General features: G+C 48.5%; 6 protein-coding genes and 1 long non-coding RNA gene across 24 annotated transcripts in view; 4 read left to right on the forward strand and 3 right to left on the reverse strand.

Moving 5' to 3' along the window:
• The first annotated feature begins 725 nt into the window (after window positions 1–725).
• On the forward strand, window positions 726–19,332 carry CPNE9 (copine family member 9). Its single transcript, XM_029918315.1, has 21 exons — window positions 726–965; window positions 1,510–1,550; window positions 1,667–1,713; window positions 1,804–1,907; window positions 2,376–2,412; window positions 2,635–2,637; window positions 2,919–2,995; window positions 6,316–6,379; window positions 6,496–6,599; window positions 6,847–6,951; window positions 8,516–8,557; window positions 8,873–8,948; window positions 9,057–9,110; window positions 9,514–9,575; window positions 10,281–10,327; window positions 11,036–11,217; window positions 11,476–11,603; window positions 16,307–16,409; window positions 17,000–17,057; window positions 17,440–17,513; window positions 19,057–19,332. Exons 1-21 carry the CDS (start codon window positions 898–900, stop codon window positions 19,240–19,242), a joined length of 1,662 nt encoding a protein of 553 aa, XP_029774175.1. The 5' UTR covers window positions 726–897; the 3' UTR covers window positions 19,243–19,332.
• LOC115274840 lies at window positions 9,514–20,849 on the reverse strand. The gene is made up of 3 exons (XR_003901285.1): window positions 20,702–20,849; window positions 17,602–17,723; window positions 9,514–9,599 (listed from the first exon to the last, which is right to left on the reverse strand). It is a non-coding gene; the product is annotated as an uncharacterized LOC115274840 (long non-coding RNA).
• A 767-nt stretch (window positions 20,850–21,616) lies between these two features.
• On the forward strand, window positions 21,617–36,515 carry BRPF1 (bromodomain and PHD finger containing 1). 10 transcript variants are annotated; one of them, XM_029918309.1, is made up of 14 exons: window positions 21,619–21,983; window positions 23,870–24,478; window positions 27,492–28,451; window positions 29,255–29,417; window positions 29,828–29,959; window positions 30,371–30,517; window positions 31,299–31,608; window positions 31,937–32,260; window positions 32,583–32,867; window positions 33,369–33,516; window positions 34,072–34,208; window positions 34,311–34,429; window positions 34,774–34,928; window positions 35,670–36,515. In XM_029918309.1, the coding sequence occupies exons 2-14, from the start codon at window positions 23,880–23,882 to the stop codon at window positions 35,851–35,853; spliced, it is 3,663 nt and encodes a 1,220-aa protein (XP_029774169.1). In that variant the 5' UTR covers window positions 21,619–21,983; window positions 23,870–23,879; the 3' UTR covers window positions 35,854–36,515. The 10 variants fall into 10 exon arrangements, with proteins under 10 accessions (XP_029774173.1, XP_029774165.1, XP_029774166.1 ...); XM_029918310.1 differs by having other exon boundaries at window positions 31,940–32,260; XM_029918312.1 differs by having other exon boundaries at window positions 30,371–30,499; window positions 31,940–32,260.
• A 1,615-nt stretch (window positions 36,516–38,130) lies between these two features.
• On the forward strand, window positions 38,131–44,181 carry OGG1 (8-oxoguanine DNA glycosylase). Of its 5 annotated transcripts, XM_029918317.1 has the most exons (7): window positions 38,131–38,597; window positions 39,042–39,289; window positions 39,835–40,014; window positions 41,918–42,099; window positions 43,256–43,406; window positions 43,547–43,596; window positions 43,858–44,181. In XM_029918317.1, exons 1-7 carry the CDS (start codon window positions 38,461–38,463, stop codon window positions 43,942–43,944), a joined length of 1,035 nt encoding a protein of 344 aa, XP_029774177.1. In that variant the 5' UTR covers window positions 38,131–38,460; the 3' UTR covers window positions 43,945–44,181. The 5 variants fall into 5 exon arrangements, with proteins under 5 accessions (XP_029774177.1, XP_029774181.1, XP_029774178.1 ...); XM_029918321.1 differs by lacking the exons at window positions 43,256–43,406; window positions 43,858–44,181 and having other exon boundaries at window positions 43,547–43,600; XM_029918318.1 differs by lacking the exons at window positions 43,547–43,596; window positions 43,858–44,181 and having other exon boundaries at window positions 43,260–43,377.
• CAMK1 (calcium/calmodulin dependent protein kinase I) lies at window positions 44,114–55,605 on the reverse strand. Its single transcript, XM_029918316.1, has 12 exons — window positions 55,444–55,605; window positions 53,293–53,407; window positions 51,203–51,334; window positions 49,135–49,209; window positions 48,911–49,049; window positions 47,945–48,071; window positions 47,775–47,850; window positions 46,990–47,102; window positions 46,353–46,431; window positions 46,169–46,256; window positions 44,484–44,601; window positions 44,114–44,394 (listed from the first exon to the last, which is right to left on the reverse strand). The coding sequence occupies exons 2-12, from the start codon at window positions 53,373–53,375 to the stop codon at window positions 44,312–44,314; spliced, it is 1,113 nt and encodes a 370-aa protein (XP_029774176.1). The 5' UTR covers window positions 53,376–53,407; window positions 55,444–55,605; the 3' UTR covers window positions 44,114–44,311.
• On the forward strand, window positions 53,030–57,824 carry LOC115274839 (dolichol-phosphate mannosyltransferase subunit 3-like). 5 transcript variants are annotated; one of them, XM_029918325.1, is made up of 3 exons: window positions 53,030–53,213; window positions 55,780–55,929; window positions 56,973–57,824. In XM_029918325.1, the coding sequence occupies exon 3, from the start codon at window positions 57,046–57,048 to the stop codon at window positions 57,322–57,324; it is 279 nt and encodes a 92-aa protein (XP_029774185.1). In that variant the 5' UTR covers window positions 53,030–53,213; window positions 55,780–55,929; window positions 56,973–57,045; the 3' UTR covers window positions 57,325–57,824. The 5 variants fall into 5 exon arrangements, with proteins under 5 accessions (XP_029774185.1, XP_029774182.1, XP_029774184.1 ...); XM_029918322.1 differs by having other exon boundaries at window positions 53,030–53,209; XM_029918324.1 differs by lacking the exon at window positions 53,030–53,213 and adding an exon at window positions 55,657–55,696.
• Window positions 57,825–67,034: 9,210 nt separating this feature from the next.
• TADA3 (transcriptional adaptor 3) overlaps window positions 67,035–67,804 on the reverse strand; it is a 10,360-nt gene continuing 9,590 nt past the window's right edge. Inside the window, exon 8 of the mRNA XM_029917893.1 lies at window positions 67,035–67,545. Coding sequence (XP_029773753.1) covers window positions 67,353–67,545 — 193 coding nt within the window. The 3' untranslated portion in view covers window positions 67,035–67,352. The remainder of the gene's footprint in view (window positions 67,546–67,804) is intronic.

The raw sequence follows: 67,804 nt of genomic DNA on the forward strand, positions 1-67,804 counted from the left end.
GAGGCAGTAATTGATGTGGGCAGAATGGACCTGGCTGACTACCACCGTCATCTGCAGTGTGACCTAGATAGAGTAAATTGCATCCGCACAGTATGTCTGCATCTCTAATACCATGAAGTCAGGGTTCAGAGACCTGGGCAAAGGGCTTTTCACAGTGCTGTAACAGCCACTGAGCTCTGTCTCTTAACACAAAAGAGGTCATCAGTGTGATTGCCCAGAGGAAGAAAATAATAGCAGTGAACATTTTTTGAGTACTTACTGTGTACAATCCCCTGAGCTAAGGATTATCTCAAAATTTTACAGCGCTCCAAGTAGGTACAATTGTAATGAGACTGAAGCCACAGAGACGGTGAGTAACTTGCCCAAGGTCACAAAGCTAATAACAAATGTACAGCTCTTCCTATTCAGAGACCTAAGCAGGGCGGAAATTGGAAGGGGGAGAAGCGGATTGTTCAGGGAGCCGTTCAGGAAGAGGAAACGTCCCCAACGCCTACCATGCGCCCCAAACCATTCAGCACCGTGGACAGCTCTCAGAGGGGTTTTTGGGTTTCGCTGGGGGGAAATGAGCTGGGAGAGACTCTCCCAAGGTGTGAGCTGGACTTCCTTCTCCCAACGTTTGATCTGGGGTCGGGTTAGGTTCCCGACAGGCTCCAGGCTGCTCCAATGGGGCGGGGGCCACCCGCAGGGCCGGGCGGGGCTATGTAGCCATCTGGAGTCACTGCCGCCAGCGGCCACAGTCAAGGCGCGATCGGCGGGAGTGCAAGCAGGGCTGGAAGGAGTGCAGCCGCTGCCGCCGCCGCCGCGGCGGCACATGGGCCGGCCCCGCCGCCGCCACCGCACCTAGCCCCGGCGGCCCCTGTCTCACAGCCTCCCGCGGTTCCAGCCACTCGACCAGCCATGTCTCTCAGCGGAACCTCTGAGCGCAGCGTCCCGGCCACCAAGATTGAAATTACCGTGTCCTGCCGGTGAGCGGCCACTCTGGGGAGGGCGTAGGCACTGTCTCTGCCCCAATCGCTGTGGGGATCGGCGCCAACAAGAGACAGACCCTGGGGGAAAGAAGATTTCAGGGCAGGAAAATCTCAGATTCAGACTTAGGGGAGTCGCTGGCAGGTTCGGGGAGGGGGTTTCTTTAGACAGCTTCGCCTGCAAAAGAGGGTTCAGCCTGCGTGTTCAAGGGACGGGTCACGGGGATCCAGTATGATCTGGGCCCAAGGAGGACAAAGTTCTGGGTCTAACCCTCTTTCCTGGGCCCTTTAAGATAGTGTGGACGCATACACAACGGTTCTTGAGCCGATATTTCCAGTGCTGTCCAGGGTGCTGACAACGAGGGACCTCCCTTCCCCCCACCACGTCCCCACCCACCGCTGGGTGAAGTAATGAGGGAGGGAGATGCGATTTGAGACCCATGCCTCCCCGGGGTGCTGAACTCGGGGCAGAGTCCACCGGGGCAGAGTCGAGGCACTGGGCTCCAATATGACCCACCCTCCTTCCGTCTGTCTCTTTCTCTAGGAATCTGCTGGACCTCGACACCTTCTCCAAGTCCGACCCCAGTAGGAGGCGCCAGGGACGGGAGGGGGAACTGGGGTCCGCGCGCGCGACTGAGGGACGGGGAGGGGTTCAAGACAATCTGACATCCTTCCCTCCCCGCCTCCACTCTTGCCTGCAGTGGTGGTGCTTTACACGCAGAGCCGGGCCAGCCAGGAGTGGCGAGAGGTGAGTCCTAGAGCCCTCTCAGCCAAGAGCCGCCCTCGACAATCACCTGCCCCCTTGCAGGTCCAGTGCTGACTCTCCACCCCCATCCAGTTCGGTCGAACAGAGGTGATCGACAACACGCTGAACCCAGACTTCGTGCGCAAATTTGTCCTCGACTACTTCTTTGAGGAAAAGCAAAACCTGCGCTTCGATGTGTGAGCCCTGCGAGAATCCTGGGTTGCACCGCCCTCCCAACCTGGATCTACAAGAAATCCTGGCAGACTCCTCCCGGGCCCAGACTCTTAGCCTGGCTTCTCCACCAGGCCCTTTGTTCCCATTCTGAAGGCCTCTACTCTAGTTTTAGCTCAGTCCCGAGGTCTAGCTTTGCCCTTAGGTCAGATTCAATCCGGTGCACTCCCCAGAGCTTTGCTCCCTAATTTAGCTCAGGGTCCATCTAGGCCCCGCCCCTGACATGACCCTGCCCCCACCAGGCTCCAGTCTTGGCCTTGCCCCAGGCCTCACTCTGTGACCCGGATTCCTGCCCTAAAGGAGATCCAGATTGAATTCGGATGCAAGGTCACCCCTCCTTCCACCCACAATTTTAACCAGGATTCAAAACCTGACCCCTTTTCCCGGCTCTCTCCCACCAGCCCTGCCTTAAGCTGGTTGCACTCTCTTCCCAGGTACAATGTTGACTCCAAAACCAACATCTCCAAACCGGTGAGCAAGCAGAGCATCCCCTGGTGGCCTGGCCAGGGACACAGAAGACACTCAGTGTGTTAAACCCTCCTTAGAATCCTCCTACCCTTCAACCCCACTCTACCCTCTTGGACCCCACATCCACTCTCCTGACCCTCCTTTCCTGCTCCTGCCTCATGATGTCCTGCCTGTGCCTTTTACTCACTGTTCTTCTTCCTTCTTGGCCACCTTTTGGACATACAGAAGGTGAGGCTGAACGGGGCTGGTTTTGGGATTGGGGGGGGGAGCATGTGGAATGGAAGGTGGAGTGTGGGATGGCATTGCAGAGAGCAGCTTAAACTGGCAGCAGGACCAAGCAGCAGAGCTGGCTTGGGGACTCCTCCTTTTTTAAAGCACAGACAGGGCGATGCTTCTAGCGTTCTGCCACTTTGGAACACCCTCATCCAAGCAGCAGTATCACCAGGGCAGGGCTGGGACTCTGCATCCCCAGCCCCTCCTGGCCTTCTTGACTCCGTGTCCTGGTGCAGGATTTCCTGGGACAAGCATTCCTGGCCCTGGGAGAAGTGATCGGAGGCCAGGGAAGCCGTGTAGAGAGATCCCTCACGTGAGCTGAACCAGAAGGGGTGCTGGGGAAGGGTGGGTGCCGCCAAATTTTCTTCCCAAAGATGCTGCTGACCCAATAGCAGTGGAGGCTGGGATTCCCCCTGGTTGAGATCTTTCAGTGATCTCAGGCCTGACATGTCTTGTCTTGTTCTCAATCTCTCTCTCTCTCTCTCCTCACTCTGTCCCACTCTCCTCACTCTTTCTGATTCTACCTTTCAGGTCCACTTCCAAGCTTTTTCCTCCAGGAAGCTTCCACTCACTAAATCAAGTCCCCTGGATTTTCCATTACATTCACTTACTAAATATTTATTAGCATGTTTTGTGTGGCCTACCCTGTTCTAGGCACCAGGGACTTATTCATTCCATAAGTACTACTGGGCATATACTCTATGTCAGCCACTGTCCAAGGGGCTTGGGTTGCAATGATGAACAAAACAAAGATTCCTGCCCTCAGGAAGCTTATATTATAGGAGGGGGGAGAAACTGTACAAAATAGACATGATAAATAAGTAAATATTAGAAGACATTAAGGGCTATGGAAAAAAGGCAAAGTAGAGCAGAATTGGAGGATCAGAAATGCTGGGTGGGTGGGACGTGCAATATTCAACAGAGCACTTGAGTAGGCTTGATGGAGAGGTAACTTCAGAGCAATGACCAGGAGGAAGTAAGGAGGTGAGCCATGCAGATCTCTGGAGGTGGAAAGCAGAGGAAGCTGCCAGTGCAAAACCCCGATATGTTCAGAGAGCAGTAATGAGGCCAGTGTGGCTGTAACCAAGTGAGCAAGGAGGAAGGTATGAGATTGGAGAGTTAACAGTCAAAGGCCTTGTAGCCACTGTAAAGACTAGCTTTTACTTTGAGTTGGGAGTCACTGGAAGGCTCCGAGGAGAGGAGCAACATTATCTATGTTTTCAAAGAATTAAGCTGGCTGCTGGGTTGAGAATAAACCTTGGGTGGACAAAGGTAGTAGCCGGGATCCTATTGGAAGACTGTTCCTGTAATCCAGGGTGGTAGCAATGAAGGAGAAGTGGTCAGATTCTGGACATAACTTGAAAGGGGAGCCATCAAGATTCCTGACAGACTGAATATGGATGTGAGAGCAAAGGGCGAGTCAAGGATGACATCAAGGCCTTTGGCTTGACCACCTAGAAGGATGGAGCTGCCATAAATGAGATGGTTACAAAAGGAGACTAAGAAGGAGCATTAATGAAGTAAGCGGAGGACCAAGAGATGGGGGCATCCTGAAGGCAGTGAAGGTAGTGTATTGAGGAGAGTGACCAGCCATGTCAAATGCTGCTGCAGGTCTGGAGTTCTGAAGGGAGAGGTGGGGGTGATAGCCTGGTTGGAGAGGTTTAGAAGAGAATGGAAGAGAGGAATGAGAGTCAAGGAATCTTTTAAGAGGTTTTGCTGCAAAGATGAGAAGAGAAAAGGAGGAGTGGTTAGCAAAGTGAGGTCAGAATAGGTTTGCATTCTTTAACATGAGAAAAAGTATACTACATTTGTATGCTAATGGGAATGATCCAGTAGAAACTGAAAAATAGACATCATACAAAAAAAAAAAAAGGAGAGAATTACTGGAATGATGTCCATGCACAGGCAAGAGGGTGTGGAATGTAGCACACAGTGGAGGGATAAATAGGCACATGGATAGTCATTTATAGCAACAGTTGCGTGGGTGAAGATACTGGAGGCAAGGCAGGTGTGGTGGGAGGTCTGTGGACATTCTCTTCTGGTTGCTTCAGTCTTGTCAGTAAAGTAGGAAACAAGGTCATGGGCTGAGTGAAGATGGGGGAGGAGAAGGCTTTCCAGGTTTGAGGAGAGAGGAGGAGTGAAACTGCCATCTAGCAGAACTGGAGACTGAAATATGATTAAGGACCTTCTTGAGGTTTGTGGTCATGCTTTAAAAGGAGACCGATTAGGGACACCTGGCTGGCTCAGGCAGTAGAGCATGTGACTCTTGATCTCAGGATCATGAGTTCAAACCCCATGTTGGGTGGAGAGATTACTTAAAATAAATAAATAAAATATTTTTTAAAATGAGACCAGTTAGCAAGATTTGTATTTTCCTCTGGCCATAGTTGCACAGGTACAGTATGACTTAGGCAGAGAATTGTATTGAACTAGGGCTGTGGTTCTGCAAAATAAGTATATTGAAGTGACAGAAGAGCAATGGTTAAGGGGTAGGATGCAAGGGAGTGATAATAATCATTGAGTGGAATTCACACTGGGTAAAAGGGGTGAGGGAAAATATTAAGGAGGCAAAGAACAGAGAAAGCAGAGGATCAGAGACTTGGTCCTGGATGTGCAGGTGAAGAGTCCCTGTATTCCTCACATTCTGCCTTTTTAAAGCACAAAGAGTCAAACAAAGATCAAAGGAGCCAAACAAATGGCTCAACATTCATGTTAAAAACAGGGAAAATCACATAGAAAGCTGGAGTCAGGGCTTAAACCCAGGATACTCCTGACTTAGCTTTCTCTAGGCCATACTTTGGATCCCTTTGGGGAATCAGGGTTCACTGGCCTATATCAGCAAGGTCCCTGACCACTTAGATACCCAAGGCAAATTGGGGATAGGTGTCCTGGTATGTGCCCGAAATGCATGGAAGTGTCCCTTTGTGGGTCAGGAGAGGATACGGCTGCACTTGTCATTTGTATTTCACTCTTCACATTTATTTTACTCTTCAGAAATCACAGCATCTTTGATCTAACAGAATAGCCCTTTGCCTGGGTCTGGATAGAAATTCCTCTCTCTCATTCAGACTGCTGCATCACACTCTACTTGCCTGTTGGCTTTGTCATTCCACCGGAAGCTCTCTGAGGGCAGAGTCTAGTACAATCAGAGAGTACCAACTGGCCAATTCATACCTAGCACAGGCCTGGCATATGGTAGATACCAAGTCTGCTTTGAGAAATATAACCACTTCATTATCAATAAAGCCTCCCAATTGCTTGTCCTTCCATGTACTCATTCAGATATTTTCATAGCCCTGAGAGGTGGGAATGATTCCCATTTCATAGAGGAGGATACTAGGACCCCAAAAAAGGGGGGAAATAATTTACTCAGGATTCTAAATCCTATGTCTTTCCCAAGCCACCATTACAACATATCCACCTAGGCCAGAGCAACCCCTTCCATACAGACTATAGACCCCTTCCCAATCAGGGCCTTCCCTACTAGGAACAACCCAGCACAGAAGGGGATACATTTAGGGAACTGTCAGTAAATGCATATTGAATCCCTGGCCCACTCAATCCCAGATTGGCTTCCCCAGTCTTCATTGTCCACTGTCCCTCCCCTCACAAAGAGGACTTTTCTGTTTCCAGGGGTGTACCAGGCAAGAAGTGTGGGACCATATTGCTGACTGCAGAGGAGCTTAGCAATTGTCGGGTCAGTAAGGGCTATATGCTAGACCCAAAAGGCTCCCTTCTCTCCCAAACCCCCTTTAGTGGACTGTTTGAAGCTATGAACCATTTGGATGTCAACAAGCCAAACTTCATCCCTAGGACATTGCCACCATGCAGCTGTGTGCAAACAAGTTGGACAAGAAGGATTTCTTTGGGAGATCAGATCCCTTCCTTGTGTTCTATAGGAGCAATGAGGATGGCACGTGAGTCAATGCTTTCTCCAGTGACACCCACCCCTCCCCTGAAGTGACCATGGGCCCATTAGGCCTCTTGGGCTAGATGTGGGGCATCTTAGACTCCACTAGGACCTGAACTCAGAATCCACTCAAGGCAGAGGACAAAATGTGTTTAACAAGTGGGAAAACCCCAGGAATCTCAAGAGTATGAGGACCTATCTCTGGGCTCAGTCCGACTCCCGAGGCAGGTTCCAGTCCTCTTGCTCCTCTCCAGGTTCACCATCTGCCACAAGACGGAGGTTGTGAAAAACACACTGAATCCTGTGTGGCAACCCTTCAGCATCCCCGTGCGGGCACTGTGCAATGGAGACTATGACAGGTCTGCTTCAGCGTAAGCTAAGGATGAAGGGAACAAGGGCATGAGAATGGGGTTTCTGGCCCCAGAATGATGGCAGAAGTGTTGATAGTTTTGGAGGATCCTGCTTAGTGAGACAGAGTTTTGGGCATGGAGATAGGTAAATGGGGAAGCAAATGGATAGCTTCATAGATAGACAGGAGGATGGATGGGTGGATGGGTAGATAAAAGGGCAAATGAACAAGCAGATACATGGATGGTCAGATGGATGGATAAGCTGGTGAATGGATGGATGGGTATGTAAGCTTGGTGTGTAGGTATAGCAGGAGATGGATGAGTGGATAACAAATAAATGGATAAGTGGACTGATGGGCAGATCAGTAGATGGACAAATGATGGATGGATTAAGGATGAATGAGTAGATGGATGGAATATGAAAGATTGTTAGAAGGCTAGAGAGGCAAAGGGATGATTGAAAAAGCCAAACAAATAGAGTGAAAGGTGGACTGATGAATAGATGGTAGATGGATGGAAGGATCATTAGGTGAGTTGTTTGATTAATAAGTGTAAAGTAGGTGGATAGGCTGACCATATGAACTAATAAAAGGACAGTATGAAAACAAGTGAGTGGGTGGGTGGAAGAATGGATGGGCACATAAATGGATGGCTATGTAGTTGAATGGATGATCAGATGCATAGATGTCAGATGGTTGGGTGTTTGGTTAGATAGATGAATGGACAGACAGTTGGATGCTTGCATACATCAATAAGTCAGTGAATGCCTGGATGTATAGTTAGATGGGTAGATAAATATAGGTGTTAATAGGTAATTAGATTGGCAAATGAATGGATAAGTGGGTGGCTAGATGGATAGATAGATGGTTGTATGGACTGCAACATAGATATATGACATATCGGAGGACTCAGGCATAGTAGTTAGGAACAAAGTGTTTGGAACCAGGATGTCTGAGTTTTAAGTTTCAGCTTAATCACTTACTAGTTATGATCCTTAGTCAGGTTATTGTCTTTTGTACGTCTTATCCAAAAATAAGAATAATAGTATATTATAGGATGGTTGTTAAATTAAATGAGACAACCAATGAAAGTGCTGATAACAATGCCTAGACGATAGTAAGACTCAACAAGTAGTAAAGAAAAGTACTAGCAATGGTGCTTGGGTGGCTCAGTCAGTTAAGCATCCAACTTTGGCTCAGGTCATGATCTCACAGTTCGTGAGTTCAACCCCACATCAGGTTCTCTACTGTCATGAAGCCCACTTTGGATCCTCTGTCTCCCTCTCTCTCTGCCTCTCCCCTATTAGTGCCTACTCTCTCTCTTTCTCAAAAGTAATAGACATTTTAAAGAAGAATAGTAATAGCAGTACAAATAGCAGTAGAAGAAATAGTGGCAGTAGACAGCTGGCTATGTGCATGGGCTGATGAATGAATAAATAGGATGGATGAACTAATGGGAGGACAGCTGAAGGAAAAACAGAGGGTGTGCGGGAGGATGATCTGTGTATGGTTAAGTAAGTGGGGGTGTCTCTAGGATTGACTGTACACACCTATGTTTATCTCCTGCATTTCAGAACAGTGAAGATTGACGTGTATGACTGGGACCGGGATGGAAGGTAGAACTGCCCCACATAGTACTGTCTTCTCCTGTTGTTAATTCAAACAGCTTCCTATAATACATAGTACATTGACCAGGAACCCAAAGTGGCCTTGTGAGTCAGGAATGGTGATAATAGATGCCAGGACCTTGAGTACAACTGATCTCAGTTGCCTCTTCCCTCTTTCCCCTAAACTTGGCCTTTCTTCTGGCCCCAGCCCCAGTGCCCTGCAGCTCAAGTAGAGACAGGGGATAGTGGGAACAAAAGACTACTTTCAGGGCTGGCTCCAAGCCAACAGTAGCTGCTGCTCATCCACCCCTGGCCTCCCTGCAGCCATGACTTCATTGGTGAGTTCACCACCAGCTACCGGGAGCTGAGCAAGGCCCAGAACCAATTCACAGTGTATGAGGTGAGAACGCCAGCCTTGTCCAGGTTTCCCAGGCCCTCCATCCCAGTGTTCTCAGTCTGGAGCTCTCTTTCTCTGTTTCCCACCATCACTGTTATCTTCTTCACTTAGGTACTTAACCCTCGGAAGAAATGTAAGAAGAAGAAATATGTCAACTCAGGAACTGTGAGTGCTCCCTAGAGCTCTAGCCCTCCTTAGATCCTTCTGTTTCTATTACCACTGACATAATATGACAAATGTTGGGGGTATAGGAAGGCTGTGGGCACAGCTTACTTAGATTATTAATGTTGGGCACAAGATGGCACCATTTAAGCTTATCTTTTATTTTCTCACTTGAGGAAAATTGTTTGAACTTTACTGTTCCAGAATTACTTTTTTAACTTAAGTTGTATTTCCCAATTTAATACACTTTTGGAAATCCAAATCTATTTCTGACAGTTTCCTCTTTTTTGCCCTTTCAGAAACAAGGTGGGGGAGTGTGGGGCAGGAGGTGGAATCATGTGCCTCTCTGCTTTCTGCCACCAAACTGCCCTCTCCAAAGCGGCAGGGCTGTCTCTCTGTCCCACAGGTGACGCTGCTCTCCTTCTCTGTGGACTCTGAATTCACTTTCGTTGATTACATCAAGGGAGGGTGAGTCACAGGCCAAGTCCTAGGCTAAAAGCCCAGCATTGAGTTACTCCCAATTCTAAGCCTCAGTTTTTAAATATATGTTTAGGGTACATGGAAATGAACTTTTAAACACTTGGTAAACTATAAAGTGCTCTGTAAAATGCATAGTGTTGCCCACCTTAGTTTTCTTCATCCCTAGCTTCCAGTCCCCTTGGGAAGATCCCAGACCAGTGGTCTTTGAAGATGACCCCAGTAACCTGACTGGGATCCAGATAAAAATCATAGTGAGGCAAGAGGGAGAGGCCAAGCGAGAGGGAAAGCCCAAGCAGACCAAAGAGGACATCCCACTTGGTTCAGTAGTGGTAGGCAGACCTGGGTAAAGCACTTTGCCTCTCTGAACCTCACTTTCCTCCTATGCAAAATGGAGAGGTTAATTACTACTTCAGGCTATAGTAAGGGTTAAGTAAAATTACACAAATTACATAAACCTGTCACACAGTAGGCATTTAATTCTGCCATCCAGTGTGTGTTCCATGGACCAGAAGCATCTGTATCGCCTGGGAGTTTGTTAGAAATGTAGAATTTCAGGCTCCACCCAGACCTTCCAGATCAGAATCTGCATTTTAACACTATCCTCAGGTGATTTGTATGCAAAACAGTGTTTGATAAATCCTGATATAATAAGTATTAATCCCTCACTTCTCAATCTATCTACTTCTGCAACAGGACACAGCTGAACTTCACAGTTGCCATTGACTTCACAGCTTCTAATGGTGAGGCATGGATGGGAGAATGGGGTGTGGAGGAAATCTAAGGAAGTCATTAGAGATTGGCCTGAATTCTAACCTGGGGATAAAAGTTCACCTACCCAGGAAGCCCAGGCTTGAGGCAAAGCCCAGCCAGGTTGGGACAGGAGTTTGGGGGGGAGATTATTTGGTGTATTGCAGGGGGGTGGCAGAGGGTACAGGAAAATAAGTGGGCAAATGAATCAAAAAAGTTGAAAGAGAGATAACTCAAAAAGTGGATGGTTACATTAATAGATGGGAGATAATAGGGGTGTAAGGAGAAATGAAGAGATAAATTGGTGAGTAATGACTGGGTGGGTAAACAGATAAACAAATCGAGAAGGTAGATGGATTACGGAGTGAGTACAATACGTTGGACAAGTGGATGCATGAATGGATATGCAGGTGGACACATGGACAGATGTTTAAATTGGAGAAATAATGGATATGTAGGGTAATGAATGAGTATACAGGTGAATGAATTCATATGAAGACAGAATGAAAGGAATGAATAGGAATGAATGGAGGGATGGTAGCTGGGTGGAGATTGAATCATATGGATGATTTGGCATACTAATGAGGGAGTACATGGGTAAAGAGTGGGTAAATGGATAGGTGGTTGGATGTATACATGGACAGGTGAATAGGTAAATGATCAAGGTGACCCTGAGGCTGGGGGGGCCTGTCTCCTTACAGGGAATCCTCTGCAGCCCACCTCCCTGCATTACATGAGTCCATACCAACTCAGCGCCTATGCCATGGCCCTCAAGGCAGTGGGAGAAATCATCCAGGATTATGACAGTGACAAGCTCTTCCCAGCCTATGGCTTTGGAGCCAAGCTGCCTCCAGAGGGACGGATCTCCCACCAGTTCCCCCTGGTATAGTATAGGCCAGAGCCTAAACTCCATGCCCTGGTATCTGGCTCACTCCAGTTGGTGAATTTCTTCTCTTCATATTTCTTCTAAGGGTCAAGTACCTGCAGAGGACCAGGAAGCTATGAGAGGGTGACAGAAAAGGGAGGGGAGCAGGGCTGGAGTTAGAAGGGGAGCATGAGAGTAACAGAAAAAAGTAGGGATCAGAGTACTCCTGGGTACCCCCTACCTGGCTCCTCCCTGACTAGGCATCTTCCCTGACAGAACAACAATGATGAGGACCCCAACTGTGCAGGCATTGAGGGTGTGCTGGAGAGCTACTTCCAGAGCCTGCGCACAGTGCAGCTCTATGGGCCCACCTACTTTGCTCCTGTCATCAATCAGGTAGCCAGGTAAGGGAATTGGGTGGGGTTGGGGAATGAGGGGACCCAAACAAGGGACTGAGTTCCCAAGGGTAGTCAAGACTATTCTTGGGTGAACCTGGGCTTAGGGGAAAGGATAAAAGTTTCAGGGTTGGCCAGGCTCTGGTATAAAGAGGTAAGTGCCAGGGCACCTGGGTGGCTCAGTTAGTTAAGCATCCAACTCTTGATTTGGCTCAGGTCATGATCTCATGGGTTTGTGAGATTCAGCCCCCGCCCCCTCACCCATCAGGATTCTCTCTCTCTTCCTTTCTCTCTGCTCCTCCCCAACTCACATGCTCTTATTTATTAAATAAATAAACATTTAAAATATATAAAATAAAGAGGTAAATGCCTTATTCTAAGGTAAAGAGGATGTAGAAAGAGAGTCAACAAACTACCCTAACTCCTCTCTCTGTGAACAACTCAGCCCTCAGGTGTAGGGGAAAGAGAGATGATCCTACAGCACAATGGTTCAGGCCCAAGCTTTGGCATCAGACCTGGGGGTGATCCTGGCTCCACCATGTGACCCTAAGCAACTTAGCTTCTCTAAGTCCCCATTTTCTCCCTATAAATGGCCATAATAATGGATAACAGTACTACTTTCTTGATAGGAATATTGGGAAGTTAAAATTAGATAACAAAGAATTATTAGCACAGTGTCTGGCCCATAGTAAGTGGTCAATAAATGATAGATTAAAAAAATGGGAAAGGAACTTCTAAAAATAAAAGAGTAATTCCAAATATTCAGAATAAAAAAAACTGAGATCACAAATCACTTTTTAAAATGGAAATAAAATGACAGAACTAAAACCAAACATGTATCACTAAACATAAATTGGAGAAGCACCTGGGTTGCTCAGTCTGTTAAGTGTCTAGGTCTTGGTTTCAGCTCAGATCATGATCTTATGTTCATAAAATTGAGCCCCACTTTGGTCTCTGTACTGACAGCATGGAGCCTGCTTGGAATTCTCTCTCTCTCTGCCTCTCCCCCAACTTGCATGCTTTCTCTCTCTCAAATATTTTTTAAAAATTGGTAAGTTCACCTCTTAAAAGAAAAAGACTCTCTTGTTGACTAAAAACTAATAAGTGAACACTATGATATGCTGAATAGAGGAGACCCAGCTAAAACAAAGTACTTCAGAAAGCTTGAAAGTAAAAAGATTGGGGCGCCTGGGCGGCTCAGTCGGTTAAGCATCCAACTTAGGCTCAGGTCATGATTATCACGGTTCATGGGTTCGAGCCCCACATCAGGCTCTGTACTAACAGCTAGCTCAGATCCTGGAGCCTGTCTTCAGATTCTGTGTCTCCCTCTCTTTCTGACCCTTCCCTGCTCACACTGTCGCTCTCTCAAAAATAAAACATTAAAAAAAATTTTTTTTAAGTAAAAAGATTAAACAAAATAAAGAATACAAATGGAAGGATTTCAGGGATATTTATGTCTATACACTTCCCTTTCCTCTAATAAAGATTGTATATGTAATTCATAGTAAGGATAATAGTTTCTTTTAATTATGAAAGCAGCATAACATTGTTATAGAAAATTTCAAGGATGGAGAAATTAAATAATAAATCATTCAAAATACTGCCCATGGGAATGTGTATGTATATGTAGTTCTTGACAGTTTTTTTCCTTAGGAATCCATAACTGCTGTCAAATTATATGTAGGAGAGCCTGACTGACTCAGTCAAAAGAGAATGCAACTCTTGGTCTCAGGGCCATGAGTTCAAGTCCCGTGATGGGCGTAGAGATTACTAAATAAATAAATAAATGAATAAATTACATGTAATATTTCACTACTGATTTTTTTCACTTAATATTGGAGCCTCAGCATATTTTTGTTATTAAACACATTTCTTGATATTATCTTAGTTCACTCATTCATTCAATAAACATTCAATAAAAAGTCAATGTAGCATGAATGTGGGCTATGGAGCCAAACTAGCTAAGTTGACACACCTGCTCTAACCACTCACTAGCTGTGTGACTTTGAGCAAGACCCTGAACTTATCAATGCCTATTTCCTCAACTGTAAAATGAGAATAATAATAGTAATATCATGGTGGGGGAGGGGCGCCTGAGTGGCTCAATCAGTTGAGCGTCCAACTCTTGATTTTGGCTCAGTTCATGATCCCAGGGTCGTGGGACAGAGCCATGTGTCAGGCTCTGCACGGAGCCTGCTTAAGATCCTCTCTCTCCCTCTGCCCCTCTCCTCTGCTCATGCTCTCTCTCTAAAATAAATTTTTAAAAAACACTTAGGGGCACCTGGGTGGCTCAGTCAGCTGAGCATCTGACTTCAGCTCAGGTCATGATCTCACATGCGTGAGTTCAAGCCCCGCGTCAGGCTCTGTGCTGACAGCTCAGAGCCTGGAGCCCGCTTCCGGTTCTGTGTGTCTCTCTCTCTCTGCCCCTCCCCCTCTCATGCTGTGTCTCTGTCTGTATCAAAAATAAATAAAACATTAAAAAAATTTAAAAAATAGACATAATAAAAAAATAAAATGTTTAAAAAAAACACTTAAAAATAGAAATATCATAGGGTGGTTGTGAGGGCTAACTAACTAAATTAATATATGTCAAGCTCTTAGTGCCCACCACATAGCTGCTGTGTCAGCTATTACTATTACTATTATTATCATTATTACTATTAAAAGGGCATCCGCTATATGCTCAGTTCTCAGCTGGTGCGCTGGAGACTCACAGATGAATCAGATCTAGTCTCTACCTGTAGGAGCTCCCGGCCTGGTGCCGGACACAGAAATATAAATAAATCATTACTTTCCGTAGGCTGGAGCTTCCCAGACTTTTCCAGCAAGTTGCCTATTGGCTAAAGGCAAGTGGTTGCTTCCTCCAGGGGAATCTTAGGGGCACAGCTGAAAGCAACCAGGTTGAAAATGTCTTTGAAGTCAATATATTTACCTTAAAAATTCATGCAAGTTTTATATTCTCCTCTTGTTGTGTCCATGTTTGCTTTACTTTGGGGGGGGGAGGTGGGTTTTTTTTTAATGTCTATTTATTTTGACAGATAGAGAGCATGCCTACCCAGTAGGGGAGGGGACGGAGAGAGAAAGAGAGAGAATCCCAAGCAGGCTGTGCATGCTGTGAGCCCAGAGCCTAATGCAGGGCTCCATCTCACAAACTGTGAGATCATGACCTGAGCCAAAATAAAGAGTCAGACACTTAACCAACCGAACCACCGGCTGCCCCTCAAAAAGGTGTTTTAAGTGTACTTCCAGTCATCTAGCTTTATCCACCAAACCATACAGTAAAATGGATGTCCCAGATATTCTGTAGTTTTGGGTTCTCCCTGGGCACACATGCTGGTACCCTCATGGGTGTGAAAACTCACACAGAAGGGCTGACAGCCCATCTTGGTTGGCAGTATCCTGGAAGGCAGAGAGAGAAGAGGGTATAACCTAGTCAGAGAGATCTACTTTTGGAGAGGACTCTCAGCTTAGCAAGTTGAACTTTATAAGAGAATACAGAGTAGGCTTAGCAGGAGGAACTAGATAAGAAAAGCACACGGTCATAAAGGGGCAAGCTCAGGAAACAGTGAACAGTGTATTTATGACCAGAATATACAGTGTATATTGAGGAACATCCAAAAAATAGGCCAGGAATGGATAGTGAAGGAATCAAGAGCTCAGGGCTTTAGGTTTAGTTGGGTTCTTTTATTGAGCATTTAAGATGTAGCCTGGGTGAAAAAGGAATCTAAAATTTAATTCTATTTAACTTAATTAAATTTCAATGGCCATATGTGGCCAGGGGCTACCTTATTGAATAGTATAGCTCAGTCTTTTTCAACACACACAGAACCTTTGTGCTCTCCGAAGTTCTCATTTTTCTTATAAATAAGAGGACTGAACTAAATGACTTCTGAAATCCTTTTCAGATAGAAAAATTTTGAATTCAAAACTTGATGATGGGAAAAGGAAAAAGAGCTTGGAGCAGTTTTTAGACTGGCTAAGGTCCCAGCAGCATAGGCAATAGGAGGTGGACAGCACAGGGTAGAAGGAAGAAAGAAGAAATGGGCAAGAAAGGGAAGAAAGGAGGCCTTCAGCCTTTGGCCTTGGCCTTGTATAAACACTAAAATCTAAGAGCTGTCAAAGCCCTGTGCAGTCTGGTCCCTGCTGCAGCTCAGCTACAAGGTCCACTCTGCTTCCCCCACTTTCTGGGCTCCAGACAGGGTGGGCTTCCTTTAGTCTCATCACAGGGCCCCTGTCTATGCTGTTCCCCCTGCCTGGGACGACCCCCTCCTTTACTTAGCCTCTCCTTCAGCTCCAAACATTGTTTCCTTAAAGAAGCTTTCAGTGACCTCCTCGACCATGTCAGGATCCCCTCCTAGATACTGTCATAGCAATGTCCCTTTCCATCACAGTACTCATCATAGTGGTATTTTATATCTATTTCTGTGATTCTGGGATTAATATCCTACCTTGAGAGGGCTGGGATGAATTTGTTTTTTCTCACTATGTGTCTCTAGTGCCTACCATAACACAGTACCTACCACAGTAAGTTCTCCATAAATGTTACTAGAAGGATGTCAGGAAGGCATCCAGGTCTTAGGAAGGAGCATAAGCTTCAGAAACCCCAGTCCCTACCCACTGCTTACACACTGGCTGTGAAGACTTTAGGTGTAGGGAGTTCTCTTGGCCTCTCTGGGATTTCAGCTGGATTCTGATCTTGGACTCTCAACCAGGGCTGCAGCCAAGATCTCTGATGGTTCCCAGTACTATGTTCTGCTCATCATCACTGACGGGGTCATCTCTGACATGACGCAGACCAAGGAGGCCATTGTCAGTGTGAGTCTGAGGAGGGCTTGCCAGGGAGGGTCACTGTTAATAACTGTGAAGGGGTTAAGATTTTATCGTACTTGCAAGTTAACAAACTAGTGTACCAGTTTCATGGATGCTGGCAGAAGACACAAGACTCCTGAATCAGAGACAAAGGACTTTGTTATTCTCAGCAATAGCAGTAGCTCAATTATCAGCATTTGCTCTGAATCTAGATCCCAATTCCTACAAGATCATAAGAGGGCGAAATGACAGCTGCACCCACAATGGGAGATATTATAGGATAGAAACCGTAAATTTAGGGTATCTGAATCTTTTTAATGGGCACTAAGCATGTCTACCCTTTGTTCCAGTGTGAGATACTTTATTATAAACTGAATAGTAAACAAATCTGCCCTTTGCTCCAAAGGAACACACTGTATCTTTCAAGGCTTTTTGATATGCAGACATCCATGAAACGATAATCTGGAGCAAAGGAAATCACTGCCTCTGCTTGCAAGGTGTCCAGAAACATAATACATGAACAGAGAATTGTCCCCAACAGTCACCTCCATTGTTATGACTGCTCACCCCAACCATTCAACTTCTTTCCCTCACAGGCCTCCTCATTGCCCATGTCCATCATTATTGTAGGTGTGGGACCAGCCATGTTTGAAGGTGAGTAGGATGGAAGGGTGTCCATGAATGAGACCAAGAACTGGGGAAAATGGGGGAGGATCTGGGCACCGAGGCTTGCCTCACATAAAAGATAAGATAAATGCTTGTGTTAGACCTTGACCAAGTGACAGACCTTCTCTGAACCTATTTCCTTATTATAACTGAGGCTGTTGGTATGAATATTTCCCTCCTGAGGTTCCTGGGAAGATAGAATACATGAGCAGGCATAATAACAATTCCATAACAATGCCTAATATTTGTTAGGACTTTAATATAACCATTAAATATTCTCATGATGACTCCAAAGTGGAGCTAAGAGGGAAGGGGGTAGATTGGGTTGGTGTCCAAGAGGGCAATCAGCTGAGGGGTGTCTTCTCTGCAGCAATGGAAGAGCTGGATGGTGATGACGTGCGCGTGTCCTCTAGGGGACGCTATGCAGAGCGGGACATCGTTCAGGTAGACCTGACCAGTCATGGAGCCAAAGGCACAGTGAGAAGGAGAGATTAAGTTGGCAGCTACTCTCTTACTGCCTTATTTCACCTACCTTTGTCCCCGTTACTCTTTCAGCCTTCCTGCATTCATTGAACATATTCTTTTTGAGGAATAGGCAGGTTGCTACAGCCATTGTGGATCCATAGTATAGGATATTTCCAATGCCCCTGCCACCTAGTGGAGGTAACCAATAACAATCACACGGCTAAATATTTCATTAGATTATATGGTGAGTGATCCAGGAGAACAGCAAATACCACTATGAGAGCTTAGAACAGGGACTGACTTACTAGTGTAGTCAGGAAACGCTTCTATCAGGAAATGGCTTGAGCTGAAACCTAATGGAGGGCAGAGAAGCAGCACACGCAAAGGCCCTGAGGCTCAGAAGAATTAGCCTAAACATGGAAAAGGCAGGAGGCCAGGGTGGCAGGATCCCAGTAAGAGTGAGTAAGAGGGAGCCAAGGCCTTGCTGGTCATGGTGATGATTGGGAGTTCTGTTCTAAAAAACTGGAACATTCTTGGCAGATTTTACATAGAGGGCGGAGATGGTCAGACTTGCATTACGAGGACCTCTGCTGCATAAAGGGTTGACTCCAGAAGGTACTGTTAGTGAGGAAGCCTCTGAAGTAGTAGACAGGAATCTGGACAGGAGTGGAAGCAGTGAGGATAGAGAGAAGAAACATGTTCAAAAGATTAAGAAAAATTTACAAGAGTTTATGCTTTGATTACACGGTGATAAGAAGTGAGCAGGGCTTCAAGGATGACTGTTTTCTAGCTTGAGGAACTAAGTGAGTAATTGTCCCATTGATTAGGGAGGGGAAAGGATTTGGAAGAAAGGACCAGAATTCAGTTGTGAACACATAGGATGTGAGGTATCTAAGACAAGTGAATGGAGATATGATATGGACAACTAAGTACATGGCTCTAGACCTTAAAAAAGAGGCCAGGGCTGGATGTATAAATTTGGGAGTTAGAGAACAGTTTTTAAAGTCATCAAGTGTATGAAATCACCCCAGAAGAGAACTGAGAGAAGTGACCAGGTTTAGAGATCAAGTAGACTCAGAGGAATGAGTTGGGGTGCGGGGGAGCATCCAGAAGGGAACAAGAAAATCTAAAAGAGTGTGGAATGTCAAGAGTGAGATGTGCTTAGGAAGATTATGGTCAAATGTAATGAAAAGCTAAAGAGAAGTCAAGCAAGCTGAGGACTGACCATTACTGCCCACTGGACTGATTTGGGAACATAGGGACTATTACATTAGCAAAAGCAGTGTCAGTAGTGCATGAAGCCCAACTGGATCAGGTTGAAGGTGAGTAGAAAGTGATTTAAAAAAAAAAAGGAGGTGGGAAAAAAGCAAATGTGGAAAGCTGTCCAAGATAGGGGGAGAGAGATAATGTGATATTTGGAAAGAGACGTTAGGTGTCAAGGAGAAAGCCTCCTTACTATTTCCCTTCCCACTCCTCTCTTCCCTGGCCATTACCCACACCTGATTGCCTGTGCCTGTGCCAGTTCGTCCCCTTCCGAGACTATGTCGACCGGTCTGGAAACCAGGTGCTGAGTATGGCCCGACTAGCCAAGGACGTGCTGGCCGAGATCCCAGAGCAGCTGCTGTCCTATATGCGTACCAGGGATATCCAGCCTCGCCCTCCACCTCCTGCCAACTCCAGCCCAACCCCAGCTCCAGAACAGCCCTGAGGAGCCCACTTACTCAATTAACTAGCAGTCTGCCTGCCTGCCCACCCACTGCTTCTGCTGAAAGCCAGAGGCACCTGGAGCCCTGGACCTCAGCAAATCTAGCTTGGAAGATCAGTGCTGATTGGTCAAGCCCTCTGCCCCCTCACCCACAGAAGGGCCTGGCACTGTCACCACCTCCCTGCCTTCATGCCAATAATAAAGCTGATCTTTACTCCATCTTTGTCTCATGCTTCTTGGGAAGGAGACTAGAGGACCCAGGACCTGGGGCCATACCAACAGAAGTGAGCAAAAATAGCTTCGGTTAAGGTTCAACCCCATCCTAACACCCATCCATCCGATCACTTCTTCAGACATTATTCAACAAACACTTTAAGAAATGATAAGTGGGGCACCTGGGTGGCTCAGTCAGTTAAGCATCCGACTTTGGTTCAGGTCATGTTCTAACAGTCTGTGAGTTCAAGCCCCACGTTGGGCACTGTGCTGACAGCTCAGAGCCTGGAGCCTGCTTCGGATTCTATGTCTCCCTCTCTCTCTGTTTCTCCCCTGCTCCCACTCCTGCCTCTCTCTCAAATATAAATTAAAACATTACAAAAATGATGAAACTGTGGGGCGGGGGGAGAGTCCTAAGCTTTTGTCAGGTTCTCAGTGGGACTTGTGATATCAAAAAAGGTCAGCTTTACAATGACTCTAACACTCCGGTTTCTCTTCAGATTGTATAAATCTTTCACCTTTTACAATGACTCTAACTCGGCTCTGATCAATTTATTCAGAATCTTTTAATAAGAATAAAAACAGCTAATATTTTGAGAATTCACTACATATCTAGGTGATTTACAAGCACATTCTTATGAATCCTCATGACAACCCTGTAAGGTAAGCACTATACTTTATCTCCATTTTACACATCAGGAAACAGAGACTCAGAGAGGTTAAGTCACAATTTATTGAAGAGAACTCTTCGGTTTGACTCCAGATCCCAAGATCTTCACCAGCAAAGTGAAGTGTCACTTTGGAGTTCTGGAGTGTCAGTTTTATTAGGATATTTTTCAAAAAACACTGTACGTGAAAACACATATAGTGAGTCGAATGCAAGGTTTGCATTAAGATAAAATTGAAACTTCGATTTGCTTTGGGATTTGCCCCAGAACCCTGAAAGACCCTTTCAATGCTCTCCTTTGGATGGCAAAACTCAAGAGGCTCAGCAACAAGCACTGTTTAACGAGTGGACTCTTCCCAGCACCCAAGTTCTCCAAAGCCTCCAAGAACTAACAATAGTATTCGAGCTTCCTTTTATAAATAAGGAATTTATGGTAGGAAGATTTTAACAACTTGCCTAAGTTCATATAGCTACTAAGTGGCCCAGTCACATTAAAACCTGCTGTCTGTTTTGACAGTCTTCCAACCCCCCACCCATAGCCATGATGCATTTTCCGCCAACCCTAAGGGGTTCCCAGTTTACCGTACACAAGCCCTTTCACGTCCCACCAGCCTTCTACACCTTCTCAAATTCGGCGCCTGCCTTCAGATCTACTCTCCCCTCAGTCCTGCTTCTTTGCGTTTCCCAAGCTCCTTTCCTTCCCTTCGGCCACGCCCGTTAACCCAATCTGGTCCTGCCCCTTCCCTCTAGCCCCGCCCCTTTACCTTTTACAAGCCCCGCCCTTCTCAGTCTCGCGGCGTTTTCCCCAGCTCTGTTCTTTCTCCCCAGCCCAACATCTTCCTGGCCCATATAAAGCCCCGCCCTTTATTTCCTGAGGCCCACTCTTCTGTCTAGCCCCACCCTTCCACCCTTGTTCAGCCCCTATTCTCCTTACTGGGGCCCGCCTTACAGATGTCTCCGCCCACTCTCCCCAAACTCCGCCCCATGGACTGGTTTATTCTCTTTCAGACCCGCCCCATCTCTACCCATAACTCCGAGCCCTTCCTTAGGCTCCAGCCTGCGTCCCTCTTGCTCCCGGCCCTGCCCCCAGCCCCGCCCTGTGGCTCCGGCCCCGCCTCGCCGCCTTTCTCGGAGACCGAGGACAGGTCCCCACTGCAGCCGCGGCGCCAGCAGGAGAGAGGGAGGAGGCAGAGGGGGAAGGGAGAAGGGCGGGCTCCTCAAGCCCAGCCCCGCGCTCACCGTCCGTTTCCGCAGATTCGCCACAAACGGCCCGACTACTCCGGATTCGGAATACCGTGACTTCAGTCTACAGGAACTCAGATCTAAGGTGGAGGTGGTAAAGAAGCCATGTGGGGTTCCCAGGGGCTCTTCCGAGTCTCAGAGAAAGGACTTTCTAGACTCAGCAGGCGGGCGGGGATCTGTGGCGAAAGTGCAGATCGACAGGGCCGAGGCGCCACGTTTACCCTGCGCCGACGCCGTCGCCGCCGCCGCTGCCGCCGCCGCTGCCACTGCCTTTGCCGCCACGGTCTTCGCCGCCGCCGTCCCCGCGCTGCCTCCGGGGTCCTCCATTGTTCCGGCGGTGCCGGGTCCCGAGGCCGGACAACCTAGAGGCTCTCGAAACCGGTGGCGGCCGACGGAGTTGAGATACCAGGGCGCCGACGGGACCGGGAGCGGCAGGGGTCAGCGCGGGAATCCCGGGAGCCGGGGCCAGAGCGTGGGGCGGCAGGGTGCCGAGGTGGCGAGATCTGCGGTCTCCGGAGTTGGGGCTTTCTCTCCCCGGCCCGTCTTTCCCCGCCGGCCTCCCCAACTGGGGTCGGAGCCCCGGCGGGCGCCCCCGGCGATGAGCCCGGACTCGAGGTGGCCGGTGAGTGCGGGCCTGGGACCAGGGCGGGAGTGGCCAGCGGGGGAAAAGGCTAGACTACTTTCGTGGGGCGTACACTGAGCTGCCCGGTCCGAGTGCCTCTTGGGCCAGTCCAGCCGGGAGAACTGACAGTGCATTAGCTCCCAGTCCGGGTCCCAGGACAACAGAGTATCCTCCAGGGCTGCCTGGGCCAATGGCAGGAGGGGAGCCTTGTTTAATATGTTACACTTCGACAAAAGGGAAACGTCGTCGCATCCGGGAGAGGGTTGTGGGCACCGCCTGGGCCAGGCCTGATCGCTCCGGCCCCCGCCCCCTACTTCCTCCAGCCCCCTGAGCTCCGCTGCCATACCCCTGTGGGTTCTGGGTCTTCCTCACGGACTTCCAGTCTGAGTTCTTGTCTCCACCCTGTGTGCCTCTGCCGCCCAGTCCCAGCGGGACTTCTGCCAGGGGCTCTGTGCTACTTTGGAAGCTAGGGCGACAGAGCTGCAGGATACACCAGGGACCCATCATTGAAAGAAAAGAGCTTGCCTGTTCCTCTGATTGGTTTGTGTTTAAAGACACAGCTGCAGGTAGGAAGTAAAAGTGAGTTGGAGTAGAAGGAGTAGTTTTACCGATGTAGAAGTCAGAGGCTTTGACAGAGAGGCTGGAGCAGCCCACTTGGCTTGGCTAAGTCATAGGAGAGAGGCCAAGAGATGTCACTGTTTGTCTAGGAGCTCAGGGTGGCTTTGCCTGGAATGGTGCCAACATCCTAGCTGAATTGTTGAAGTCAACTAGGCCTGGAGAAATTGGGGCAGTCTCTGACCACGCTGGGCTTCCTGGGGGCTGGTGCCATCTGCTGTCACTACTTACCCAGGAACCCTGGAGAGGAGGAAGGGAAGGCCCTGAGGACCAGCATGGAACTGAATGTGCCTAGATTGTCATGCTCTTGTTTGTACTCTAAGTACCTGGTACCACTCCAAGAGCCAGGGCCAGGGCATAGGCTTCCCCTAAAGACCTCAGAAATGAACTGCTTCTTTCTATAATGCAACGATTTCTGCTGGTGACCAGGATTAAATCATTGGCTACCCATTCAAGCTTCTGCATGGGTTAACACTAGCCTTCATCTGTCAGATGATCTGATGATCCCCTCATTCAGCTATTCATTAAACAAATTCTTTATTCATCTGCCAAAATCTGAGTGTCCACTACATGCCAGGTCCTGAGAGTATATAGAGGTGAGTAGGCTCTGATGTCTGCACTGTATAGCACTCGGTCTAGTGGGAGGAGACAAAACTTCCAGTGTGGTAAGTGCCTTGGTGGAGATGACAGTGGAATGCTATGAAAACACAGCCCTCCATGGGAAAGATAAATCATAACGGAAGAAATGACATTTGAGTTGGGTTTTGAAGAGTTAGTAGGAGCTCACCCATGAGGATGGAAACCATTTCAAATCATCTTGCAGGAATGAGCGGTTATAACATTCAGGGAATGGCAAATTGCCCTGGGTAGACAGAAGCATAGCTGTAACTGGTGAAAAGAAGAGTCTGGAAAGAAGGACTAGGTCCAGACAATGAAGAGAGTACCTTGAATATCATCATAGGAAATTTGGATATTATCCTGAAATAAGTGGGGAGCATTAGGAAGCTTTTAATCAAAAGACTGTTGCTATTTGTAGTAGATCACTCTGGTCACATTATGTTAGAGTAGGCTAGAATAGTTGAGATATAGGCAGGATGACTGGGCAGGAGGTGATGAGGCCCAGACTGCCCATAGTGTGAAAGTGATGGCATTTGGAGTCACTGTAGAGGCGGGCTGGCCAGGACCTTTGGGGAGAAGGAGGGCTGGAGAGAGTAGAGTGGATGACCAGGAACTCTTCCTCAGGCCTGTGCTAACTGATGTGTACATTCTAGATGTGACAGCATGGGGGTGGACTTTGATGTGAAGACTTTCTGCCACAACTTGCGGGCAACTAAGCCACCATATGAGTGCCCCGTGGAGACCTGCCGCAAGGTCTACAAGAGTTACAGTGGTATTGAGTACCACCTGTATCACTATGACCACGACAACCCACCGCCCCCACAGCAGACTCCACTCCGCAAGCACAAAAAGAAGGGGCGCCAATCACGCCCAGCCAACAAGCAGTCGCCCAGCCCCTCAGAGGTATCCCAGTCACCGGGCCGTGAGGTGATGAGCTACGCGCAGGCCCAGCGCATGGTGGAGGTGGACCTGCACGGCCGAGTCCACCGCATCAGCATCTTTGACAACCTGGATGTGGTGTCAGAGGATGAGGAGGCTCCTGAGGAGGCTCCTGAGAATGGCAGCAACAAGGAGAACACCGAGACGCCAGCTGCTACTCCCAAGTCAGGCAAGCATAAGAACAAGGAGAAGCGCAAGGACTCCAACCATCACCACCACCATAATGCTTCCGTGAGCACCACTCCCAAGCTGCCAGAGGTAGTATACCGGGAGTTGGACCAAGACACCCCTGATGCCCCGCCCCGGCCAACTTCCTACTACCGGTAAGGCCACCTCCACCTCCCAACTCAGGAAAACTGGTCAAGCAGGGCTCAGGAGCTGAGATGTAACAGGCAGCAGATAGGAGAGTGGCAGAGATAAAGGATAGCAGAAGCACACTGGTCCTACCAGGGCAGTGAGAGGAATGATGCCCCAACTAATGATGGTGGCATGGTGCCACGTGCCAGGCCCTGCATCGGGTACTTTGCAGCCACTCCTTTATTTTATTCTCACAGTCTCTCAGGTAGGTATCATTCTCATTTCACAGATGAGGAACCCACAGTCCAGAAAGGGGGCCAGATTTACCGAAAGTCACATGCCAGTAGATAGTTGAACTGGGATTCAAATCCAGGTTCTTCTGACTCCCAAAGCTGCACTGTTTTCAGTGTATCAAAACAGCATGTGTCTAGTTCCTGCCCTTCCTACTGCCATCACTGTGTAACCTTGAGAAAGTCATCTGGCTTCTGGCATTCTAATGATCCCCATCTGCAGAGCAGGTATAATATTCCTTTGCCAGCCTAGAGGTAGAAGACTAGGCACACTGATTTCATAAGGTCCCAAAAGCAATTTGCAAATCTATAGAGGTAATTTTCTCATTATTCTGTTATTGTCACCCATCCTTTAACATGTGTGATCAATATTTTTATCGCCTATGGTTTGTGCTCCTCCATTGGCCCTTTTATTTATTTCATTTAATTGTTTCTTGGTACCACACTTCCTTCCACAATTAGTCTTGGTAGTTCCTGACAAAGTTATAGGCATAAGGCTAAATTTGTTTAACACAAGGTAAGAAATGAAGGGGTGGGGCCAATGTGGTGGTGAAGCTATAGTCAGAAATGTTCGCTGGAGAATGGGAAAAAAATCAAGTATACAACTTCTCTCTGAGTCTTGACGTCCAAGGCAAAGAGGTCATTCGGATAAGTTAAGGAGCAGTATTTGGTGTCAACTAATCAGAAGGCCTAATCTCTGAAAAGGACTTGTAAAGGTTTTTATATAAAAGGTGGTTTTCACCAAATGTACAATCCATGTGATGGTATACTGAATCTCAATTCTTTAAAATCAAGTCTGTGGGGAAAAAATAAAAATAAAAAAATAAAATCAAGTCTGTGGAAACTTAAGTGATTTGGCCCAGTATGTGACTTCGGTCTTTCCCTTGTTCCCATGTTAGTCTCTTCTTATCTCCTTTCATCCGTCCAGCCCAGCTTTATCTCTTTCTCCTTCTGGCTTTCCACCCCTCTCTTTTATGTTAGCACTGACTGCTATGCCCACCCCCAACATACAGACCCTTGTTTGGGCCAGCCCTCCCTCCTAATGGCTCTCAACCACTCTCTGCACTGATAGGCAATCCAAACCCGTTCGTTCTGCTCCGTTTCTTCCTCCCTCTGCTCAGATTCACTCTTTACTCCTGAGGATCTAATTTGTTCTCCAGGGCAGCAGTTCGAAGTTCTCAGCTGGTACACTGTGATCAGCTGGGAGGTGTGTTACATGTCATTTATTACTACTGTTAGTAGAACTGTTCGAGTCTTACAAATGATAGTTTTTATATATAAATTTGAGAAGATTTGAGGTCATCTCTCTAACAACATGTTTCTCTTGCTTGCATCTGATATGCTTTCTTAAGGAGAAAAGAGGGTGGAGTGTAGGCTGATGTGGCAAGAATTGTACATGACATGTAGCCTACATTATCTGTGCCACAGTCTGTAATCTAGGTGCACTGTGGGAGTGTGTTATGTACCATCACGTAGATACTTCTTCATTCCACCCTTAAAATGCCTTTGAAATGAACAACACCACCTATTTCTGTGTGGTGAATCAGACATGGTCCTTGCCTCTAGCCTGTAGTGGAGGAGTTAGACATATAAATAGTTATAATTCAAGGCAAGATAGCTCAGGGCTATACAAAAGCTAATAATAAAGCTAAGATTTATTGAGTACTTGCATCATGCCAGTAACTGTTTAAGTACCTTTTCTGTATTAACTCATTTAATGCTCACAACAGCTGTGTGAAATAGGTACAGGTTAGCACTACCACTTTAAATTCAGTTTAATCCTGACAAGTGTGTTTGGGAGTAAAATAGTAGCATCCTCATTCTATTAATAAAACTGAGTTCAGGAAAGACCAGTGATATCTTGAAGGTCAGAGTGGCAGAGCCAGGATTTAAATCCATGTTTGTCAGAAGCCAAAGCCCCATTCTTTCCATTGTAGCTCTCTGTAGCTTTACGATACCAGAGTTCAGGCCATCTAGAGCATAGCAGGGGAATGGGGAGCCTGCTCAGTATTCGAGGCACCTGGAGGAGCCCTCAGCTCCAGCCCTGCTGGCCCAGTGAGTGTGTAGGGTAGTCTGAATTTTAGTTCTGCCACTTCCTGGTTGTATGACCTATCTGTGTTGGGCAGTTAAATTAACTTCTCAAAGCTTCATTTTCCTCATCCTCAAAATAAGGGCAAGATGAACATTGATGGCTGCAGTGAGAATCAATGTGATAACAGTTCAGTGCTTGGCTTATAGTAAATGCTCAGTAAATCTTAGTTATTCTGTTACCTTCCAAGACTACAAAAAACAGACACAATACCGAGAGTCTGAGGGAGCCCTGAGCTGCACTGGCTGACTTAAGACCCGTGGCAACTCCATTCAGGATGCTGCCAATTGGTGCTAAAATGTAAACATAATTTGCACGTGACACTTGCGGACCTTCCTTCTCCCCAGTCTGCACTCCAGAGGAGATGGTGTAGTAGCTAGTACACAAGCTCTGGAGTCAGCATGCCTGGGTTCACACCCCAGCTCTACCACTTTCTCACAAGGGAACTAAAACAGGTGAATTAACTCCCCAAACCTTAGGTTTCCTCTTCTGCAAAACAAGAATGATTACAGTACCTGGGGTTAAGGTGAGGATGGAATGAGACAGCATACGTAAAGGCACAGGTGTGGCATTGTGTAAGTGTCCAGCGATTGTAACCTATTGTTTTTAAGGGAAGGAAATCTCAACTACATGTTGCTGAGCTGCCTATGTGCACTACAGGTACATTGAGAAGTCGGCAGAGGAGCTGGACGAGGAGGTAGAGTATGACATGGACGAGGAGGACTACATCTGGCTGGATATCATGAATGAGCGGCGGAAGACAGAGGGTGTGAGTCCCATCCCCCAGGAGATCTTTGAGTACCTAATGGACCGGCTGGAGAAGGAGTCCTACTTTGAAAGCCACAATAAAGGTGACCCCAATGCACTAGTGGATGAGGATGCTGTGTGCTGTATCTGCAATGATGGTGAGTGCCAGAACAGCAATGTCATCCTGTTCTGTGACATGTGCAACCTGGCTGTGCACCAAGAGTGCTACGGTGTTCCCTACATCCCTGAGGGCCAGTGGCTGTGCCGCCGCTGCCTACAGTCACCCTCCCGCGCTGTGGACTGTGCCCTGTGCCCCAACAAGGGTGGTGCCTTCAAGCAGACAGATGACGGGCGTTGGGCCCATGTGGTGTGTGCCCTGTGGATCCCTGAAGTCTGCTTTGCCAACACAGTCTTCCTGGAGCCTATCGACAGCATCGAGCACATCCCACCAGCTCGCTGGAAGCTGACCTGCTATATTTGCAAACAGCGGGGCTCAGGGGCCTGCATTCAGTGCCACAAGGCCAACTGCTACACAGCCTTCCATGTGACATGTGCCCAGCAGGCTGGCCTTTACATGAAGATGGAGCCTGTGCGAGAGACGGGTGCCAATGGCACCTCTTTCAGCGTCCGCAAGACGGCCTACTGTGACATCCACACCCCACCAGGTTCAGCACGCCGCTTGCCTGCCCTGTCCCACAGTGAGGGTGAGGAGGAGGAGGAGGAGGAGGAGGATGAGGGTAAGAGTTGGAGCTCAGAGAAGGTCAAGAAGGCCAAGGCCAAGTCCCGGATCAAGATGAAGAAGGCACGGAAGATCCTGGCAGAGAAGCGGGCCGCAGCACCTGTAGTGTCGGTGCCCTGCATCCCACCACACAGGTATGTGGGGAGTGGATGCACAGGCTGGTAAGGGAAGAAGACACCCTCCCAGAGACTGATAGCCCTGAGTGGAGTGACAGGATTGGGTTCTCTTATTAGGAGCTACAAAGAAGATCCAAACAAAACACCAGATTCCAAAGGAAGTTAGCTCTAGCAGGTCGCCTGACTTTTATATTAGGAGCCAGAAATTTCAACTTTTTCTGTCAGACCTAAGAAGTGTTTTCAGCTGCCCTTCATTTTGATGATCTGGTTTAAGTAGGAAGAAAGAAGATGTAGTAGCTCTCAGCCACAATGGCAGAAATGGTCTGACCCTGAACAGAGAAATGGAATGAAAAAGGGGGAAGGAGTTGTGAAGTGTTCACTGCCACAGATGAATCCAAATGAGGCCTGCCATCATCAGTTATTTTTAACTTTCTCTTGTGCTGTCCAGTCAGTTTCCTATAGTTTACTGCTTTACAATTATACTTTATCCTAAAACCTTCCAAGGCTCAGTCTGAGCAAGGTATCCCTGAGTCAAATAGTATTTTGGGCTGCTGGGACAAGAGCAGTCTTAGAGTCCATGCTCCTCATGTATTCACCCAACTTCATGAACAGGGTTAGGGATCTGGCTTCATACTGGGAGCTTGGCTTCCTGTCTGGTACTGTTTGCTCTTCTTTGCATTAAGCCAAATATCACAGGCCTTTTGACAATAGACTTATTCCAGATTCAGCCCCATTTGAGAACTCTCACCAGCCAGAGACACCTGTTCTGCTTAAGAAAATCACAGCCGAACAGGTTTTTCTCTTTATTCCCTGCTTCCCAGGCTCAGTAAAATCACCAACCGCCTGACCATCCAAAGGAAGAGCCAGTTCATGCAGAGGCTACACAGCTACTGGACGCTGAAACGGCAGTCACGGAATGGAGTCCCACTGCTGCGTCGCCTGCAGACACATCTGCAGTCTCAGAGGAATTGTGACCAAGTCGGGGTACCGTGTCAGATTCCCTGTGGGCTCTGGGACCTGGGGCCAGGAACATAAAGGACTGAGATATGTGATTATAGTGTTCTTTCTCCGAGAGCCCAGGCTATTTCCTCCTTTAAGGTAGCCCTCAAACTAGACTTGGGATGAGATCCTTACAGATTGCTCACTAAAAGGGCACTGTTCTGTGTGTTCGTTCATGCATTCACTCAACAAGCATACACCAACCATTGATTCTTTGCCAGGTCTAGGGGGCACATAGGTTGAGGAGTTCCCACTTTAGTGAGGCTGCCAGTAAATTACTGTGCTCCCTCCTCCAGTTTTACCTGCCATTGACCCAAGCTTCCTGGGATCTCCTTCCCTCTGGCCTTTCTTCTGACTCCCTTTATCATCTCCCAATCCCCTTCTTGCCTCTACAGAGAGATTCTGAGGATAAGAACTGGGCCCTCAAAGAACAGCTCAAGTCCTGGCAGCGGCTCCGGCACGACCTGGAGCGAGCTCGGCTGCTGGTGGAGCTGATCCGCAAGCGGGAGAAACTCAAAAGGGAGACGGTGAGTGCTCCTGGGCCAACTCTGTTTTACAGAGAAGAAAACATTTCTTGGACAAGGAAAAGCCTGTGTCCATTGGCCAGGAAGCAATAGGGCTGATGCTGGAGTCAGGTCTTACAGTGCCCAGTGTGTTCTCAAGCTCACTGCAAGCAGAATGTCACGGAACAGTATGAACGGGACCCTAAATTATGTGATCTGGGTAGCTAGCACTGGGAGTTCAAGGAAGAAAAAGGCCAGACTAGTCAGGGAAAGTTTCACCAGGTGGGGCCTTGTAGAAAGTAGATCTGAGTGTGTACACCCAGCTGTGGGCAGGGAAGAAGGAAGGCAATTTCCCAAACCAGTTGCTACCATCCCCTCAGACCTCTTCCAAGGGACTGGCCTGGGCCTGGCTGATCGAGCCTTTATATGTGTCAGATCAAGGTCCAGCAGATCGCCATGGAGATGCAGCTGACCCCTTTCCTCATCCTCCTTCGCAAAACCTTGGAGCAGCTCCAAGAAAAGGACACAGGCAACATCTTCAGCGAGCCGGTCCCTCTGTCTGAGGTAACCGAATTGGACGAAGTAAGAATCCCTTCCCCTCACTCCGCCTTCTTTCTGTTCCTCTCCCACTTGGACCCCTGCTGCAGGTCTGGGCCAGGGACTAGAAGGGGACCATGAAGAGAGGGGCTGGTGGCTCTGGGGTTCCAGGATGAACTGGAGCTACATGCATCACCTGGACTCTGTCTTGTCCCTGTCACACCCCAAGGGCCCAGAATGGGAGGCAATCTGCACTCCTTCCCCAGAGGCAGGGACTGAGTCTGCCAAATGAATAATCCCAGGGCAGGAAGACACTTTCAGGGTGCTGAACCCTAGAACGGAGACTTTAGAAGGCTCAGCACCTAAAGAACCATCTCTGAAGCCCTAGGTCCTGACAGATTCTTCTCTCCAAAAGGTATAAAATAAGAGGCCTGAGGCACTAGCCTCCTTATAAGTCTTAATGATAAGTAAAAAGAGCTATAGGAATGCAAGATGGTGTTACTTCCAGAAGACTGCCCTAGCCATTTTCTTACTGAAGCCTCATATGGCTCTAGGAGGTAGATTTGACTATAATTTCATCACCATTTCCCAGGTGAGGAAAAGAAGGCCCAGAGAGGTGAAGAGACTTGCCATGGTCACACAGCTTGTGACTGGTAAAGTCAAGACTAGAATCCAGCTTTCCTTTCCCCTGTGCTATATGCCTGCCTCTAACTGTGGTGGGAGGAGGTTACTGGATGCATTTCAGGGGGTGGGGGTGTTAGGAGCAAGGGTTCAGGGGGAGTGAGGAACATATCTCCACTTAGCCACACCTACCCTGCTCTCCCAGGTACCTGACTACCTAGACCACATCAAAAAGCCCATGGACTTTTTCACCATGAAGCAGAACTTGGAGGCTTACCGCTACCTGAACTTTGATGATTTTGAGGAGGACTTCAACCTTATCGTCAGCAACTGCCTCAAGTATAACGCCAAGGACACCATCTTCTACCGGGCAGCAGTGCGGCTCCGAGAACAGGGTGGTGCTGTGCTCCGCCAGGCCCGGCGCCAGGCAGAAAAAATGGGCATTGACTTTGAGACGGGCATGCATATCCCCCACAGCCTGGCTGGAGATGAGGCCCCACAACACACTGAAGATGGTGGGTGATAAGTCATGCTACACACATACAGGCTAATGCCAGGGATGAATGGCTTTCTGAAAGTCCCCTACTGGGAACAGGCAGTGTAGGCAGGAAGTAGCTAGGCTGAGCAGTGGCAAGCTCTCCCCAGGAATGCTCCCCAAGAAGCCAGACTGGGTGAATGGATGGCAGTGCCTACCATTCCACATCTTGGTGCTGCTGTTTTACAGCTGTTCCTGGTGAGAAGCCAAAGGGAAACGAGTGGGTTTCTTGTTGCTTGCCCAGGTTCAGGGGGCCCAGAGGGCTGCCCTAAGTGTGACCTTTCCCCACCCCCCATGTCTACCCGTAGCAGCAGAGGAAGAGCGGCTGATTCTGCTGGAGAACCAGAAGCACCTGCCAGTGGAAGAGCAGCTGAAGTTGTTGCTGGAGCGGCTGGATGAGGTGAATGCCAGCAAGCAGAGTGTGAGCCGTTCGCGGCGTGCAAAGATGATCAAGAAAGAGATGACGGCACTGCGGCGGAAGCTTGCCCACCAGCGGGAAACTGGAAGGGATGGGCCTGAGCGCCATGGCCCCTCCAGCCGGGGCAGCCTGACACCCCACCCGGCAGCATGTGACAAGGACGGGCAGACGGACAGTGCCGCCGAAGAGAGCAGCAGCCAGGAGACAACCAAAGGTCTGAACCCCTAGCAAGGTGGACCCCAAAGCCAGCCAGACTTGAATCTGCAACACATACTCAGCCACTGCCATCCCCCAGGCAGAGGTCCCTCCTACACAGCTAGCTGTACTTTCTCCCTCATTCCCCGTTCAGGGGCCTCTTAGCTGCCTCTCTGGCTATTTGTATAAGAGACAATGTTCCCATTTCCATACCCCTGCCCCAGATCATCTCCCAACTCTAGCTGGAATAATGGTCCGATAGGCCCAGGGCATACCCTGGGTATCTACCCTTCCCACATCAGGCCCCTTACCAACTCTCCTTCTCTCTTTCTCTGCTCCAGGCCTGGGTCCCAACATGTCCTCAACCCCCGCACATGAGGTGGGCAGGAGAACCTCAGTTCTGTTCTCCAAAAAGAACCCGAAGACAGCTGGACCGCCCAAGAGGCCGGGCCGGCCCCCCAAAAACCGGGAGAGCCAGATGACCCCCAGCCACGGAGGCAGTCCTGTGGGGCCCCCCCAGCTCCCCATCATGGGCTCCCTACGTCAGCGCAAGCGGGGTAGGAGCCCCCGGCCCAGTTCGAGCTCAGACAGCGACAGTGATAAATCCACAGAAGACCCCCCAATGGGTGAGCCTCACCATCACCCAGCCCCCCGAGAGAGTGAGCAAAGCTGCCATCATTCCCAACATAACTCCCACCTATCCCTTCATTTGCCCACAATATATCAAGAGCTAGAAGGGCCCTTAGGGATCCTTTAATTCAGTCCCCTCATTGTACAGATGGGGAAACTGAAGTCCAGAAACACTGACCCAGCTAGATTCCCATCAAGGACCCCCTCCATTATATCACTTCACCTTTTCTCTTCTCACCCTCCTTGGGGATTTCCTGCCCTTTAAGCCATTTGTGTCTTAAGGCCAGTAACTGCCAAGGGCAGTGCGGGGGAGGGGGGAGCAGGACCATGGCCAGCTGTGGCCAACACTGCGCAGAGCTGGCTCTGCTGACCAAAGTTGGAGGAATTTTCCAGCACAGAAGGGAAAGCTAAGCTCCTAGTCCCTCTAACCCCCATGCCATCTCTGATCTACATCTTCCTGACCGATTCCTTCCCTCCTCCCCCTCCCCTCAACCAAGACTTACCAGCTAATGGCTTCAGCGGTGGAAATCAGCCAGTGAAGAAGAGTTTCTTGGTATATCGTAATGACTGCAGCCTTCCCCGGAGCAGCTCTGACTCTGAGTCTAGCAGCAGTAGCAGCAGCAGCGCTGCCTCAGACCGAACCAGGTACCAGCCCTCCAGATCAAGGCCTGCCTCCAAGATGCCCTTCGAAGTTTCCCTATGAGACATAGGGTGGCAGCCACCTTAGCCTAGATTAAAATGGCTCAAACCCAATTTCTTTGCAAAATAAATGGCATACCTAAGAACATCACCATAATGGAATAATGGGAACCATCCTGGGTTAAGCTGGTGTTGTAGAGCAGAGAACATAAACTGATGCCTTGTGGCCTGGATTTGGCTTGCAGACATACTTTGTTTGGCCAGCATGGTGTTTTAAGAAAATGAATCCAATACTGCCATGTAAAATTCCTAGTGTCTGTACTCTCTTTAAAAATCCGATCTGGCATTTCTAGCCAGGGACCTCACTCAGCACCACCACTGTTAAATCCAGCCCATGTCAGTCACACTACTGCCAAGGCCCCAAGGGCATTTGAGTTTGAAATTTTTCAAGTAGCCTCAGCTTTCCAAAATTCTTAGACCTGGGAATTTAAAGAGAAGACAACTACTATGTTATTACCCACTCTACCCCTCCTTTAAGCTGAGTTCTTGTCTTGTCCACAGCACAACGCCCTCAAAACAAGGCCGGGGCAAGCCCTCCTTCTCTCGGGGCACGTTCCCAGAAGACAGTAGTGAAGATACCTCAGGCACTGAGAATGAGGCCTACTCCGTGGGCACTGGCCGCGGCGTGGGCCACAGCAGTAAGTACCCTCACCCAAGGCCAGGGATGCCGGGGGCCCAGTGTCAGGGCCTTGCCAGCCCCCTGGCTGCTGATCTGCCCCCTCTCTCCCATTCCTGTGAAGTGGTGAGGAAGAGTCTGGGACGAGGAGCTGGCTGGCTGTCAGAGGATGAGGACTCTCCCCTGGATGCTCTGGACCTGGTGTGGGCCAAATGCCGAGGGTATCCATCATACCCAGCTCTGGTAGGCTTCCCCTTTTCTTATCATACCCCTTGCCTCCCAACCCCAGATGTAGACACAATTAGCAGACTTTACTTATTCTCTGCTGAGCTGTGGAGAACAAGGGTCTTTGGCAGACAGACACTTAAGAAGTTCCTGGTTAGTTTTTCCATCTCTCCCTTTTCCTTCCCTTTGCATCTTGGGGTCTGAAATAATTCATCATGAGAAGCCAAGGGTCAGCAATGCAGCCTTGTGGGATGATAACCTTTCTCTGTCCCAACTTCAGAGATAGTTTCCCAATTCTTGTATAGAGTAAGTCTCAGGGAAGAAGGGAACTGAACCAAACAAAGGTCTTATTACACCCTCAGATAATTGATCCAAAGATGCCCCGGGAAGGTATGTTCCATCATGGGGTTCCCATCCCTGTGCCCCCTCTGGAGGTGCTGAAACTTGGGGAACAGATGACCCAGGAAGCCCGAGAGCATCTCTACCTCGTCCTCTTCTTTGACAACAAGCGAACCTGGTAAGGGAGGAGGGGAGCAGTTGGTGTGACTCATACAGCCACAGATGTAACCCTGTGTATGTGGGCAGGCTGCCAGGAAACTCCAGCAACAGACAGACTGGGCTATCACAGATCATTGAGGGAGGGACTTAGATCTTTGAGCAGAAGGGTTGTGTTGACGATGAGTCTGAGAAACTGAATGGGCAACAGCTGACAAACAGCTGTAGCTAGAAGCCAGAGGGCCATTAGTGACTGTGACAAATGTGCTCCCCACCCAGAATCAGGTGGCTTCTAGACTTAGTTTTCCTACCTCTGCCTCCATGGTGACAAGATGAGGATAAAATAGGCATAAACCTTCAGGCTCTGAATCTCTGTCCTGTCCCATGTATGAAATGCAGTGTTTTTGTGTGTGTTTGTGTGTATATTGTCTGCAGAGGATATTTAATGTCAGTAAAGTCCACCTGAAGCCTATGGGACAGGGTATCTATTTCAGATTAGGTCATGGCCCCATTTTGCACTTGTAAATGCCTTGTGGTTACCCCGTAATGTGACTGTTGACTGGCTGCTTTTCATCACTAGACTATGAGCAGTTCCTTGAGGGCAGGGACTGTTTTTCTTAGACTCTGTAGCCCCCATTGCCCACCAGAACCTAGCCCAGAGTGAGTGCTCAGGAGGTGTTTTTGAATGAGTGAAGGAGTGATGAAGGGTGATGCTTATTGCTTTCCCAGAGATGACTTATGTGATCCTCACCTCATCCTACAGGCAGTGGCTGCCGAGGACTAAGCTGGTTCCTCTGGGCGTGAACCAGGACCTCGACAAGGAAAAGATGCTGGAGGGCCGCAAATCCAACATTCGCAAATCAGTGCAGATTGCCTACCACAGGGCTCTGCAGCACCGCAGCAAGGTGCAGGGCGAGCAGAGCAGCGAGACCAGTGATAGTGACTGATAATGCCCAGCACAGCCCAACCTACAGTGCCCTGCCACCTCTCTCCTCCCCCTTTGCTCACTGTCCTGGAGTGGCACCGGCCTCTGCACTGACTCATTCCTGGTCTTGGGGCCAGTCTCAGGGGAAGCTGGGTGGGGGAGGTCCCTCCCGCCCTGAGTGCAGCTGGACTGTACAGAACACTCCAAGGGCCCACGGCGGCTCTGTGCAAGGAGAGGGGAGGTCCCACTGGCCAGAGAGCTCCAGAGACCTCACAGCATTATAGTGCAGGGTGGGCCAAGGTTAGGACACTGCATAAAACAGGCCATCGCACCACCTCTGCTCTGTTCATGCCAGGAGAATCTAACTGCCTAGTGGCCTGAGGCCCTTGCAGGTGGTGAGGTGAACGGGCATCTGCCCAGCCTAGCAGTGGGATTGATGTCTGTCCAGCCCGGAAGAGGGGCACTAGGTGACCCCCCTCCCCTGCTGTTGTAAATACTGTAATTAGCGGAGAATTTAAATTATTCTCATTTGTAACTGCGTTTCCGGGTCGCGCCAGAGTCATTTGGTACTAAAAAAGACTGGGGCCTGTCCCCACTTCCCTTTTTCCCATAGATGCCCCCACCTTTCAAACTGGTTTGTATTTATTTCAAAGGAAGAAAATATATTGATTCTTAGAAAATAAATAGTCTCTTTGGAATTCTTGGGTTCTTGCCTTCTGCCAGGGCAAAAGGATAAAAAGGAAAGTTCACTTCCTCAGGGATGGTAAATAATTGGGCTCAAGAGGTTGCTGGTTGCTTTGCATGCTGCATTTGTAAGACAACAGCAAAGATCATATGATGGCTCTCATTTCCCAGGCACTCACTGGGTGGCAAGCCTTTTTCTAAGCACTTTTAGATATACAATTTTATGTAATCCTTGCAAAAACTATAGGGAAAGTTAATAATAGGGTGGTTATCTCCACAATGACACTGAGGCTCAGAAAAGTTAAGAAACTTGCCTAAGTTCCCACAACTAGGAAGTTGCAGAGCTAAGATTTGAACTGGGGTCTCTGTCTGCAAAGCTGGCTCTTTAAGCAGTATGCAAAACTAACTGCTGGAAGAAGAGTCTACTGCTCCTTCATGAACTTCAGAGGTTTCAAGTCCTTTGCCAGTAGGATAGTCCCATGTGCTTCAGAGTCACTGTATCTGTGATCTTCCCCTGTTTAACTGGGGACAGAGCAGGCATGCAGAGGATTGCTCTTCATTCATTCTCAACCGTGGCCTCTCCTTTACTGATTCAGTTATTGCAGGAATCCTTTCCAAGTGCGGGGCACCTGTGGGCTGGCATGCCTAGAGATGAGCCAGCCACAGGAGGTAGCCTTGCAGCTACTGAGGAGTGGAACAGACAAAAATAGCATTCGTCTGAATGAGAACCATGCTCAGGATGCTCCCTACTAGGTACTGTGGGTGCGTCACAAATCTTGCCCTTAAGGAATTTGCAGTTTACTCAGACACAGTAGCCCCAAATCACAGTACTAGAAGGTGAAAAGTGGCCCAGATAAAGTTTCTGTCTCCTAGGTCCTTGCCTATTGACTTGCTCCAGAAGGGAAGACATTACCTAACACATCTTTCTTGGGCCCAGGCCCCAGTGGGCACGGGGTGGGAGATGATAGAGAGCTGTTTAAGGAACGTCCTGAAACTGAAGGGAGCACCTGGGCAGCGCGGGGCGCGGCAGTCGGAGGACGCAGGCCTCTGACGGAGTGAACTGTGCGAAGAGACCGGACTGCGGAGTCAGCTCGGTGAGGCCTGGGAGGGGAGCGGCTCAGCGGGCGAGCGCGAAGACAGAATCCTCAGGCGGCAGACGCTGTGGAGACGCCTCACGGGCGTTCGGAGGGGCCCGCGCTGTGTACGGCCCCAATTCTCGGTCAAGAGAGCGACTATCTGGAGAGGCTCGGTGGAGAAAGGCTCTCTGGAGGCGGTGAAGGACAGGATCTGGCTCTGCGGATTGGCAAGCCGTGAGAACCCTAGGCTCCGAGGAGATTTGGCAGTGAGGACTGGTGCCTGAGGGCGCGTTCTGCGACAGATCGGTCGGCGGAGCGCGGGGATAGGGACACCCTTGCAGGCCGAGCGCAGACAACCCCCCAAAAAAGTCCAAAAGCGGGCGGCGAGCCCAGCGCGCGCCAACCGCCGCAGCGCCTCAGAGAGGCCCGACCATCCGCCGCCACACCCTATTCTCATTGGTCCCTCTTTTGCGTGGATTGGCTACCTCCGGATCCAATAAGCCAGGCTCGAGTCTCACTTCCGGTGAGAGCGAGTTCGGCTCCCTGGAGAATCCGGAAGAGTGCGTTTGCGCTCGCTTGCCAAAGTCGCGGCCGCTCTGAGAAGAGAGGTGCGCGCCAGAGGCGTGGCCGGGAGAGCTTCGTAACTGGGAAGGTCCGTAGGGTTGGGGCCCTGATGGCCTGTGAGGGGCGGGGCCCGCAGGGAGTGGAGGAATTAAATGAAACTGGGCTGGCCTTCAATAAAGTAAGAGACTAGAGCGTGGTGGGCGAGGTCTGCAGGAGTGCTGTCTCTGCGTGGGCAAGGTCTTTCGGCGTTGAGGAGAGCTGGTGCTGAGTGGGCGGGGCCATTGTGGGGCGGAGCCTGGCGTGGAATGGTTGGCTGGTCGTTTCTGCTCTGGAGCATGGGACATCGTACTCTAGCCTCTTCGCCGGCCCTGTGGGCCTCCCTCCCCTGTCCGCGCTCGGAACTGCGCCTGGACCTGGTTCTGGCTTCCGGACAATCCTTCCGGTGAGTGACCCTGATCCTAACCCTGTGCCCCTAACACAGCAGGTCTGGAGTGTAAAGGAAGGTTGTGGATGATGGAAGAAACCTCAGGGTGCAGAAGAGAAACAGACGCGGGTGGTGAACCTCTTTACCTCCTTTCTAAAGTGGAGGTGCAGTGGGGGCGCCTGGGCTCTGCACTAACAGCGTGGAGTCCGCTCGGGATTCTCTTCCCCCCTGCTCTCTCTGACCCTTCCTCCCCGCTCCCCGCGCGCACACACACACACACACACACACACACACAAAATGCTCGTTCTCAAAATAAATAAACTTAAAAAACAAAAACAGGCCAGTGCAGTGTTGTGAGGATCAAACGACTTTGCATTTCCTAAGTCAGCTTTGTGTATGGAGCTGTTGTGGGATAGGAGGGCCCTAAAGGGGGCAAGAAGGAAAATGTGCCTGGGGGCTCAGGTGGAGGGAGCAAACCCCTGCGCACTGGACTGGCGTGCTGGCGAACCAGGTCTGGACCCTGACCCAGACCGAGGAGCAGCTCTACTGTACTGTGTACCGAGGGGACAAGGCTCGGGTTGGCAGACCCACACCACAAGAGCTAAAGACCGTGCACCAGTACTTCCAGCTGGATGTCAGCCTGGCTCAACTGTATCACCATTGGAGTTGCGTGGACCCCCACTTTAAAGAGGTGGCTCAGAAATTCCAAGGCGAGTACAAGGATTGGGGCAGGGGTTGGAGTTCTTGTAATTTGGCTAAATCATGCAGTTTGACCATCTGTAAAATGGGGATTATATTCCACCTCCGAAGATTTTATGAGGATTAAAGGAGTTACTACATGTAAGGTTTTGCTTAGAATAGTGCCTGACACAGAGTAATTATTATTACCATTATTACTGTGCTGCTGATTATCATAGTGTGGTGACAGGATATTGAGCCAAATCCTGGCTGTGTGACCTGGGGCAGGTGACCTCATTCATTCTGTAAATATTTACAGAGCATCCATCTGCTATGTGAACAAAATGGACACAAATCCCCACCCTCATTGTGTTTACCCTGTGGCTTCTTTATCCCTGGAATATAATGATAGCCCCAACACATGAGGAAGGAGAGCTCTGGTATTGCTTTCTCTAATATCACTGTCACCCCATTCCCCTAGATCCTCCTGCATCTTCAGTGGCTAGGATCTGAGGGTGGGAAGACGCCACTCCTGACAGCAGGTCTGTATCCTCCCACCTACTTTTCTGGTCTCCAGGTGTGCGACTTCTGCAACAGGATCCTGTCGAGTGCCTTTTCTCCTTCATCTGTTCCTCCAACAACAACATTGCTCGCATCACTGGCATGGTAGAACGCCTCTGCCAGGCCTTCGGACCTCAACTCATCCAGCTTGATGATGTCACCTACCATGGCTTCCCCAGCCTGCAGGCCCTGGCTGGTGAGTAGGTGGGTCCCTGTGCTCAGACCTCCAATAGCTTTCAGGGTCCTCCCCTTGTTGCCATCTCCCATCACAAAGCTTCCTGCCCTCCTAAACACTGCCCTTGTCCAGAACCACCTTGCCTTGTCTTATCAGCCCCGCTTCATCCTCTCTGTCTGTCCCTGAAGCATCAGTACCTCACTAGCCTGTGCTTTTTAGCCTATAGGTTCACTGCTTCATAAAAAATGAAAAGAAAACCACATATGTAGCATACAGTAGGTTGGGATGAAAAGCACTCTTCTGGAGACTGCCTACGTCTGAATTCTTTTGGCACTTGACATCTTGCTGTGTGACCTGGAGCACATTATTTAGTCACTCTGTGTTTCAGTTTCTTCGTCTGTGGAATGGAATAATGGCACTTACCTATCAGAGTTGCCACAAGGGTTAAGTAAAGAAATACACATACTGCACCTAGCGCAGTGTTTGACATACAGGAAGTATGCAGAAAATTAAAGTTGCTATCTCTGCAGTGAACCCAACAGTTTTGCATCCCAGAACATATATGTTCTTTATAGCAGCCTTGTAAGGCAAGTATTTTACAGAAGCAAGTATATCAGTTGGCAGATGTGAGAATAAAGCTAGGAGAAGTGCTTAGGGACTTAGCATAGCAAGGAGACAGGATATCTAGAGAAAAGAGAATGTTTTTGGTGTTTAGAAACCCAGTATTGGGGGGATGGAGTGCCTGGGTGGCTCAGTCAGTTAAGTGTCTGGCTTCGGCTCAGGTCATGATCTCACCATTCATGGGTTCAATCCCCATGTTGAAGCTCAGAGCCTGGAGCCTGCTTCAGATTCTCTGTCTCCCTCTCTCTCTCTGACCCTCCTCTGCTCATGCTGTCTCTCTCTGTCTCTCAAAAATAAATAAAAAACATTTAAAAAAATTTTAGAAACCCAGTATTGGGGGGAAAAAAGAAATCCAGTCTTGGGTCTCAGCTCCCAGCTTAGTAATCATAAGACCAAAAGAATTCATTTCCCTATTGAAGCTTCTCTTGTTTATATGATGGGAATAACAGTTTCTGTCCTGAATGGTTTGAGTGGTGAGTAAAGCAGTTGTGAGGCACGGTGCTCTCATGGGCTAAGAGCACAGGCATTGGTTTCCCAGACCTGGGTGCAAGATCCCATCTCCACCATGTCCTTTCTTGAGCAAGTTATTAACCTCTTCTTTTTTATTTATTTATTTATTTTTAAATGTTTTATTTATCTTTGATACAGAGAGAGACAGAGCATGAGAGAGAGAAGGAGACACAGGACTGGAAGCAGGCTCCAGGCTCTGAGCTAGCTAGCAATACAGAGCCTGACGCAGGGCTCGAACCCACGAACGTGAGATCTGACCTGAGCCGAAGTCAGAGGCTTAACCGACTGAGCCACTCAGGCGCCCCAGTTATTAACCTCTTCTAAGCTTTTATTTTCTCCATCTGTAAAATGGGGAAAATACCCATACTGTTGTCAGGGTCCTTGAGAAGCATGATAATTTACCTAAAGCACTTTGCCCATGCATGATACCCAACGCTTGATAATAGAAGCTGTTGTTGTTATTATGATCATTATTTTAGATCGTGAGTGTGAATGCCCTTTGGGAAGGATAACTGGGGAGTTCCTCCAGGGCAGCAAGTCCTTCTCAGTCCCTGCTCCAGTGACCAACACTGGGTAGTAGGTGCTCAGAAAACATTTGCAGAGGACGAACTCAGGCTTTAACCCTTTCTTTTGTACATGCAAGTCTCCTGGGGTCTCCCTGAGGGTGACAAGGTAGGAGAGAGGTGCTTAGGGAAAGCATTCCCATGGGGCAGAGCCTCTCATAGTAGCCTGAAGACAGGAAGGATATATATGAGGATGCCTGAGCCCTGCTCTCTCTCCCATTCCCCCGCAGGGCCAGAGGTGGAGGCTCAGCTCAGGAAGCTAGGCCTGGGGTACCGTGCCCGCTACGTGAGTGCCAGTGCCCAAGCCATCCTAGAAGAACTGGGCGGGCTGTCCTGGTTGCAGCAGCTGCACAAGGCCCCCTACGAGGAGGCCCACAAGGCCCTCTGCACCTTGCCTGGGGTGGGCACCAAGGTAAGGTCCCAGGGGGACAGGAGCTACCCTCACCACTCATGCAGAGAGTAGCAGAGAAGGAGACAAGGCAGGGCTGAGAGCTGGGTGCATGCTTGGCTTCTGGAGGCAGAGCAAAAAGGAAAAAGGATACAAGCAGATATCTTATTAGAGAAAATGTGCAAAGTGCGGAAATAGTATAAAGGACATTGTCCCAGGGCAACTGGCTGGCTCAGTTGGAAGAGCATGCAGCTCTTGATCTGAGGGTTGTGAATTTGAGCCCCACATTGGGTATAGAGATTACTTTTTAAGAAAATAAATAAATAGACCTTTAAAAAAAATGACATTGTCCCTTGCGTTCATTTTTTAGAAAGGCCATTTGTTCTGATGCACATATACACTGCTATATGTATGCAAAATTTTCCAGAAGGAATCACAGGATGCTTAGTAGCTGTTATATTTGGGAAGACAAATGGGAAGATGTTTCTCCTTTTGATGTTGTTTTTATCTTGGAATTCTATCTACTTCTAAATCTTTTTATTTAATATTAACAGCAGTAAGATGACTGGGAATTTGGCATTTATTGTTTTAAGTTTTTCTTAAGGAACTTCAGCCTAATATTAAATGTCGGTTCTGCCTTTTCCTAGCCATGTAACCTTGGCTAAGTCACTTCATCTTTCTGAACCTCAGTTTTGTGTCTCCAGAATGGATATAGTTACTGCCTTCTTCCCAGGTTAGGGTGAGAACCTGGCCCACATAGATGTTTACACAGGGGCCCTCTTATCATACCTATTAAAAAAAATTTTTTTTTAATGTTTATTTTTGAGAGACAGAGAGAGAAAGAGAGAGACAGAGCATGAGCTGTGGAGGAGCAGGGAAAGAGAGAGACATAGAATCCAAAGTAGGCTCCAGGCTCTGAACTGTCAGCACAGAGCCTAATGCAGGTTTCAAACTCATGAACCACGAGATCATGACCTGAGCGAAGTTGGATGCTCAACCAACTGAGCCATCCAGGTGCCCCCATCATATCTATTTTTAAAAGAGAGTGTGTATTCATTGAAAATATAAAATAATAGTAACCTCAGAGTGGAGGAGGAAGCAGCCAACTTTTGGACCAGAAGTAGGATGCTGGCTGGATCTTGTCATTCCTCCTCTGTGGCTCACTGTCTGTCTCTCAAAGGTAGCTGACTGCATCTGCTTGATGGCCCTAGACAAGCCCCAGGCCGTGCCTGTGGATATCCACATGTGGCAGATTGCCCAACGTGACTACAACTGGCACCCCACCATGTCCCAGGCCAAGGGTCCAAGCCCCCAGGCTAACAAGGAACTGGGTAAGGAGAGAGTGGGATGCTGGGGCTGGCAGTGGGCTGAGGTGGTGGAAACTTTTCATACCTCTCTGTAAAATGCCACTCCTGTGGATAGGGAACAAGTAGGAGGGCCAATTAATTTCATCTTTTCATTTCTGGCATAGGAAACTTTTTCCGGAGTCTGTGGGGACCTTATGCTGGCTGGGCCCAAGCAGTAAGTGTACCAAGGCTTCCTTTCCTCCTCCAGCCCAGACCCCATAGGACTCCTCCCCAAGTCCTGACTCAGTAGATGCTTCCACCACCACTGCCATATCAGGTGACGCTCCCAGACTCTTCACCCATCCCAGTCCTGACTCCATGGATGCTCCTTGCCCTGGCCCTGCTCCCTGTATACCTCTCCACACTGTCACTGGCCCCACCAGCCCTGACCCCGTGTACCTTGACCCCACACAGTGTCCTCTCCTGGTGTCCTCAGGTGCTGTTCAGTGCTGACCTGCGCCAACCCCACCGAGCTCAGGAACCACCAACAAAACGCAGGAGATCTACAGGCCCAGAAGGCTAGGTGGGGGGCACTAGACAAAGGGATTCCCCAAATACCTTGCCCCACTTCTCTTCCCCATCCAGTCTCATGTTGGGAAGGGGGCTTCTTGCAGCTACCTCAGGGGCCAAGTACCCTCAAATTAAGCAGTCTGCATAGCACTGTGGGGTGGAGGTGATCTGTGAGACAGAGCTACTGTGTTTTTATCTCTTCCCTTTATTACAAGAAAGAACAATAAAATAGAGTCATTTGTATGGAAAATGCAGTGGAGGAGTGATAGGGAAAGGGGTGGGGAGGCGGTGGGGCCGGGTAACTCCAATTCAAGGAGGGGAGGGGAGCAGGCTGCCCCAAGCCCTCCCACACAAAGGACCTGGACCCTGAATCTGGGGCCCTAGAGCTGGGGGGGCAGAGGAGTGGACATTTCTGGGCCGGGCTCCACACAGCCGTCTCGACAGCAGCAGCCAGACGCTGGTCCTACACGGCGAGAGAGAACAAAATTGGTCATAGGAGCAGACCCTCCACCCCAGCCTGGATGCCTCTTCCCACAGAGCACTGGTCCTCACCCCCAACTGCTGGTGTCAGCAGCTCCCCATGGCTCGCCGTCGGTCCCTGCCCTTCCTGGCTGGTGCCCAGTTGTAGCTTCCTCATATGTCGCACCACGGCCGTGGCATTGAAGGCTTGCTGTGGGGAGAAGGGGAAGAAGGGACTTTTGAGAGTGGGAGATCATGGGACAGTATCTGATGGTAAGATTCTTGGGGTGGTTTTGTCATTTTCATTCGGGTGTTATTGGTTGATCCCCTAAAACTCCCTGAAACCTCTACAAGGCTTTATTAAATTATATTCAGCCCCATTATATATTTACACATACATACATGCATATATATAAGTATATATAGTGTGTGTATATATGAACAAGTATATATAACCCTTTAGGTATAAATTCATATTCACATCATAGCAAACACTTAATATAGCATTATGTGTCAGGCACTGTTCTAAGCACTTTATTTGGGAATTCATTTAATCTTCACAAAGGTCTTTGAGGTGGGTACTATTAGCGTCATCACTGCTGAAGGAGAAAACTGAGGCACAGACTTACCCCAGTGTGTGTATCATTCTCTATTCAACTTATCTACAAAGGTGTACCACACATCCTTCATATTCACCGTGTCCAAAACCATAATCATCCACCCCAAGACAAGTGTGTGCCCCTTGCAGTAAGAGTACCCATCGCAGTAAGAGTACCACCATTCACCTTTTTCCCCCAATGAAACTCTTGGGCCAGCCTTTGATATCTGTTCTATCATCACTTCCTGTCAATTCTACTTCCTAAAGTATTCCTGAGCCATCCACTGTTCTCTGATCCAAGCCTCCAAGCCCTCACCGTCTCCTGCACACATCTCTGTCACAGCCTCAGAAGGGGTCTCTCAGTCTTGACTCCATATCTCTCTCTGCATCCTGAGAGCCCTTTCTAGATGGGAGGTTACTGCAGAAAATCCTTCTGGGGCTCCTCAGTATCCTCAGGACCGAGTTCTCCACTGTGGCACTCGAGGCCTCTACTTGCATCTGCAGTGGGCTCTTGCCCCGTCAGTCCACCCAGACTTACTTAATACTTGCACTTCCCTGAATGGCCACACTCACTCTCTTGCCCCTTGGACCTCTACATACTGGTTCCCTCTGCCTCAACCATTTTTCTGCTGTACCTGGCTAATTCCTACTCAGCTGTCAGGTCTGACAGGTCTATCAGGCCATCAAACGCCAATATGTCCCTTCCAGGACCCTGTAGATTGGAGTAGATGTCTCTAAAAATTATACTGTTCAGGGTGGTGCAGTCAGTTAAGCATCCAGCTCTTGATTTCAGCTCAGGTCATGATCTCATCGTTTGTAGGATCTTTCCCCAAATCTGGCTCCACACTGAGCATGGAGCCTGCTTAGGATTCTCTCTCTCCCTTTCTCCCACTCACAGCCTCTCTCTCTCTCTCTCTCTCTCTGTCTCTAAATAAACATTTTTTAAAAATAATTATACTGTTCTCCCTCTAGACTTGGCAGTCAGGGACTCACTGGGATAGAGTAAGTGACGGAATGTTTAATGAATGAATGAATTCATGAACGAATGAGGTTCTTCAGTAAGCCTCCCTGAGCAGTTACTGTGACTTGGTGCTAGGTGCTTTGTGAGCTGAGGCCTGGAGAGAGAGGTGGAGAGGAGGTCTGGGGATGCTGGGACTCAGAACTAGGGACATGGGCTCACCTTCCACTTGCTCTTGGCAAAGTTCTTCTTGATCTGTTCGCTCACCGACTGGTGAATATTCTTATCTAGAGCCGTATCTCCTGCAATCCTAGGATAGGGATGTATGGAGGGTTGTCTATGAAGGCAAAGGCAGGTTTGGGGGCCTCAGACCCCACCCCAACCTGCAGCTTGTGGGAGCTCTCACCATGGGTGCTGCAAGGCCTGCTCACAGGTGAATCTCTTTTCTGGATCCTTCTCCATTAAGTGCCGGATGAAGTCTTTGGCTGAACCCCCAAGACAAGAGCAAAGAGAAATAGCATGATGGTACCTGTGGATACCCCCAAGACAAAACCCACTCCTTTGGGTCTGGCCCGGCATCTAAGCAAGACAAGAGGCCATATCTGTACATGTACCACCCGACCCCACCTGTACTTAGTCTCTAAGCTTCCCCCACCCACCCCAGCCTTCCAGCTCTCTACTTTTTCCCTTAAGAAAAACTTGTTCTTAAAGAAGATTCTGCCCAGAGTATTCACACTGATATGTAAGATGTGTAAGTGACTGATAACGGCTTCACAGTTGTGCCTCCTAGTAGGAGGCACAAAAAAGACATGAAAACTTCTATGGTGGTGTTTCAGGCATAATGAAGTCAATGGGAGAGGCATTTTCAAAAATACTAGTTTGGAAGACTGAATGAATTAATGCCTACATGTTTCTCAGCCTGGGCGCCAGGCAGAGGGAAGCACCTAGGGTGAGGTGTCTAGTCTCAAAAACAGCTGTTAGTTTGAGGCTGGGGAGTCTGACCAGAGGTAGGGCCCAGGGGAAGAAGGCAAAGCATCAAATACCAGAGTCAGAGATGTCGTCCCAGTAAGGAGAGTCAAATTCGTACTCGGCCTTCAAAATCTGTTCAAAGAGTTTGGCATCGTTCTCATCATAGAAGGGGGGGTAACCGCAGAGCCTGGGCAGGGAGAAACTGATCTTCAATTCCACTTTCAGTGTACCCATTGGCTCCAATATGGAGCTTTGAGGTAGTCTCAAGAGTCAGGCAACACCCACAGGAAGCAGTTCCCCCTTTTACAAAGAGGGGAAATCTGCCCCTCTCTGACTTGTTCACTCTGTCCAGCTACACTGGCCTTTCTGTTTCTTAGTTTGCTACCATCTTTCCTTCCTCAGGGCCTTGCATTTGCTGTTCCCTCTGCCTAAATCATTCTTCCCCCACATCTCATATGTCTGCCTCCCTCACTTCATCCAGGAGATGGTCTAAGGCCTTTCCTGACTTCCTTACCTAAAATGGCATCCATCCCCATCTCCCTAACCCAGCTTGATTTTTCTTCATCATACTTTATACTACTTGACATTTTATAGATTTATTTACTTGTTTATGGTCTGTCTACCATACTAAAGTTTTTCCTTCCTGAGGGCAGACACTTTGTTTTGTTCTCTGTTAAATCTCTAGTACTTAGCACAATGCCAGAAACAGTATGTGCTGAATGAAGTAATATTAGTCATTAATAGGTAGGTATAAACTTGGATGGCAGGAAGGAAGAAATAGTAGAGAGGAAAAAGAGGGCAGAGTATGGGAGAAGAGAATGCTAGAGCCACATGCCCCAATGGCCGAGCCCCTACTCACAGAATGTAGGCAATGACCCCAATGGACCAGCAATCCACTGCCTTGCTGTAGGGCTTCTGGGCCAGGACCTCAGGAGCTATGGAAGGGAGGAGACATGGTGGTGACAGATCTCTGCCCTGCAGCTTCTGATTCCTCTCCTATCCATGGCCCCCACCCAGGGTGCTCCATACCCACATATCCTGGGGTCCCACAGGCTGTGGAGAGCACACTGCCAGGGTCCTCCATCTTGGAAAGGCCAAAGTCAGAGATCATGATCTTGGAGTCTTCATCCAGGCTGTAGTACAGCAGATTCTCTGGCTTGGAAGGGGGAGGGGAAGGAAGAGGCAGAGATGGCGAGAGGCTGGCAAAACCTTCTGCTTCTCCAAGCACCACCTCAGAGACAGTGAGCACCCCAAAAGCCGCTGTGAATTCACAGCTGCTATCTTGGTTGGAGGCACGAGAAATTCAAGGAAGTTCTCAAGGAATTTAAAAGTATCAGAAAAGACAAGGGCCTTGGGAATGTGAGAGAGAATTTTCTATAAACCAGATTTGTATTGTGAGGCCCTAAAGAATTTTCAAGCGCCTACTTTGTGCCAGACCCTGTGCTAGGGCTTGATTTCATTTCATCCTTACCACATCCCTATCAGGCCTGTCTGCACTATCCCACTTTACAGGTCAGAAAAGTGATGCCTTGAGAGGCAAAGGGACTTGCTTGAGAACCTACAGTAAAGGAGCAGCAGGGACGGAATTCAAGCCCAGATCTGTCTCACCCCCATGCTCTTCTAGACGAGAGGAGATGTACTACAAAATGTGAACCCCATCATAGTCTCTGAGGTGTAGGATTTCACGGGGGCTTCTGCCTTCCTTCTCTATGTTTTGCTGTCCCATCCAAGTTTTCTACAAAGAGCAAAGTGGGACTTTATTATTGAAAACAGACTGGGACACTATTTGGATAAAATAACACCACCATTCACCTTGGTATCCATTTGGGCATCCGAACCGGAATGGGAGGAGGCACTTTAGGGTTTACAGGCTGCATTTTGCAGATGGGAAGCTGAGGATCGGGGTCAGGGTAAGAGTTGTCCCAGATCATACAGTGAGGGCTTTGTGGAGGCTGCACTCGGCGCCCCAGCTCACTACAAACCCTCGCACCCCACCTTGAGATCTCGGTGTACGATGCCCAGGTCGTGCAGATACTTGACGGCATCCAGCACCTGGAAGATGAGGCGGCTGGCATCCCGCTCCGTGTAGAAGCCCTTCTCCACAATGCGATCAAACAACTCTCCACCGGATACCCTGCAGCCGGGGACAGGGCAGTATGGCCAGAGCGGCTAGGGAGGGGTGGCAGGGAGAGGTGTGAGCAAGGGGTGAGGCCACTCACAGCTGCATGATGAGGTAGAGGTGGCCCCCACTCTCATAGATGTCATCCAGGGCTACAATGTTGGGGTGCTTGATCCTGAAAGGAGAAATGAGGTGGTTCAGAGCTGAGGATACTCAGCCACTTTCCCACAGTCACCTCGAAGAACCACCACTGCAGACCAAGGCAGGAGAAACGAGCGCTCTGGGTCCCCAAAGGAAACGCTGATTGACCATGATTTATTATGATGTAATGGAAGGTAGGAGAGCACAGAGAGATAAACATTGGGCTCCGGCATTGGACACATCTGGGTCTCACCTGCCTCCACTATGTGCTATTTGGGGGCAAATCTTTTTACCTCACAGCACTGATGAATATATGATTTTAACATGCTTCTGGGTGCCTGGGTGGGTCCGTCGGTAAAGCAACTGACTCTTTTTTTGTTGTTTTTATTTATTTATTTTGAGAGACAGAGAGAGAGTGCATGTATGGGAGTAGGGGACAGAAAAAGAAGGAGAGATGGAGAGAGAGAATCCCAAACAGGCTCTGTGCTGACAGCACAGACTCAAATTCACGAACCGTGAGATCATCACCTGAGCTGAGATCAAGAGTCAGAAGCTTGGAGTGGCTCAGTCAGTTAAGTGTCCGAATTCGGTTCTCAGAGCCTGGAGCCTGCTTCCAATTCTGTATCTCCGTCTCTCTCTGCCACTACCCTGCTCACATGCTGTATCTCTCTGTCTCTCAAAAGTAAATAAATGTTTAAAAAAAACAAAAGTCAGAAGTTTAACTGAGCCACCTAGGTGCCCCAAGCCTCTGACTCTTGATCTTAGCTCAGGCCTTGGTCTCAGAGTTGTGAGTTCAAGCCCCATATTGGGCTCCACACTGGGCATGGAGCCTACCTAAAATAAATAAATAAATAAATAATAAAATAAAATGTTTCCAAGTTTTTCAGCCTCCCCCACCAGCATGTCAGCTCCAGGAGACCAAGGGCTTTTTGTTACCATTGTTCTTCCCACACCTGGTATAGAGTAAGTGCTCACTTATTCATTGAATATTCAGCCTCAGTTTCCCTATCTATAATATGAACCCAGTGACAGTATTTCCCTCAAAGAGTTGGGGTGAGGATCACGTGAGAAAATGCAGGTAAGAATCTTGGCACAATGCCTGGCACACTGGGAATGCTCAATAAATGAACTGATGATGGTGACTGAGCTTGACAGAAGCCATGGCTCTGCCACAAAGTTGCTGTGGGACCTCGAGCAAACCCCTTAACCTCTCTGGACCTCAGTCCCCCTCCCCCACTCAATAGTGGAAGTGATCAGTTCATCTCTGACCAGGGTGGTTGGAAAGCTCAGGGGAGAGGATGGAAATGAAGGTTCTCCATAAGCTTTCCAGGGAGGGCAGCAGGTTACAAGCAAGTATGAGCAAATCATAGACAATGGGTTTTTGATTTTGCCAGGGGGTCATGAGACAGGCATTTTTGAACTTGTTGAGTGGCTTTAATATGTACGGGGTGGGGCACCTGGCTGGTTCAGAAGGTTAAGTGTCCGGCTTCGGCTCAGGTCATGATCTCACAGTTCGTGGGTTTGAGCCCCACATCAGGCTCTGTGCTGACAGCTAGCTCAGAGCCTGAAGCCTGTTTCAGATTCTGTATTGCCTTCTCTCTGACCCTCCCCTGCTCACGCTCTCTCTCTCTGTCTCTCAAAAATAAATAAAAAACAGAAGGAAAAAAAAACCCTCTCATTTAAAAAAAAATATGTACAGGGGACTTGAGGTAGGTCTTCAGTAACACCAGTTGAGATATGATCATCCAAGCTACATTCAAAGATTGACTTTTAGATCTGAATGAACAAATTAAGCCACTGTAAACAAGCAGTGGCATTTCAATCACATGTCCTGTTAGCTGTTGCTCCAGACACTTGAAATAAAGGATTGTGCTCCACAATCCTAGCAAGTGGAGATTATTATCCTATTTCATAAATGAGCAATTTAAGGCTCACAGGTTAAATGATTTGCCCAAAGCAGAGGTAGGAGGAGAATAGGAGAAGTCAAGGAAGGGTCAACCCAGGCAGAGGCAGTATGGGCCACGCACTTGTGCAGGACAGCAATCTCGTTCTCCATGCTGCCCTCCTTGCCTTCCAGAGCCTTCTTGGCGATGCATTTGATGGCCACCAGCTTGTGAGTTCTCCTGTCTTCTGCCAGGATTACCTCTGAGAAGGCTCCCCTGCAAAGAAAGGGAATTCATGAGGTGGGGAACTGGAACCTTAGCTTCCCTTCAGCCCCTCCTCCATACTCCTGTGGGTTTTGTGACCACCTGTGGACCAGGATGAGCTAAGCCTCCCTACATCACTCTTCCAGCCCCTGGTCCCTGATGTCACATGACCAAGGGCTGACCAGTCTGAGTAGTCCATCCTTGACCACAGTAATTGGGTCATGTGATGCAAGCCAGGTTACTGGTCCTTTGAGAATAAGGTGCTCTTTCCTGCCAAGCTGGTAAGATGCAACCCTGGAGCTTTTGGTGGTTTTCTTTGCCACTCCTTGAGGAGGGCCTGCGTGAGAATGAAGGCAGCACAAATGGAATCAGAGCTAAGAAATTTCCTGATGACATCAGGTGAGTCCCTGGATCCAGCCATGCCTGAAGTTTATGCCCTGGGCTTTTTGATTCAGGCAAAATTGATTTGTTTCTTTTTTTGCTATGGTCAATTTCAGTCATGGTTTATTTAACACTTTTTATAAATTTGAAAAACCATCAGCATCATCTGGGAACTTAAAAAAATTTTTTTTTGTTTACATTTATTTATTTTTGAGAGATAGAGTGAGACAGAGTGTGAGAGCGGGGGCAGAGAGAGAAGGAGATACAGAATCTGAAGCAGGCTCCAGGCTCTGAGCAAGCATTCAGCACAGAGCCCGATTCGGGGCTCAAACCCACAAACCATGAGATCATGACCTGAGCCAAAGTCGGACACTCAACTGACTGAGCCATCCAGGTGCTCCCATCTGGAAACGTTTGAGAAGTGTGGAATATCAGGCGTTAACCTCAGACCTACTAAATCAGGATCTGCATTTTTAACAAGATCCTCAGATGATCTGTATGCTCGCTGATACTTGAGAAGCAGTATTTTACAACAAGCTCTTAGAAAAGAACAAACTCATGCACTAAAGTTCACTGATTAAGGGAGATTTCCTAGAGTATTCTTTCTAAGACTATTTGTGTTGCCTGTGATAAAAACCCAAGTCAAAGAAAAACATCTCTCATGGCAAAATCTCAATCATCAGAATAACTAGGGACTACGATATAGCCTTATTGCTGGTTTCTGATTATGTCCCTCTCCAGTTTACCCTCCGTGCTTTGGCTAGAGTGACTATCATGAATTGCAAACCCACCAGAATACCTTAAATGTCTTCCTATGGCCCATGAAGATAAAGTTCAGCCCACACAGTTTGGCTTTCAAGGCCTTACATGATCTGTTCTCTCTTCTCAGCTTCTTCCACTCTTCCCCCAGCCTCTGATTATAAGCCCTATCATTCATTACCTCTTTCCACACATATCATGCTTCTCAGCCTTTGCTTGGTATGGAATACCCTTCTCCCTCTCTGACACGTGCACTTCTACTCATCCTTCAGTCCCTGGCTCTAGTCAGAAGCTACCACTCTGGGCTCTACAAAGTTCTCATTCCTGACTTTGACTGGAGCACATCAGTCACCCTGTTGTCATTTGCCCTCGGTGTGCTTCCATCACATGTTTAGGACCAACTTGAGGGGAAGAGATCAGGTCTGAGTTATTTCTGGATTCCCACCACTGAGAACAGAGCCATGCCCAGCTTCATTTCCTAAACCAAGGCCAAAATCCCCAGCTCTTGGCCAAGCATTGGAAAGACTGGCTCCTTCATTCTCCCCGACTTTGTTCTCTTCACAGGAACCCAGAGCTACAGCCAAGAGCTGCCTCTCTTCCACCCACTGTCAGCCAGAAGTGAAAAGATGAGCCAGACCTGGCCATGGCAAGGCCACCGCAGGGCCCGGACTATACCAAACAGGAAGCTGTGATAAACTGGCCAGAGGAAGTACCACCCTGGACGCAGCCTCCCAGCCAGCCAGACCCGTGAGTAAGGACCTTCCCAACCCCACACCCCAGCTCACAGACAGCCTCCCCGCCCACCCCCGCTGGCCTGCCCTGAGACTCACGTTCCCAGAACATCACGGAAGTCGTAAATGTCCCTAATGTCCTCCACCTGCTTCCAGCTGGGATGGTCCACTGCCCCCGGCATGGCCCACTGCCCTCTGGCCACAGCCAGGGCTCCTGAGAAGGGGAATGAAGGGAAAAGACTCAGTGGGGCCCAGCCTTGTATGTTGGGACTTACGGAATTGAGGCCCCATTCAGTCATTCAGCCTTGCATGTATTCATTCCTTGAGTCATTCATTTGACAAAGTTATTCAACCAACTCACTCACTCACTAGTCATTTGTTCGCCCAACAAATCCTCATGCCTAGAGGAAAATCATTCATGGTGGCAGCACAATTCTTTTTTCAACAAAGTCATTTATTCATTGAATTATTTAGCTGACCTCCAGGTTTTTCCCTCTCCAAATACACTCAGGAGGACACTGACCTCCAGGAGAACAGCAGAGGAGACCCCAGAGCAGCTTGTACAAATGCACAGCCCTGGAGGGTCCCCTCATCCCCAGAACCAGCAATGTCCCAGCCCCACCCTGGGAATTGCTGGGGTGTCTCCTCTCCTTCCTCTTTCTTCTCCCACCCAGCCTCACGGAAATCAGGTTTCCGGCAGCCTGGGCTTCCAGCAATATCTCAGCCACGTTTTTAAATAGCTCCTTCTGCACTGTTACCACGGCAACAGCAGCCACAGCTGGAGCTCCCCAGGCCTCATACCCCCTCTCCCTCTCGGCTCCCTGTTTGGGTCCCAGAAGCCTGAGAAATGCTCCTACCCAGTCTGTCCCCTCCTGGCTTCTGACCCTAATCCAGCCTGTACCTTTCTCCACCGAGACCTCTGTCAACAGGGAGTCTTCTCCCCATTTATCAGATGGAGAATAGGGAGACTGAGATTGGTGATAGATAAGGACAGGGTCCGAAGTTGCCCAGATGGGGCCCAGTTAAGCTTGCTGAGGGCAAAGGACTTTGACGGGGCCACTCAGCTTGTCCTTCCAATATGCAACCAGACTGGAGCCCATTCAATCCCAAGGAGTCTGACGTGATGTCAAGGAGGGCACTTTGTGTTTCCTCTGTGGGAGAATGAAAGGAAGGTGTCCTGACTAGAGTCCCTAGTGTGAGATCCCACTCCTTGGATGGGACCTTGCTCCCTAGGGGGCCTGGCCACCCATCCCAGGGGCAGAAACTTCTAGGAAAGGAGATAAAATGGCAAGCTCTAGAGGCACTGTTTTAAAGCCCACTTGGAGGCCTGGCAAATACAACCCTCATAGTTTCACACATACTAGACACACCACACCAAGCTCCTCCCACACCCCTGAGCCCACATACCTGCCCCCAGATTCAGTACATTCCATCCCCAGATGCCCCAACACCTGATCCTACATGTGCGCCCAGACATCAGCACACATGTCCAAATACACACTTCCCCGGACATCCTCACATCCCAGCATCCCTCCCACAGATCCCTCTTACACCTCAAAACCACACATCTGCACACACTTAGACCACATCTCACACACACACACACACACACACACACACACACACACACACACTCCTCACCTATGTACCAGACATCCCAGGTACACTCATACCCTTCATCGTGTTTCTATATATCCCATAAGCTCCTAGGTTCCAAAATGAACCCCAACTCCTTACATACATAACTTCAAACATCCTCAAGACACATATAGCCTCAACTCTTATGACCCTTGAGCCACATGCCAGCATGCACACCTGGAGACATGTATGCAACAAAAACACTGATTCCCACATGTCCCCACCCACAAGGATACCCTTATTACTGCAACTCCGTATCTGATGGACACGCCTGTGCTGAGACATTAGCACACCCCAACACTGCCCCCACATATTTATAGCTCCAAATGCCCAGTCCTTCCACATTCAGACCCATCTGATCGCAGGCGCACCCACACACGCACCCTCCCCGCCTTCCTCAATTACCTACTCAGTTCCCCACAGGCCACCTAGCACCTGCTGGGCCTGGGGGCAGAGGTTGGAGAGAAAGGCCCTGCCCTGCCCTGCCCATCCAGAGTCTAGCCCGCTCAGGCACCTATCCCTTCCTTAGGGGAGAGGATCCAGCGGCAGAGGGGGGCCCAGCCGCCCCTCCCTGGCGCCCGGAGCACAGGCGGGTCGGCCCCAGGGCGGTACCTGCGGCTGCCCCGCCGCGGGGCTGCTGGGAGGCCCGAAGTGGCTGGCGCTGAGCTCTGGCTGCCGGCCTCTGTCTGCCGCCGCTCCGCGCCTGGCCCGCCCGCCCGCTCTCTAGCTGAGGCTGAGGCTCGGCTCAGGCTCCGCTGGCTCCCTCCGCCCGCCAGCCGCCCGCCTGCGGCTCTGATGTCAGTGGAGGAGGAGCCTGCGGCGGAGGGACGAGGGACTGGGAGGCACCGCCGCGCTCCGGGCTAGGGTAGGGGCGCAGCGGTCGAGAGGGAAGCCCCTTAGTTCAGGTCAGATCCTCTTCTCGATTCTTCTTTCTCTTCCTCTCCGTAGGGCCCCCATTTCACAGAGGGGACAACTGAGGCCCCGAGAGATGAAGGATTCAAAATCAGCAGTTGGTCAGAGGCAAAATTGAATTCGAATCCAGGTCTGTGTGATGCCAGAGTCTGGCCAGTTCCACCCTGTCGCCTAGAGTAGTTTCAGGCAAGTCCTGGGAACTCCCCTGGGGATAGTGGGTTCTGTCTCACTTTCCCTCTCACCGCCTCCCTTGCCCCAAGTACCCAGAAGGGAATTAGGCCTTCAAAAGGGCTAAGGAGACACACCGATGGGGGAAGGGGGGGGGCGCGGGAAGTTGGGGGGTGTGCTGTGGCTGGAGGCGTAGAGAAAGGGGAAAGCAAGAGTAGGCAGTGAAGAGAATAGACAGTCGTAGTGTGGGGGCCGCAGTTGACAGGCTGGAAAACAGACCTGAAGTTCCTCTGGGAGGCCAGAGGCGGAGCTTTAGTTCCAGTCCCCTGCACCTGCCCCTCAAAATAGGTGTGGTGCCCTGAGGGACTGGGAGGGGAAGGAAGGAGGGGAGTTAAATCAGGATCCCGGAGGAAGCACGCTAAGGAAGACCAAAGTGCCACGTGACTGGCCAGGTGCCAGGGGTTGACGGCTAGGGGCCAAGTTTTGAGTGGGGGGTAGAGCACAAACTGCTCCTGGGAGGACTGGCAGGGGTCCAAGGGACCTGGTCAAGGTCCTCTTGCGCAAGGCTTTCCTTGGGAAGAAATTTGGTGCAGGGTGAGTGAGGCAGCAACTCAAAGGAAATGTGGGTGGGACTGGACTGGGGGGCAGGCAGTCAGAGGAGGCATATGCTTCGACCCCCATTCTTCCTCCATCACCTCCCACTGCCCCAAATTTCTGAATTTCCAGTAAGACTTGGGGAGAGGACAATCCTGACCCCAACACAAATTCAACTGGCTTTTACTTCTCTTTTCCCTGGGACTAGCTCAGGAGTGGTCGATGTATTATGCCCATAGATGAGAGAGGATGATGACTGAGGTTCCTAGAAAGGCTTTAAAGACTGACTTATCTGAGGGCACCTGGGTGGCTCAGTCTCATTAAGTGTCTGACTTGATTTCTGCTCAGGTCATGATCTCACAATTAATGTGATCAATCCCCAGTCAATTGGGATTCTCTCTATGCCTTCCTCCCTCTCAAAATAAATAAATAAATAAACAAACAAACAAACATTTTTTTAACAAAAGGACTTACTCGAGAGGCCTTCGGGAGGCGGACGTCGGAGCGGCGCCGGGCTCGGAAGCAGCGGGCGGAGGGCCCATGACGAAGTTAGCGCAGTGGCTTTGGGGATTGGCGCTCCTGGGCTGCACCTGGGCTGCTCTGGCCACGGGCGCCCTGGGCCTGGAGCTGCCGCCGTCATGCCGGGAGGTCCTGTGGCCGCTGCCGGCCTACCTGCTGGTGGCCGCCGGCTGCTACGCCCTGGGCACCGTGGGCTACCGCGTGGACACGTTCCACGACTGTGAGGACGCCGCCCGAGAGCTGCAGAGCCAGATCCGGGAGGCGCGCGCCGACCTTGCCCGCAGGGGGCTGCGCTTCTGACACCCTCACCCCGCCCCGCCCCCCACCGTTCCTCCCGTCACCCATTAAAGAGAAGCTTATTTTTCTAAAAAAAAAAAAGAAAAAAAGAAAGAAAAGAAAAAGAAAAAAAAAGGACTTACTCATGTGAAGCACACTTCATCTCTCTGAGCCTCAGTTTTTTCATCAGGAATATGGGAATATGGTGACCAACTCAGAATTCTATGAGATAATGTGAAATGCCTAGAATACCATAGGGGTTCAAATATGAGAGCTAGATGTAGGGTAAACTGAGGCTCAGAGAAGGGTCCTGGTTGTCCAGGGGCAGAGGACAAAAAGGCAATTTCCCCCTCCTGAATCTCAGTATTTCAGACTTCCTAGTCCAAGGGAAAACACATCTCCTACCCAAGGCTGACCCCCTACTCTACCCTACAGCCAGCAGTACAGCCATTCATCTAGAATTATTTCACTACAAATTCTTGTTTATCTCTTTGACAACATTCCTGAGGTGATAAAGTGGTCTCTTTCTGAGGACTTGTACGCCTTTTATGCTGTTTTACATGTTGCCTGCTTTTGAGCCTGAGGACACTTACGCTTTCCTTTTTTTTTTTTTTAATATTTTTATGTTTTTTAAATTTAATTTTGAGAGACAGAGAGAGCGAGAAAGAGTGCGAGCAGGGGAGGGTCAGAGAGAGAGGGAGATACAGAATCTGAAGCAGGCTCCAGGCCCTGAGCTGTCAGCACAGAGCCCCATGCAGGGCTCGAACCCACAAACCCACAAACTGTGAGATCATGACCTGAGCCAAAGTCTGAGGCCCAACCAACTGAGCCCCCAGGCGCCCCTCTCCTTTGTTATTAAAAAAGATGACCAAACAGTTTAGATGTGTCCATCAGTTCTTGCACACAGAAAGTAAGCCTTTGGAGGGTGAAAAGTTTTCTAAGATTAGAGAAAATGGAAGAATTCCTATGGAAAAGATGTACAACGTTCTTTGCAAAACAGAAAAACATTCTTTTTTTAAAGACTGTTTTGTTTGTTTTTTTTCCTCTCTCTCTCCTTCTTTCTTTTTCTTAATGTTTATTTTTGAGAGAGATAGAGCATGTTGGGGTAGCGGCACAGAGAGAGGGAGACACAGAAACTGAAGCAAGCTCTGAGCTGTCAGCACAGAACCCGATATGGGGCTCAAACTCAGAGACCACAAGATCGTGACCTGAGCTAAAGTCAGATGCTCAACCGAACGAGCCACCGAAGTGCCCTATGTTTTCTTGTTTTAACTGTTTGTTTATTTTGAGAGAGAGAGTGAGCACAAGCATGGGAGTGGGGAAGGGGAAGAGAGAGAATCCCAAGCAGGCATCAGCACAGAACCAAATGCAGGGCTCCATCCGTGAACTGCGAGATTATAACCTGAACTGAAAGCAAGAGCCAGAGGTAACTGAGTTACCCAGGCACCCACAGAAAAATATTCTTAAACTTCTGTTGCTGGAAACAAACAAACAAAAAGCCTACTCTACTCCAAAATCAGACCTAGCATTAAGAGGCAAACTTCAGACTAAGGAAGTGTTTTCTAGACAATGGGTTAGTATTTCTCTTATGTAAAGAACACTGAACATTGATAACAAACAGATCCAATAACTGGTCAGTGGAGAGAGATAAAACACAATAAACAGGGGACATTTTCTACTTCACAAGTAATAAAAGCAGCACAAACTAAAAGGCCATTTAGAGCCTTTCAATTTTGAAGTTTATTTTTTTTAAACATTTATTTATTTTTGAGAGAGACAGAGCATGAGCAGGGGAGGGGCAGAGAAAGAGGAGACAGACTCTGAAGCAGGCTCTGGGCTCTGTGCTGACAGACGTGGGGCTTGAACTCACAAACCATGAGCTCACGATCTGAGCTGAAGTCAGACGCTTAACTGACTGAGCCACCCAGGCGCCCCCAATTTTGAAGTTTAAAAAACTAGTGACACCAAAATTGTCAGTGTGAGCAATGGATACTTCTGCATTTCTGGTGGGAAAATTACTTAAAAATCTTTTGGGAAACCATTTGGCAACGTGCATCAAAGGCCTAAATAACATCCAGGCCTTCTGACCCGGGAATTCCTCTTCTGGGAATTAATTTCAGGGAAATAGTCCTAAATTAGGACAAAGCTATATGCTCCAAGATACTTGAAGAAATATTTTTCTAACAGCAACATTTAGAAGAAATCACCAAGAAAGGAACAGTTAAAAAAAACATAGGTACGCCTATGGGATGTAATCTTTCACAGTTCGTAAATGGATGGTAATTCAACCTACTTATTAAAAGGACAGAGGCACCTGGCTGGCTCAGTCAGCAGAGTATGCAACTCTTGATCTCAGGGTCGTGAGTTCAAGCCCTACCCCTACGTTGGGCATGGAGCCTACTTAACAAAATAAAATAAACGGATGAAAATGCTTGTAATGTTAAGCAGGTATGCAGTTTGGTAACTTAAGTGTAAAATGCAAAATGTATGTTATTCATAGCAAAGAGCCCAGTGGAACACCATAAATGTTAACAATGTTCAAAAAATCATCTGATTTTGTTTTGTTCCTTTTACTTCTCTCTACATGTCTGTGTTCTCCAAACTTTGTTGAGTAATATTAACTTTATTTTTTTTAAGTTTATTTATTTATTTTGAGGGGGAAGGAGCAGAGAGAGAGAGGGTGAGAGAGAGAGAATCTCTAGCAGGCTCCGTGCTGCCAGTGTGGGGGCTCACACTCATGAACCGTGAGATCATGACCTGAGCCGAAATCAAGAGTCAGACACTTAACCAATTGAGCCACCCAGGTGCCCTGAGTAATACTAACTTTATAATAAAAAAAGTCACTTTAAAAAAAGTATGCCAGGAGATGGTGGGCATATACCAACTTGGTGTTCAATTTTTTTTTAATTTTGTTTAAAAAATAACAAATGGGTGCCTAAGTGGCTCAGTTCATTAAGTGTCTGATCTTGATTTTGGTTCAGGTCATGATCTCATGGTTTGTGGGATCAAGTCCCATGTAGGGCTCTGTACTGTCAGGACAGAGCCCATTTGGGATTTTCTTTCTCCCTCCCTCTCTGTTCTTTCCCTGCTGCACTCCCTCTCTTTCAAAAAATAATTAAATAAACTTTTTAAAAAAAAGATTAAAAAATAACAACAAAGAAATAGAATGGATTTAAATGTCACATCCACCAATGTTTCTTTCTCCTACTAGTGAAACAGTGATGGCACAGTAACAAAGGTTTTGGGATCAGACAGACCAGGGTTCAAACTCTATCTCTAACCCTTACCAGCTGTGGGACCTTGGACAAATCATTTCACAGCTCTGAGCTTCAGTTTCTTCATCTATAACACGGCATAATCATACTGATAAGCATACCTACTTTGTAGGGTTACTTTGAGAATGAGGCAGAAAGTGACTATCAGCCAGTAGGCTAGTTCCCTCATTGGCATTTTCATCCCCAGCAAGTACCTGGTGTGTAATAGATGTCAGTAAGAAATGAGACAGAAAGAGAGGAGGGTTTTTTTCTCCTTTTATAGCTATCAACTGCCCTGGGACAGCTGCTTTGAATATTATTTTTCTTTCCAGTCTTGAAACCCCACAGCCAAGCTCCCAATTTGGGGTTTCCTTTCTCCCCTCACGGTGCCTATCCTACTTTCTCATTCAGTCGGGAGCAGCCCATCCCAGGAGGCTCAAAGATCCCTCGAATATGTACCAGACCTGACTGATTTGTCTTGGCTAACACAGGCATATTCTGGGGCAATGATTCTTGTGCTTTTCTTTGATAATCAACCTATAATTATTTATTTATTTATTTATTTACTTTGAGAGAGAGAGAGGGAGAGAGAGTGAGAATCCCAAGCAGGCTCTGCACCACCAGCGCAGATCCTGATTTGGGGTTCAAACTCACGAACTGCAAGGTCATGACCTGAGCCAAAGATAGATGCTTAACCAACTGAGCCATCCAGATGCCCCTCAATCTATAATTTTGTATGTGATGGTGCTGCCAGGTCCAGAGAGGGACACTTAGAATAGGGCCCTAGAGTCTACGAAACTGGCTTACAAAACTGGTTCCCCCCCCAGCTATCTGATTGGGCCCTTCCGCTTCCTGTATCCTAGCTTCCTTATCTGTAAAACAGGGTAATGGTCTTACTTGCTCTGATGTAGAGTTGTCAAGAGGAGCAAATGTGAGAAAGTCACATATCTCGCAGAAGTATCCTCCCAGAGCTGTGTTGTAGCAGTATGGCCTGAGCTTTCATCAAAGGTTGTGATAAGAAATCTCCATGTGAAACTCAATCTCCATTGCGGTCAAATTTGTGGAGAATATTATCAATATACGACTCCAGTGGAGAAATTTCCCCAGCATGAGAAATTATTGGATTTTTCTGTCAGGAAAATTGGGAGATGCCCTTTCGTCTGACATCAAAGGAAGAGACTGATTCATCTTATTACTGTTTTTGTCTTGGCTTCCAGAGAGCTAAATCTAATGGTTAATGACAGCAGCTCCATTGAAACTGATGGACTTAATTTTATATTTGTATTTTGTGAAACTCATTGTACATATCCTCAATTATAAGCTTTCTTAAATTCTTTTGAGGAGGAAGGAAGGAAGGAAAAAGAAAGAAAGAAAGAAAGAAAGAAAGAAAGAAAGAAAGAAAGAAAGAAAGAAAGAAAGAAAGAAAGAAAGAAGGAAAAAGAAAGAAAGAAAGAAAGAAAGAAAGAAAGAAAGAAAGAAAGAAAGAAAGAAGGAAGGAAGGAAGGAAGGAAGGAAGGAAAGAAAGAAAGAAAGAAAGAAAGAAAGAAAGAAAGAAAGAAAGAGAAAGAAAGAAAAAGAAAAAGAGAAAGAAAGAAAGAAAAATAAAGAAGAAAGGAAGGAGGGGCACCTGGGTGGCATAGTAGGTTAAGTGTGACTCTTAGTTTCTGCCCAGGTCATGATCTCAGGGTTTATGGATTTGAGACCTAATGTCAGGCTCCTCGATGACAGTGCAGGGCCTGGTGAGGATTCATTCCCTGCCCCCCGCCCCTCGCCCCTCTCCCATTCATGTGCATGCATGCTCTGTCTCTGTCTCAGAATACATAAACTTTAAAAATAAGGGAGGAAAAAATGGAAGGAATCAGGTATACTTTATTTTTTTTTGAGAGAGAGAGAGAGAGAGAGAGAGAGAGTGAGTGTGTGTGTGTGTGTGTGTGTGTGTGTGTGTGTGCGCCCCTCTTGTGCAAGGAGCGGGAAGGGCCAAGGGAGAGGAAACTTAAGAATCTTAAGCAGGCTACACACGCAGAGCTAGACGCAGGACCTGATCTCATGTCCCTGAGAGCTGAAATCAAGAGTTAAGACGCTTAGTTGACTGATCCACCCAGGTGCCCTAAGGTGTACTTTGAAAAGAGTACTTGTCCCACTGTAGCAGCTCAAATATGTTTGGTTTCTCTAATAGGCACACAGAATAGTTGTGACTTAAATAAATAAGTAAAATGGAAGTGTATAGCAATCTGGCAGTAATCTGGTCCCAGGCTGGTATGACTCAAGGTAAGAGAGATCCTGGCTTCTTCTTACCTGGCTTCTCTAGAATTCCCACGGTATTGGCTTTGACCACATGTTTCAAGATGGCTTCCCACCATGTCTCATCCCAGCCAGAGACAAATGGGAATGTGGAGGGCACACCCCTTGGGACTCATAACCTCATAGTTACGTCTCTTCTATTCGCATCCTATTGGCCAAATCTTAAGTAATGTGATCACATTCTAACTGCAAGAGAAGCTGGGATATTTAGTCTTTGAGGTGTATGTCCCACTATAAATCAGGAGTCCTCTTAACTATAGAAGAACAGATTTAAAGGATATCTACCAGCTTCTGTGGCAACCACCATCTCAGATGTATTTTTTTGCACCTAACCCTGAATACCTAGTACCTAGAAAAGTAATTCTCAAACTTTAATATACATCAGGAATCACCTGGAAGAGCATGTTAAAATAGAGACGTCTGGAGTCCCCTAGCAGAGCTTCTGGTTCTGAAGGTCTAGGATTTGAGAATTTGCATCTTTAGTAAGTTCCCAGGTGCTGCTGTTGCTGCTGGCTCAAGGACCACACTTTTATTTTTTTTTTTTAACATTTTGTTTATAAGTAATCTCTAAACCCAAAGTGGGGCTTGAAGTCACAACCCCTAGATCAAGAGTTGCATGCTCTACCAACCGAGCCAGCCAGATGCCCCCCAGGACCACACTTTGAGAACCACTGAACTTGAGACTGAAGTCTATGCCCCTTAACCTGCTATTCACAGCCAGCCAGTCTCAACCTACTTTCCAGCTTCATTTCTTATCCTTCCCTTCCCCCTCCACACACCCAGGGCTCCAGTCACAGTGCAGTTCTCACCTCTAAGCAGGCCAGCCGTTCACACCTTTGTGCCTTGCTGTTCCTTTTGTCTGCAATGTCTTCTGCCTGGCAACTTCCTTTCCACATTCTCTCTGAATCTTTTCCTGACCCTCTAATCTGTTGTTAAGTCATTCTGTGCCCTAGGTCCCTGCAGACTTTGTACATCTTCTATTATTGTTCTCTACAGAGCTCTCAGCCATGGCAACAGGGTCCTGAGTGAGGAAACAAGAGTATGAATAAGGAAAGGGAGGTAAGTAGTTGGAGTGAATGAACAAAGGAGGTGAGTGAAAAGAAGAAATGATAAGTTACTTCATGAACGAGTAAGTTATGGTCCATTTGTGTTTGGTTCTTTCCATTAAGGCCTGACGTCCAGGGCAGGAAGGGAATTTACTCCCTGACCACCTTACTGCAAAGTTGCAGCTATCATTTACCTCTGAGCACAACTTAATTGGGACCCAGCAGCCATCAAGTCAATCCCCTAGGGTGTTCAGGAGCTGGCAGGGGCTGGGGACTCATACTGGGTCATTTCCTGACATCAGGGCTTAACCTCCATTCAACCCTCCCTATTCTCAAGCATGCTGGTGTTTCCAAACGTCAGTTATAAGACATTTGGGACTCTGGAGAAACAATGACGGTGGATGCCTTTCAGGGCCAAGACACAAAGGCTTTTCCACCAGACTAGTGGTATGGGGTTAGGGCTGTTTCAAATTTAGTAGGTTTGAGGTGCTAGAACTACTCTCTCCCTCCCCACGGGGAATCCAGCTTCCTCCAACCCCCATAAGTCCCCTTTGGTTCCAGCAGACACAGATGTGGCCACAAGAAGGGACTCCCTGGCCCACAGTGGTTGTCAACTCAGCAATGGTGCTGAGTAGTTTCTGCACCACAGCTGGATAGTCTCAGGAGGCATTGCATCTCTTTGAGCTTGTCATCCTCTGCAGGGGGGACATTTCCACTCACCTTGTAGGTGTGTGGTGAGCACCAAAACATGCCAGTAGAGGGCTCAGCGCGCACCACGCAGATAGTAGGGGTGTTCTCGCAACTGATCCTTCAAGTCTTTTCCCTAATGAACCAGGCCCAGTCAGAATTCTGGGGTTCTTCCTTCTATTTATAATAGCTGTCTTCCTCTCTCACAAGTCTACCTAATTTGGGGATCTCAACTGTTATCATACCTCCTCCATACTTCTGCTCCTGGAACTCTACCAATGATGTTACCTTCCCTGGGGTCTGGCTTAATGAACCTGGAAGCAAATGGGTTAATCCAAAGCAGGGGCTCAGCAGGCAAACACCAAGGAGGAGAGTACCATTCATACAGAAAGGGAGTGGGGTTCCAGTGAGTTCTATGATGAGGCTCTGTCTGCAAGTCAAATTGTCTTGAGTTTGAATCTTGCCTCAACAATTTATCAATTGTTGATACCAAGCAATGTGTGTACTCCCCATCTGTGAATGGGACGTTATTAGTACCTACCACATGGGGTAGCTGAGATTTGTAACTTAACAGGTTTAGAACAGTGCCTGGTACAGACCTAACATTTACTGAGCACTTAATTTTATCATTAACTCACTAATCAAAGTTACGTGTAGGTGTCTTCTGAGAAGGCTCTAAGCAGTCTGCAAACAATGAGTCACTGGAAAACTGCAGTAGCTGGGCTCTCCACCTAGTGGGAGGCTGGGCCTCATGTGTCCTCTCTCAGAACTCCACTCCAGCCTTTCTTTTTGCCAGTCTTCTTTCATTAGGCACCCCTCCTCCTTTTTTAAAAAATGTTTTTTATTTATTTTTGAGAGACAGAGAGAGACAGCACGAGCAGGGGAGGGTCAGAGAGACAAGGAGACACAGATTCTGAAGCAGGCTCCAGGCTCTGAGGTAGCTGTCAGCACAGAGCCTGACGCGGGGCTCGAACTCATGAACCGTGAGATCACGACCTGAGCCAAAGCTGAGCTCAACCGACTGAGCCACCCAGGCGCCCCTCATTAGGCCCATTTTTAACTGACACATGATGAAACACCAAGTGAACTAGCATAAGCATGAAGAAGCACTTGTGGGCTGATGTAACTGGAAAGTCAATGGAGGATCTAGGGCTCCAGCTACATCATTAAAACTTCATCTCCTTCATCTTCTGGCTCTGTCTTTCTGAGTTGGCTTTATTCTCAGGCAGGTTCTTCCATGTGGCAAGAAAGTGGGTCACCAGGTGGTCTAAGTTTACATTCTAAGGCTTTTGATCCCAAAGAAGAGAAATTCTCTCAGCATCAGAAGAATAAGCTGAAGAAGGCCTCTGATGGGCCCAGCTCAAGTAGTATGTCCCTTCTCTGGATTAATTATCATGGCTAAGGCATAGGGTGCTGACTGGCCAACTTGGGGGCATGTATCTGTCTAGTTTGACAGTCCCACAGGAGCTGCATGGAATGGGGAAGCAGCAGTTCTAACAGAAGTGCTGAGCATACAAGAATGTTGACTGTCCTTGCCATCCTTCTTTATGGCTCAGTTCACAGGTCACTTCTTCAGGGTAACTGTCCCCTCCCTTGTCCTGTGTAGACCTCAACCTTCCCACAGTAAATTGCAAATTATTTTCTGACTCCCTGACTAGTCTGGGAACAACTTGAGACAGGGATGAGAGCACATTTATTCATCTCTATTGCTGAGGCCTAGTTTCCTGCCCGGGCTGTGGAGGGGACATTATTGGTGGCCTATCCAGCATCCATTTCCCCACTCCTATTCAGATCTTTGTTGAGTTCCCCCTTTTATCCCCACTGCCTTGGGCTTGGTGGGGAAGTAGACTCCACTCTCACTTGTTAAAACCCATTAGAGTCATCCGTTGCCACACTGATTGGTTCAGGAATAGGCATGTGAGGCTTTATTTGGGCCAGTGAGATGTAAGGTGTTTGGGAAAAGTGTCTTGCTCTTCTGAGTGGGACAGGGAAGCCAGTTGGCTCCTTCCTGTCCTCTCTTGTGCCAGATGTGGATAACTACTGGTGGCACAGCTGTAAGAAAATTCACTTTAGGCAAAAGCAGACATCATGGAAGGCAGTACAGAGATAAACTGGACCCTCCATGGCCCTGTTGAGTTGTGGGGTTGGCCAACCCTGGGGGCCACCCTGCCCCAGGACCACCAAGCCCCAAACCAACACATTTCCTTGTTGTGAATCCACTCGGAGCTGAGGGTATTGTTACTTGCAGCCACAAGTACTCTGAGAGTTCTACCTGAATGAATGACATGGGTGAGTGACCAAAGGCTGAGAGCCACCAAGTATGCTCAGCCTTTGGCTGAATTTGTTTGTTTGTTTGTTTTCTTTCACGCCAGTTCTTTTCTACCCTGCAATAACAAACATTCAAAGATTTGGGATACTTTTTAAAAAAAAACAACACAGCAGTCACTTTACTTTTAGGTTTGCACTTTACAAAACCACAAGGGAGAAGTCCTTGAGGAAGAAAGGGGAGGGAGTGGGGGACAGTCAAAAGGGGGAAGCACGGAGTGGGCCCTAGGCCAGCCCAGTAGGGCCTCCCATGTCCTGGATGTAGAGAGCTAGGCCAAAAGACCTCAGGGAAGGGCCACAGTCCTCTACAGACTGTCACCATTTTGACATTTAACAGGCAGTCACAGGCCTAGGGTTTGGGTAGCCCAAAGAAGGAAGTAGGCTCCTGACCCCTCCTTCTCCCAGGCAAGGGGAAGGCAGCCTAAGGCAGGGGTAAGGGCTACCCGTCCAGGAGTTTTAGGATGCTCTCACGCTCCTTCAGAGTCTTCCAGGCCTGGTCCTTCTCCTTCTTGGTGGGGGTCCGCTTCTTCTGCCGGGCAGCCATGATCTTTCGGAAGGCATCCATGACCTCGTTGTCTGCCATGCGGACTCGCTGCCTCAGCTCCTGACGGCTTACTTCCTCCTTTGCCAGCCTATAGGGACCAGCCAACCAAGGTGTCATGGGAGGCCCACCTCCATAGTGAAGTCCCCCTCCCTTTTCCAGACTGGACCCACCTCCCACGACAGGCTGGCACTCCTATGAGCTGTTTCATACCAAAAAGCAAAGTTGCTGAACCATGCTTCTGTGATGCTACCTTAAGCCCTTCAAATATGCCAGCAGAGTTAATCCTCTTAACAACATTATGAGGCAGGTACTATTATCCCAGTATCACCAGTGATGAAATAGAGGTC

This window comes from Suricata suricatta, chromosome 12 (assembly GCF_006229205.1).
Source record: "Suricata suricatta isolate VVHF042 chromosome 12, meerkat_22Aug2017_6uvM2_HiC, whole genome shotgun sequence".
NCBI classification, from domain to species: domain Eukaryota; kingdom Metazoa; phylum Chordata; class Mammalia; order Carnivora; family Herpestidae; genus Suricata; species Suricata suricatta.

Excerpts from the sequence above, each read along its gene's own strand:
- BRPF1 (XM_029918305.1), top strand. The coding sequence starts at position 23,880 with ATGGGGGTGGACTTTGATGTGAAGACTTTCTGCCACAACTTGCGGGCA. Across the intron at positions 24,479-27,491 it reads CGGCCAACTTCCTACTACCG|GTACATTGAGAAGTCGGCAG; the intron begins GTAAGGCCACCT and ends TGTGCACTACAG. Across the intron at positions 31,609-31,936 it reads CCCACAACACACTGAAGATG|CAGCAGAGGAAGAGCGGCTG; the intron begins GTGGGTGATAAG and ends GTCTACCCGTAG.
- CAMK1 (XM_029918316.1), bottom strand. The coding sequence starts at position 53,375 with ATGCCGGGGGCAGTGGACCATCCCAGCTGGAAGCAGGTGGAGGACATT. Across the intron at positions 49,210-51,202 it reads GAGATTGCTGTCCTGCACAA|GATCAAGCACCCCAACATTG; the intron begins GTGCGTGGCCCA and ends TTCTCCTTTCAG. Across the intron at positions 48,072-48,910 it reads TCGTACACCGAGATCTCAAG|CCAGAGAATCTGCTGTACTA; the intron begins GTGGGGTGCGAG and ends CCCCCTTCCAAG.
- CPNE9 (XM_029918315.1), top strand. The coding sequence starts at position 898 with ATGTCTCTCAGCGGAACCTCTGAGCGCAGCGTCCCGGCCACCAAGATT. Across the intron at positions 6,600-6,846 it reads AGGAGCAATGAGGATGGCAC|GTTCACCATCTGCCACAAGA; the intron begins GTGAGTCAATGC and ends GCTCCTCTCCAG. Across the intron at positions 10,328-11,035 it reads TGACTTCACAGCTTCTAATG|GGAATCCTCTGCAGCCCACC; the intron begins GTGAGGCATGGA and ends GTCTCCTTACAG.
- OGG1 (XM_029918317.1), top strand. The coding sequence starts at position 38,461 with ATGGTTGGCTGGTCGTTTCTGCTCTGGAGCATGGGACATCGTACTCTA. Across the intron at positions 38,598-39,041 it reads GCTTCCGGACAATCCTTCCG|GTGGAGGGAGCAAACCCCTG; the intron begins GTGAGTGACCCT and ends CTGGGGGCTCAG. Across the intron at positions 40,015-41,917 it reads CAGCCTGCAGGCCCTGGCTG|GGCCAGAGGTGGAGGCTCAG; the intron begins GTGAGTAGGTGG and ends ATTCCCCCGCAG.
- LOC115274839 (XM_029918325.1), top strand. The coding sequence starts at position 57,046 with ATGACGAAGTTAGCGCAGTGGCTTTGGGGATTGGCGCTCCTGGGCTGC.